Source organism: Hirsutella rhossiliensis (assembly GCF_020360975.1).
Source record: "Hirsutella rhossiliensis strain HR02 chromosome Unknown scaffold00017, whole genome shotgun sequence".
Classification (NCBI taxonomy): Eukaryota; Fungi; Ascomycota; class Sordariomycetes; order Hypocreales; family Ophiocordycipitaceae; genus Hirsutella; species Hirsutella rhossiliensis.
In genome coordinates this window covers 1,080,239-1,150,714 of record NW_025408683.1, presented here as the reverse complement: position 1 = coordinate 1,150,714, position 70,476 = coordinate 1,080,239, and the positions used below count along the sequence as shown (strand labels likewise).

Sequence of the window (70,476 nt, the reverse complement as noted above, 5' to 3'; positions counted from 1 at the left end):
TATAATAAGATAAAATTAACTTAGTTAAAGAATAGCTAATACTAAAGAACGTTAAGGACGTATAAAGTTTACTAGGATTTATAAATTACTACTAACGATTTATTAAAGATTTCGGAAAGATTATAGTACTACTATATAACTTAATAAAGAAGGAAAAAGAATTTATATAGGACGATAAAGCTAATAAAGCTTTTAAATATATTAAAACTACGATTACGTAAGAACTAGTCTTAACTACCTTCGATTTAAAACGATAAATCGAACTCGAAACTAATATATTAGACTTTACTCTAGGAGTATAAATCGGATAAAAAGATAATAAAGGAAGACTATAACTAATTATATTTTACTTAAAGAAGCTATATAGCGTAGAACTTAATTACCCTATCTACGATAAAGAATTCCTTATAATTATTTAAGCTTTTAAGGAATTTCGATACTACCTTCTTAAAAGTAAATATAAAGTTAAGGTCTATATAGACTATAAAAACATCTTATATTTTATAACGATATAATAGTTAAACGGACGATAGATCTAATAGGCCGAATACTTATTAGAATTCGACTACGAAATAATCTATAGAAAAAGAATAGAAAACGGTCGAGCTAATACCCTTAGTCGATAAAGCGATTATAATATAGGAGTACCTATAGCGAAAGAATAGCTCCTAAAAGTTAACGAAAACAGGAACTACTAGTAACGATAGCTAAATATAATATTTAAAGTATAACCTAACGACTTAATATATTAAAAGATCCTAAAATAAATAAAAGAATATAAAGTACTAAACGGATATAATATAGAATATTTAGAAGTTTTAATATATAAAAATAAAATCTAGATATTATTAAAATTATAAGATAAAGTTATATAAGATATATATAAATATTTAATATATAGATACTAAGGAATCTAAAGAATAATAAAACGGATTAAACGATAATATAACTTCCTATAGCTTAAAGAAGTAGTATAATAAGTTATTAAAGAATATAAACTTTATATATAAAGTAAAGCTAAATAATATAAACTATATAGAGAATTATAACCGCTACTAGTACTAGAGAAACTATAGGATTCGATAGCTTTTAATTATATTATAAAGCTACTACTATTAAAAGAACCTATAACTAACGTTAAGTATAATAGTATATTTATTATTACCGATAAACTAATAAAGTATAGGTACTTCTTACTATATAAAGAAGTAAGTAATATAAAAGAGCTAGTTTATATATTCCTATAAATAATTATTAGTAATTATAGACTACTAAATAAGATTATCTTTAATAAAGGAAGTATATTTATAGCTAAATTTTAGTAAGCTCTTATAGTATAATTAAGGACGAAATATAAGCTTAGTATAGCTTATTACTTATAAATAGATAAATAAATAAAACGACTTAACTAAACGCTTAAATAATATCTACGATACTATATTAGCTATAAATAAAACGATTAAGTTAAATAGCTACTAATAGTATAACTAGCTTATAATAGCTTAGTTATAGAAATAACTAAGCTCTTACTAGTATATATTAATTATAGATATAACCTAGAAGTATTTAAGGTTACTTAATAAGGACTATAAGCGGAACGAGTAATATTATAAGTAGATTAGCTATAAAAATTATAAAAAGAAATATAATAAGAACTTTAATTCGTTAAAGAACGAATATTTACTTACTATAATTAGAAAAGATTATAGGGACTAATCTTTTAAGAGGGAGATATAGTCTACCTCGTATAACGAAATATTAAAATAAAATAACTAAGCAATAAATTAGATTTTAAGAAACTTAGACCGTTGAAGGTTAAGAAAACTATTTTAAAAGTTAACTACGAACTTTCGCTACTAATAATAATACGGATATACCTAATATTTTATATCTTATTATTTAAACTAGCGCTATAAAACGCTAAACTATAGGAAAAGATTAAAGTTAACGACAATTAAGAATATAAAGTAGAATAAATACTAAATATAAGAAAATAAGGTTAGTAATAAGAATACCTTATTAAGTAAAAGGGATATAGACTAAAGGAAAATACCTAGGAACTACTTAAGTACTTAACCTACTACGGTTCTTTACTTCGATAGTTCTACTAGTAAAATCTACTCTAGGCATCGTAAAATCGCTTAATATACTAATAGCATTCTAATTAATTATATTAAATCTACGTATAGACTAAATATCGACTACTGCTTTAGATTATTAGCGCTTAGCCTCGTTAAGGTTATCTAAGGAACGAAGGCCTTAATAGACTATCTCGGTACCCTTTATTTTTAGCTAGCGCTTTTAATAGTAAAGCCGCGCTAAACGAGCTAAGGCTTTATTTAGGTCGGCTTAAGCTTTTAATATTCGCTCCTTAGTAATTTCTTCTTCTTTATTTAATTAATCGGACTCTAGATTTATTTAAGATACTAAGAAATACGTTAGCTATAAATAATAGGTAGGATAACGAAGTTACCTATAAGAGCTAATCGCTACGCCCGACGTATCGTAGGAACGACCCCGCCGTATATATTCGGTATACTTAGAAGATTTCTCTAGTATTTTATAGGGGAAGCCGCGCAATAAATAAAAAGAATATAGTATAACGTCGAAACTAAAACGATTAATAGACTTAGCTAAATAAATACGCTTAAGGGTCTTATAAGAACGATCTTTCGATACGTAATTAGATATACTATTAGTAGTATATCCTAAGGGATAGAAAGGACGAAACAGGGAATATATATACGCGCGATAAGGGTATATTTATATACGGCGGCTAAGGTAGTAGTAGGTCTTATAGATAAGACTAAAAGGAGGGGAGATATTATATTACGACTACGGTTAGCGGGCCGTAGGAGAGCCGGCTACGTTTACGTAATAAGGCGGCTTAAAATAATAGTCGGGATAAGAAGTTACTTAGGCTTAGCTTACCTAGAGCGTACGTAAGCTAAGTAAGCTTTATATAGATAGATTACTATTTAGGAGCATAGCTTATAAGTAAGCTATAGTAAGCTACGAAGGGGATTACGGCTAGGACCGTAATCTAAGGACAGTCTCTATAGGTATATATAGCTACCTACTTTTACTCCTTTAGATAGATAGCTCTCTAGCTTTTAATATAGATCTTTATTAAGATTTTATCTTTAATTCTAATTACTTAGTTATAGTCTATAGTCTACGACCTCTAACTTATTACTAACGTAATATACTTATTATTACTTAGACTACGCCCTATTATATCTACTAATATAAACCCCTCGATAGGTTTATCCCTTAGGAATAATACCGGTCGTTATAGTCTAAGTATATAAGATTAGCCTATTACTATACTAGAACTAGTATAAGAGAAGGGGAAATTAGAGTTTTTTATATTAAATTAAAAGATAATATAGCTTATATTTTTATAAAGGAATTAAGACCTAGATTACTTTATAAATTTAGAGACGGTCTATCCTTAGTATAAGTTCCTAAGCAATTAAAAGGGGTTTTTAGATATTTCTTATACTTTCTATATCTTTCCCTTACTAGGTTTTTCCTTTTTAGGTTTCCTAGAAAAATATTTACTAGGTTTTTATCTATTAATATTTTCCTAGTAATAATAGGTTTTACCTTATATAAGGTTATCCTATAAATAATTATTATAACTATAGATTTTTCCTACTATAGGTTTTCTATTAGTATATACCTAAGGAGTTTTTTCTTAAGAAAGAATAGGTTTTATATATCCTATTAAGGTATAAGAATAGTTTTCCTAAATTAGGTTTTTACCCTATATATATATTACTATAAATAAATTAGTAAAGTATATAAATCTACTCTTTAAGGAGGCTATAAGGAACGGTGTTCCTACTATAAATAAAGCAGCTATAATATACTCTCCCGATTATATAAGCTAACAAGTAGTATATTAATTATAGATAAAATCCTATCCTATAGAGTAAGAATCGCTCGTTATTTTATATATTATTATATATTAAACGGGTTGGCGGTTATTATATAATCGGAATCGAAGGAATAGAGCTAGCTTAGAATGCTAGCTAAGACCTCTTAAGAATACCAGCATAACTAACCTCCTTTAAACACGAATATTAGTAAAACTAAGATACTTTTAGATTTACTCGAGGTATCATAGAATTCCTTAGTCTTAGGGCTATACGGTAGCCTAAATCTAGTCCTAAAAGGTTCTTCCGTTTAGCTATAATTATCTATATAAGATAGTATATCCGCTAGTAGATAGAGATAGAATTATTAACTTTAACACCTCTTCTATATACTAATATACTACTAATAAATTCCGTTGAAAATCCTACCTTATACTCCTTCTTCCCCTCTATTATATAGTCTTACGTAATTCCTTAATTTCCTAAAATTCCGCTTTTGCTTATATACCTTAAGAAGTTACTATATATCCGAGGGCTTATTACTACCTTACCGTCGATTATCCTAGTATACGGTTTAGAGACCGCTAGCACTCCGTAATCCTTAAGGTCCTCGTCGTTTATTAAACTCTACTATATTAGTTCCCGTTTTCGTATATTAAGCTATAGAATACTTAGTATCTTATATATTAAAGTAAATGTTTTATACGCGGTAGTTCCGGCTAAATAACTTATATAGTCTATAGTATAAAACGTATCTAGGCTCTATTATATAGTACTCCCTATAGTAATAACCCGCACCGGTATACCTTCTATATACCTAAGGCTTACTATACTTAAAGGCTTTATAGCTTATATCTTAATAGTTAAAGTACTATATCGGTCCCTTATAGGGTTCGAAGGGATTAGTATACGCCGACTCTCTAGCTAAATTAAAGTACTTACTATCTAAAAGCTTCTTTATATTATTCTTTTTCGTTATATAGACTACTATAGACCTATATACTTTAATTATTTCTTTATTACTTAGCTAGGTAATCTTACTAATTAAGATATTATTTTCGATACCGAGAGCCTTAGCTATACCTTATAGGATATTGCCTTCTCTATCGAGGATCGCGGTACGATTAATATTATTAACTTTAACTAGGTAAAGCTAATCTCTTATTACTTAAGCTCTAGTTACCGCCGTTTTCTATATAGCTTCCTTAATTTATTATAGCTCGACTTTATCTCTATAAATAACCTTAACTTACTTTATATTTTAAGAGTTCCTTATAACTACTATATACTTCTAGTTTACCTAACCTTCTTTTATTCTAACCTTATTTTTAATAGCTTACCGAATCGAGCCTATCTATACTTAGCCTCTATCCTATTCCTCTACTTAGGATATATCGATTATATAGAAAAACTCGTTCGCGGTAGGTTCTATAGTATTACTAAGCGAGAGCGATAGGGTAGTGCTCTATTATAGCGACGGCGATAATCGCGCGACCTTAGCGAACGTTTTAGGCGGGGTAACCGCTACGCCGGCAACGATAGCTTCGAGTTACTTTCGGACCTACTTAAGTTAGTCGTTTATCTACTACTTTATATCTTCTAGATAAATATTAAGCTCTCGGCTAATAGTTCCTTACTTTTCTATTTCTTCTTTCTATTTTCGGATTATCTCTTACTACTTATAGATAATCTTATTTTGCTCTCTAAGTATCTCTTTTAATCCTCGGAATTCCGTATAATACTCGTCTAGTAGCTCCTAAACCTTCTTAATTATCGCTACTTCTTCTTAACTACTATTAATATTTTTATTTCCTAGTAGTCTTATATATTTAATTTTACCTATTTCCTTTCTTATCGCTCTTATCGTATATCGGCTGCTTTTATTTAACTCTTTTACTATCCTATCGAGTAGCTTACGTTTTACGATTCTACCTCTAGTCGGCGACGATAAGGGGCCGCGCGGCCCTACCCTAGGCCCTGCATTTACTAGCATACTTATACTGCCGACTTAACTACTATATAGCTTTTCCGATTTAATAGAGAGATAATAAATTAAGCTTCTAAGCTTTTAATTATATTTTTATAGAGTATTAGTATATATATATATATATCTATATATATAGTATAGTAATAGTAGTAGTAGTAGGATTTATTTCGCTTAGAGGGAGGTCCTTATAAGGTCTTTATACTATCTAGAGTATAGTTTAATAACGTTTATTCCTTAACTCCCTAAGCCCTATAGATTATCTTACGCTATACTAACTATTCTACTATTCGCTCTATAATAGACCTACTTAAAGGTTAATTTCTCTAAGTATTTAGTATCCTATTCTTAGTAACTAAAGCGCGATATATCGAAGTTAAAGCGTAGTTATATTAGTTATTAATAGTAGTTAGTACGCCGATTATATTCTCTTATAACGCTATTCCCTCTTAACGGGCGGGAACCTAGGTATACCCTATTCGCTTAGGGGTGCCTCTAGCCGGCTTCGAACCGACCCCTCTACGACGTAGAAGCTCTAGACGTGTTACCACTACGCCATAGAGGCTAGAATATCGGTAGGTAGGTAGGATTTATTTCGCCCGGAGGGAGGTCCCTATAAGGCCTTTATACAGTCTAGAGTATAGTTCCGCACGTTTATTACTTAACTCCCTAAGCCCTATAGATCATCTTACGCTGCGCTAACTATTCTACTGTTCGCTCTATGATAGACCTGCTTAAAGGTCAATTTCTCTAAGTATTTAGCATCCTATTCCTAGTAACTAAAGCGCGATGTGTCGAAGTTGAAGCGTGGTTGTGTTAGTTATTGATGGTGGTTGGTACGCCGATTGTGTTCTCTTATGACGCTATTCCCTCTTGACGGGCGGGAACCCGGGTGTACCCTGTTCGCCTAGGGGTGCCTCCAGCCGGCTTCGAACCGACCCCTCTGCGACGCAGAGGCTCCAGACGTGTCACCACTACGCCATGGAGGCCTAGAATGTCGGTAGTAGTCCGGCGGGTCACGGGATCCGGCAGATCACCGGTAAATCCCTTATCCCGAGAGAGAAATTTCCTCTCCGCTGTTTGAGTGCACCAGCGAACTTCGAGCCGCAACCCGGCTGCCCATCCTAACATCATTTGCAGATGCTTCGTACACCAGTTGGTCGCAATCCGCAACAATGTTTTGGTTTGTCCGACCCCGTCCACCGTCTCGCAGATATTAACTTCCTTTGTGATAGTGAAATGTTGCCTCCTATAGCGTTTTCCATCACTCGAATCAGTCCTCATGGATGGATCCTGGGCTCCTCGATGATCTGCGAAAGGATTAAGAATCCAGAGGTCAAACCGGCGACCGTAATAATTGACTGGCAAGATGGCGACAACACCTTCTACCTTCGGAAGAAGACCGCAAACGATATGTCAGGAGGTGACGCTGAGATCGACAGGATACATGTCGGGGGGACTTCAGCAGCTGTTTGGTGCCTCGGAGAGAATGCATTCTGCAAGGTACATGCCTGGTGCGAAGGGCTAGAGCTTGAGGCCAACACTATTCGATTCGTAGGTGAAAAGGCCTCAGAAGTGCCCGTCCCAGAGGTTGTCTACTCGTGGATCGATCACGACCTCAACAGAACCTTCCTCATAACAAAGCGAGTCCGAGGACAAACGTTGGAACGAGCGTGGCCGCAGCTCTCCCCGCCCCAACGCATACGAATTGCCCATGATATCGCGTGGTTCTGTGTTTTACTGGCTGCCAACACTTCATCTCGGTTTGAAACGGTCACTGGATGTGGTGTCTATGAAGCAAGGTTGATGGAGAGCGCTCATCCATCCCATCCCGCGTGGTTACCGAGAATCCTTGGTCCATTCTCGCTAGAGGCCATCCAGGACTACATGGCAAACATCTCGACTGAACCTGCCCCAGACATTGATCTGCCCTTTCACTTCTACCATGCAGACCTTGGACCGACAAACATCATGATATCAGAGGATGGCAACCTTGTTACTGGAATTATTGACTGGGAATCCGCAGCTTATTACCCACAATTCTGGGTGGCCACTAAGCCCGTGTATGCTGGAGCCTTTTGGCTTGAATGTGAGACCGACGAACCGAAATTATGGGGTCAGCTCCTAGGACAGGCACTCGATGCAAGCGGTTACAAGCGACTGGATGCAGTATTCCGCCGCTGGAGCAGGTCTGTCACTTAGTGGGTTGGGGACCTGGCTTCACTGGTTCTTGTACACCAGAAGAGTAGTGAGCTTTATTATTAATGGACGTCCATAGCCCATCATCAAGAAGTTGAACCATTTTCTCCTCAAAACACAAAGACCTGCCGTGCAAATCCAATTCTCCCACCGCCGCCGCTGAGGACCGCCATATTAGACACAGCCGTATCGGCAGCGCTTAGAGAAATTTAGCCATGCATAAGCCTAATAGACCTAGTAGGAAGTCATACAGAGGCGCTAGGGCGTGGAATCATTTCATTCCATTGGCGCTCCACAACCCTCACAAGTCTTGACGCTCGTGTTGTTGTTGTACGTGCAATTTTTGTTCGTGCAGCGCTTCTCGTTCACCAGCTCTGAGACGATAGACCGGACCATACTAGATATCTTGCTGGCAAGAGGCTAGAGGGGCGGAGTCAGTTCTGAGATGTGAATGCAAATATGGCTCTTGCAAAGGTGTCGAGGAGAGAGAATGGTGTCAGTGGGGGCTGGGGATTCTTGTGTCAAGGCGATATGCCAGATTTTATACAAATGATTCCAGGCAAGAGCACGGGTACGAGCCCAGGGTCCATCGATGAGACACCTCGAGTTCTGCCTGGCTGCTTATGGACGTACTGCGAGCCGCTAATGCAGAGCGACACATCACAGTCCTTTCCATCATGTCGTGCTTGTGTCGGCGCCATACCCCGCGACCCAAGATACGAGGGGGATGCTGCCGTTGAGCGCTGCACCCGCAGCTTGCGTCACCAGGCAGCAGGCCTAAGTGGCTGGCGACGCCAGGAACGTGTGAGCTATCGCGCGGGGGCAAATTCACAGACAGACTACGGATATAGGGACCAGAAATTCTGGACCCCTGCTAGAGAGGCACATAGAGGAGTGAACCCAGAAATTCTGGATCCCTGTCAGTCAGATGATCGACTTGCGGTCGTCATACTGCCGTAAAGGAACGGAACCCAGAAATTCCAGGCCTTTTTTGGTAACTTACCAACTTGCCGACCAAGCGCGTGCCAGGAAAAACCGCCGGTCCCTCCATTGCAGTTTTGGTGGGCAGCAGCGGCGATATCATTTGTCACCCGCTTGCCGACCTACAAAGGTTAAAGGGGTATCAAGACCTCGAGAATGAGGACCAGAAATTCTGGGCCCTGTTGGTCGGATGACTGTGGACGCACATACCTGATTGGCTATTGCCAAAAGCTCCCCTCCTCGAGTCAAGGCGGCGACAATAAAAGGCCCGTAGGATTCCGGGCAGCACTCAACCATGTTCAACCACCCTCAATCATCCCTGCGCTCAACCATCCATCCACTTCTCCTCCTCTAGGAATACCTAGGCGAATCGAGTCAACTTTTTTTTTCGCAGAAAAAATGCCTATATATACTTGCGAGATCTGCAAGGATCAAAAAGTGGTTGACGGGCGGCCATGTCCCAGTTGCGCAACCTAACCTAGGACCATCTGCCTAAATAGTAAGGCACCCGTTGAGGATCTCATGTGTTTACTGACAACGTTAGTAGCAAATAGCGCAGGATTGTTTGCATTGGAGATAAACGGGAGACGGAGTCGCATTTGCATTGTGTGAATTGTCTGTGTGCAACCCAAATATTCGGATCTGTCGGTGCAAATGCGATCTTGCACCATGTATGCGGTCTGTGTACCTACAGTCTCCCCCCAGCCATCGGCTTCGTCTGTTCCGTTTCTGACCCTGTCCCCCGGACTTGCGCATGTTCGTGTAAATATGGTATTGATATGATCTCGTTACGTTCTGCTCGGTTCCTGTGTGGCCGTGTGTTTGCGTCTGCTCGACCAGCAAACCAACCTCAGCATGGACCCGATCTCTGCTCCGCGAAATGCAATGCTCCGCTCGGTTCAAGCGGTCGAATAACTAGGCCCGAGAGCCCCAACGTAGCATGTTCGTAGACAGTGTCGCGTGTTGGAGGGTCACCACTCCTCCTTCACGATGTGGGCGACAGGGGACCAGTCTGTCTGTGTCTGTAGTATTTGGCAGCACCGATCGTAGCATGCTGGGTGTCTGGGGCGCTGCGCAAGCGGGGCGTCGGTTCGTTCTGTTCGACGACTTCGTTGTGGGGTGTTGCAAACATTGTCGTGATGATGGGCGACCAGGAAACCCATCCGTAGCTGCTGTGTTGAAAAGGGGAATCGTATTTGGGCACCACCGTTACACTGCACAGAGTCGAGGTCGGGCCGCATTCTGCGGTGTTGTTGCTGTGCGCGTTGGCGTTTGTCGTGTGCGGCGTGCTCTCAATGTGGTGTGGTCTTTTCCCGCATTCTGCTGACAGACGTTGGGCCTCCACGAGGTGCACCACACTGGGGGAAGCATGATGACTCGTGGAGGCCGTCGCTGTCAGAAGCGGGAGTGTTTCGCTCTGTTTTGCTGCAGTTTCAAAAATTTCGTGCTCACTGTTGATGTTTTTCCTTGGCACTGTGCCGATGTAAGGCGAAAGGGTTCTGTGATCTTTACCTCAGCAGCGCTCAGGCCATTTGGTGTGCGAAGGCGACAAAGCGCACTATACCTAATCTGTAAGTCACATGCAACTCGAGGATTACCTCAGCAAGCTCAGGCCATTAAGGTCGTGCCTCAGGCACCGGACCAGGCTATACGTAATCGGTACGGTCTAATAGTAAGGATATTCTAAAACTAGCTCTTAAGATACCTTTATTTAGAACCTATAAAGGAGGTTTATATTAAACTAACCGACTTTAAAGGTTAATTTATAATAGGAATACTCCTATAGCGTAAGCGGGTATTTGTAGTTACTTAAGCACCTAAGCCGCTAACTAAGGGGTAGGTAACTTATAGTATCGCCGCCTTAAGCATCCTAGTCTAAGATTACTAAAGAAGCTATTAAAAGCCTACCTAGGTACTAAGCTTTAAGGCCCTATAATATATAACTATTAGATATATATAATAGGGAAAGCTAAGAGGGAAGTCTTAAGAAAAATACTATCCTTAAGGCCTAAAGGTCTAGGGGTATAAGTTAGCTTTAACCTTTACCTAGCCTTATAATAATATATAATAGGGAAAAGAACTTCGCCCTATTTACTTATATAGATATATCTATAAGGTTCTATTACTTAATAGAAAGAAAAACGGGTATTAAGGATATCTTTAATAACTTTATAGTATTACTTAAGACTTAATATAGAGTTAAAATAACTATATTAGTTACTAATAGGAAAAGGGCTCTTTTAATAATAGAATAAAAGGATTATATAACTAATAGAGGGATATAAGTTATATAGTTAGCCCCTTTAACGCCTATATAAAATAGTTACGTAGAGAGATTAAGGGCAATAGTAAAGGAAAAAGTAAGGGTTATAAAGCTTAACTTAAAGCTTTTAGAAGAGCTATAGCTAGAGATATACTATATAGCGGTATACCTACTTAATATAATACCCTTCGAATTATATAATTATAGCTAGTAGAGCCTATATAAGCGTTAGTAGACCTAGATAAAAGAAAATAATCTACTATATTACTATATTAAAGATATTAAACTAGATATTATATATTTAAGGGTCTTTAGCTATATAGCGTTCCTAATAATAATTACGGTATTAGAATATATTAAATTATATATAATATAGTTACCCTTTAAGTAAAGAGCTTATATTAAGTACTTAGTAGGATATAGGTCTACTTAATAATACGTTATATAGGTACTATTAATTAGATAGAATAAACTAATAGTATTAGCTAATATATAGTTTAATAAGTTTATAAGCTATAATATAAAAAGGGAAGAATAAGCCTAGCTAGTATAAATATATAGCTATAATATCCTTAGAGATATAGCTATAACCGACGCTATAGATAGCGGGGAACCTAAAACCTTTAAGGTACTAAGTTTATCCGACGATAATATAGATAACGGTTAGACGCTAAAAGAAGTAATTACCCTTCTATAGGACTTATTGCCCCTATATACTCTAGAAGATTAGGGATTAAAGACGCCCTTATAGGGATTATATAGATATATATATCTTTCCCTTCTAGAAATAGTAGGCCTAGGGATAGAGATTTTAACGTTACCCCTTCTACCTAATACTATATTTAATATAGAGTTACTAAGCTCTATACCTCCTACGCCTATAATAGGTACTATAGCTAGCAACCCCTCCTATATCTTATTAGGGAGATAGCTTAAAGATATAATACCTATATTAATTAACTTATCTCCTTAAGACGAACGTAATAATATACCTCTTAACCTAAGGGGTAAAGGAACGATTATAGTATAAGTTTAAGAAGATAACCCTTAGTCTAAACCCTATACCCTTAACCTAGCGGTTAGTAGGGCTAGCTTAAGGATATTATAAATATAAGAATAACGTAGACGAAAAGATACGTTATAAGGGATTAACCTAAGTAATATTATTAAAGGAAAATAAGCTTATAGGCCTAAGAAATCCCGTATTAATAATATTATCGTAAAGGTAAGTAAGTATAAGCATTACGTTAAAGATATACCGCCCCCCCCTACCTCCTTTAACGCGGTAATAGCTTTAGAATTTATATATAAGTAGAAGGAAGCTATAGACCGCGAAATAAAGGAAAACCTAGTAAGGGGTATATAGAAGACTATCTTAAAAACTATTATTAAATAGAAAGGTTACTTCCTAATCCCCTTATATTAGGTCTTTATATATAAGACCGATAAATAGGGGTATATTATACGCTTTAAAGTATATATTATAGTTCGTAGAGACCTATAACCTAAAGGTAACGAGGATATATATATAGCTATGCTACGAGCACGAATATTTCGACTACTAATAGCCTTCTACTACCTCGAGGACTTTAAGACGGAATAATATAATATAAAAATAGTATTTCTATATATAATCCTACGCTAAGAAGTCTATTACTAGCCTCTACCGGGATTCTTAATGCCTAGGCTATGCCTAAAGCTATTAAAAGCACTATATAGGCTCTATATCTCCTTAAAGCTATAGTTTAAAGAGATATCTAGTTTCTTTACTAAACTAAGAGCCTAGTAGCTAGTAAAAGACGCCTATATACTAGTCTATAAGGGCATTATTATCTTTATCTTTATAGATAATATCGTTATAATATATCTAAAAAAGTAAAAATAAGATTAAGAAGAGCTATATAAGGCTATTATAAAGATATATACTATTACGTATATAGGAGAGCTACGCTAGTTCCTTAGTATCGAGATTATTAAGGATAGGGATCTTAAGAAGATATAGCTCTCGTAAGCTTTTTATATCTCTAAGACTATAAAGAAATATTATATCCTTAATAATAATATCCTTTATAAGCCTAAGATCCCGCTAATAATAAAAGAGCTCGTCCCTTATAAAAAGTAAGCCTTAAAAGAAGAGATATATAAATATATCTCTTTAATTAGGTCGCTTATTTATCTAGCAATTTATACTAAGCTAGATATCGTATTTATAGCCGGAAAGCTAGCCTAATATAATTATAACCCTAGGCCGCGCTATAGGCATAAAGTATATAAGTGCCTAGCTTACCTCTATTATACGAGAAACCGCTATATTTACTTTATAGCGATAAACTTAATAAGGCGGCTAATATATATATCTAACTCCTTATACGCCGATAACCTAGAGACTAGGAAGTCCTTATAAGGATATATATTCCTACTCCTTAGTAGGCTAATTAACTAGAAAGCTACTAAGTAAGCTATTATAATAACGTCCTCTATAAAAGCTAAATTATTAGTACTCTTATAAATAGCTAAGGAATAGGTAGTATTCGGCCAGCTAATTAAGGAGCTTAGTATTAGTATTAAAGGGACTATAGAGCTCTAGTATAATAACCTTTAGACTATTAGGCTTCTAACTAAATTAAGCGCAAAGCTTAAAATAAACCTTAAGCACGTTAACGTTTATAAATACTAGCTTTATTAGGAGGTATAGTAAGATCGAATATAAGTTAGCTAGATCGCATTAATAGATAGCCTAGCTAATAGTATAACGAAGGGGCTTATATACTAGAAGCATTAAAGCTTTATTAAGTAACTAGGACTAGTAATACGGCCGGAAGATATATTAAGAGATAATATACCTAACTACTATATTAAGGCGTAATATCTCCTTACTATAGCGAACTCGATAATAAGAGTACTACTATATATACTAAGATTAAGGGATTCTAACGGCGTAGTTAGATCTTAATTTAGTTAAGAAACTATAAAGATCTAGGGGGTAGAAGTTAGCCCTATTTACTACTAAGAAGTAAAGCTATTACTAGACTACCCCTTAATTAGTATAATACGATAGCGCTTAAACTTACGATAATCGCGATAGCTTTACTAAATTAAGACTAATTAATATAAGGAATATATTATTAGAAAGCCTACCTTTAGGATTACTTTTATCCTAAATAACAACGTCGCCGGTAAAGGTACTACGGTACCTAGGCCACCTAAAGGGATGCCCCGCTATGCCCCTCCTTATAAGAAAGGTTATAAATATAACTTATAACTACTAGTTAAACGGTAAAGAGCAGGTTATATGACCCTATTAATCGTAGTAAGTTCGACTCCCCTTAGGGCGGAAGAGCAGGTTGTGTGACCACGCCCTAGGGGGGGCGCGGGCAATGAACTTAGGGACCTAAGGGGAGAGGAAATAGGGGGCTTCTCCCTGCATCCTCTCCCCTAGGTCCCGGCTTTTGCTTTTTGCTGCATTTACCTTCCCTTTTTTGCAGGATATAATCAGGAGCCTCCCCTATTTTTAGATAACCTCCTTAAACAGACAATAAAGCAGCCGAATTTAGCATCGGAATAACCTTATATTTATTAGACCGAACCCTCCTCTACCTATTGCCCCACTATCTAGAAGCTAGGGTGGCAAGGGGGTGTGTTAAGGAGAGAGAGTAGGCATAAGAGGCCACAGTCATGCTTAGTGGACCCAATAGTCATGCACAAGGAAGCCTACCTAAACAACATAACTCCCCTAGCCTAAGGACATTATATAGGCCTAACTTAGGTATAGGAACATCCTAATGCCCTCTTTTGGCTAGCTATGTGTGGTCACTGTACCTATATAAGCCCCTCCCTTGTCCCAATAGATAGACGAAGACATGCATCACTAAATTCACCTTTCTGTGCCCCTATTTCTTCCACTGTGCTCTCAAGCCACTGCTTGAGAATAACCGAAGATAAGCGTGTCGACGCTGCGGAGGAAAAGACTATAACGGTAACGACTATGACTGCCCGCAGAGGTGCGACAACTGCCTCGGGCCCTTCCTAGCAGACCATAGTTAGTGCCTAGCCAGACCTAGGCACTCACGTAGCCAGCTCGTGCGGCTTCCTAAGACGGAAAAGCAAGCAGTAAGAAAGATGGGGCCTAGCTATACCGGCAGACCAACATGGAGCTTGAACGGCTGGCGTCAACCCCTCCCAACACCGGCCGTCTGATGGACCGAACACTTCACCCTATGCAAGAGCCGTCGAGACCCGCCTCGATAGGCAGCAGACTAGCATCAAGGTCAAGCGCAGCAGTCGCCGTCTGGCAGCCCGCAGATTCGTTGTCGACTGTGACTCTGTAATCCACGTCTACCTGATACAAGAAGGGTTTAAGAAAGCCACAGAACGTTACCTCCCACCCCCTGCCTTTTAGGGTTCGGTCTTTCAGGGTATTAACTCTATGCTTAGCGACGAGGTCGTGAAAGAATAGCCCCTGGAGCTGCATCTCGAGAACATACTTGGTTTGGTAGTTGGCTGGCTTTTCGCACGATAGATCTAGCGACTCGAAGCGAAAGTCATTAAGGCTAGACCTATCCTTGTAGCTGTGGACACGATAGTTGGGACAGTTTTTAAGCTAATCCGTCAGTAGATTGATTTATTGGCCTGCGTCTCGACAACGTACTAGAGTGCCCGAAGTGTGGTAGACTGGGGCGCGGTATATCATGTCGCCGCGGCCGCGGCCGCCGTCTTGCGTGTTCTCGCATAAGGCAGTGCCTATAGGTCTTTTCCGGACTCGCTTTTCCAGCACGTTGACGCTTCGTTATCCGGTGCCGTCTCCTCATCGTCCTACCCGGTAATGTCGGAGCACTCGGTGCCGGCCTCTCCCTAATTGGCGTCCGGGCAGATGGGGTCCGGCAAGGGTATGTAGAAAGGGGGGCCCCAGTCCCCTGACCGCCTAGTCAGCTGGTGATGCTGAGGCGCGTTGCCGACATCTAGGAGCATTACGTCTGAGGGCGCGCTGAGCCCGGGGGTCACTGCCCGCCTGCGCTTTTTCGGGTCGCCCCCGCGAAGGTCCGGACAGGTGCCGCGCTGAATGACGTCCTTGGGCCTGGGGCTGGGAAGGTCGTACTTTTGGCTCGGCCACTTGAAGATGGCCGGCGCCTCAACTTGGGCACACCGGCCTGCGCCAACCGACATGCCGTAGAGAAAGGGGAGGTCGCCTGGTTGGTCGCGCCCGCAGCCAGCTTGAATATGAGCCAGCCTTTAGCGACGATAGACGCAGCAGCCATCCTCCACCGGTCGTGGAAGCGGATCATAAAGTCGACCGAGGCAATGATATAGGCCGACGCATCGCCCTCTGCCACGACTCCCGCGTAGACCCTGGGCTTCTAGATCCCCTTCTAGCCGCCCGGCTTGTCGTAGTCGGGCTGGTCTAGGGGCTTAGGCTCGTGCGCTCCGTCCTCGGCCGGGATGGTCTGGCGAATCTGCCACGACGCAATGTCAATGTTGGTCTCGAACTCGGCCGAGACGGTCATCCCGACGTCGATTTTGTCGTCGAGCCGGAACGCCGGCCCGATGGTGGCGATACCGGTGACGTTAAAGGCCGCCCCTGGAAACGGTATCGTCGCAATCGCCTTTTTCTTAGCGTAGCGCACCGACGCCAGGGCCTCGAGCTTTATCATGGTCGAGATGCGGCCCTGGTTATAAAAGGTCACGTATAAGCCCGTGATGTCAAGGGGCGGGGCCGAGTCTCGGCCAAAGAGAGCCGTCAGCGTCATGCCAACGCTCGTCGCAACCTTGACCGACGTCGTTGCCTAAGGCCTTTCGTTCCTCAAGGCAGAAGTGGAGTGGCCAATCGGCGCCCTTGAGAACTACGTGTAGGCCTACACTTTTGCTTTGGCATAACGGTTACCTGACACAACCTATATAGCTAGATGCCCCGACTCATGACATGCCATTGCTCATGTCAAACAGGTGGCGGAGCCTACTCGCCACCCAATTCACGCACCGGATCTCTTCATACTTAGTCGTGCCGCCCTCTCCAAGACAGCCCTCGAGCACCCTGCAGCTCTCGTGCAGGCCAAACCCCCAAAAGAACGGCATGCTCACCCTCTCGCGGCCGCTCCAGTTCTTGGCGCGGTGCACGGTGCTGACGTACCTGTCGTTTGTGATGCGCTGCATGTAGTCGCCAATGTTCACGACGAGGGTGCCCTCGATAGGCTTCGCGGCTATCCACTGCCCCTCGTGGTTGAGCACCTGCAGGCCGCCCACGTCGTCCTGCCAGAGCATGGTGAAGAATAGGAAGTCGGTGTGCGAGCCGATGGAGATGCGAGAGTCGGCATCCTTTGGCTCCCTCCGGGCGCTGTTGCTGCTGCTGCTGTCGCTGCCCTGGGCGAGGGGCGGGTAAAAATTAACCTCGAGCGAGGCGTCGGGATACTGCACCTTGGTGTCAAAGGCGTCCTCGTAGAGGCCCAGAGACAGGGCAAAGGCCCTCGTCAAGGCTCGCGCGAGGGCCAGGCATGACTTGTAGTACCGCTCGAGACTTTCCTTGAGCTGCGGCACCTGCTCTGTTCCCTCAAACGCAGGTTTTCCTTGGCCAATGTATTGAGCTGCCTCGTGGGGAATGCTGGCGGCGGCCTCGACTGTGGGATCGAGACGCGCTTCGTACAAGACGCTGTACGTTTCGCGGACGTCAACGCCTTCATCTGGATTCACCCGCTGCGTCCGCGGGCCCCGCCAGCCGCTATCATAGGGGCCCTCGGTCGCGTCCGCCTTTATCTTTTCCGCAGGGCCCTGTCGGAAAAAGTCCAAGGCGGCCTCGTAGGCGCCGCGGATCTCCTGGAGAGGTATCCCGTGGTTCTTGACGTAAAAGAATCCCATGTTGGATGCGGCATCGTGTATTTGGCTGGCCACGGCCTCGCGGTCCGCCAGGGTGTCGCTGAAGAGGCGCGACAGGTCAATGACGGGGATCTCGGACGGCTCGGCGTCGCGGACGGGCGATCGGAGAACGGTCCGAGTCACGGGGCCGTTGCCAGAGGCGAGCCGGAGCTCCATGGTGTTAGAGCTTGGGCTCGTCGTCCCATCCGGGTCCATGGCCATGATGAAGGGACAGGATGCAGCGGCGGGAGCGGTACCGACGCGATGGAATATCTTTGTTTAGGCGCTTACGTTGGTTTGGGCGCAATGTGATGGAATACGTGAAGCGAAACAAATAGACACGTTTACATAAATAGATAAGAAAGGGAGGGGGGGGACAGAAACGAAAACAAGACCGCTACTATATGAATAAATGGCCCTGCAGCCAGCTTTGCGATGAAGATGTTGGGCGGGAACAACCAAACAAGCCCGTGTAAGTTAGATGACGTACAATCCGGGCAACTGGGAGGGGGCGTGCTGCAACATGGGCAACAGCCATTCGACGAGCACGTCTTTCCGAGACTTGGGGATTTGCTGTTGTCGTGCATCAAAGCAGCCATCCGAGTCTACGAGTCTCCGTGTCTCCGAGGGTGTCGGGCGGTGCCCCGTATCGTCGACAGCACCCTGCACACGGTATCGAGTAATTACTGCCGGCGGTGACAGTCGGAGGAGCGGCGTGCAGCGGAAAGCGACCCCAGGGATTGGCGTAGATTGTCGTCCGTCGGCGGCATTGGCTTGCATGTGCCACCGTACCGTAGGTTGAATCGAGCAACAAGCCTCCATGGAGTCTCGGCCCCGCCGTGCACATCAAACATCAAGTGCAGACAGGCAGGCAGCCAGATGCGTTAATAAACTGTGCTGCCGACTGAATACGTACAAGACTCATGTACCGCCCCGGGCGTGCCCCTAGCAGTGAGACTACCATGACGTGGGAAACAAAGCGGCGTGGGGGCCACGAGAGAGAGAGCCGCGAGATGCATCGAGTCAAGCCGTTTTCGTTTGGAGATTGACGGCTAATAAATGATAAATGTGTGCTCGGGCACGACTTTGACTAGTGACTGTCTTATGCAATAAAAAAAGCAGGCAAAATAGATGAATAAATAACAATGAAAGGAGGGGGAAAGAATTGGACGGGGCCAGAAAAAAGCTCCATCAGGCATCAACTAATTACACCAACACACGAATTGAGATGCAAAGAAAAAGGTGCCTCCCTAGTGTTGACAAGTAGATTTTCTTGACTTGGCGAGCACATGGCTTCCCAGACCCAGCCCCGGGGCGTCGGATGGCGCTCCAAGCCCTCCTTTGTCATCGTCACGGTAGCCTTTGGGCTCTTTACCGACCTCGTGCTGTACGGCATCGTGGTTCCCGTGCTGCCCTTTCTGCTGCGGGACCGCTTCCTCGTGCCCGACGAGCAGCTCCAGCCGTACACATCGGGCCTGCTCGCCGTATACTCGGCATCGTCAGTCTTGTTCCCCCTTCCGGCTGGATGGAGCGCCAGCCGGGTCGGCTCTCGACGCCTGTTTCTCGCTGGCTTGGCGCTTCTCTGCGCGTCAAGCGCCGCGTTTGCCTTCGCCGGAAGCTTCACCATCCTCCTATCCTCGAGGCTTCTCCAGGGCATGTCGACTGCCATTGTCTGGACGGCCGGGCTTGACATGGTCCAAGACACCGTCCCGCCTGGCCAGATCGGAGAGGCCATTGGAACGGTATTCCTCGCCTTCTTCTCTTCTTGACCGCTCCTGACGCCCGTCGTCGACCTTGGCTAACCTGGCCGGCACCTTTTCGCTTGATTAGATATTCGCCACCATCTCGGCCGGTGAACTCGTCGCGCCCATGGCGGGCGGCGTCATCTACGAGTGGGCCGGCACCCATGGCATCTTTGGCATCTCGGCGGCGCTCCTGGTCGTCGACTTTGCTATGCGTCTACTCGTCGTGGACAGCAAGACGGCAATCAAGTATGGCGGTGGCCTTTGCGCGTCGTCGCGGGGCGATCCGGCCGATGCCAGCGAGACCGATCGACTTTTGCCAGCCGGCGACGCCAACGACGCCAACGACGCCAACCATGACGGCGATGACGGCGATGATGGCGACCAAGATCAAGAGAGGTACAAGATCCGTGGCGACGTAGTTGGCATATTCAAGACACTGCCAATCCTGCATTGCTTCCGAGAGCCTAGGCTTCACGTGGCCATGACTCTCTCGCTGGTGCAGGCTCTCCTTATCGGGGCTCTCGACGCGACAGTGCCGATCGAGGCTGAATCCCTGTTTGGATTTTCATCACTACAGGTAGGCCTCATCTTCACGGCCCTCATGACGCCGTACCTGGCCCTGGGTCGCCTTGCCGGCCAGGCCGTGGACCGGTACGGCACCCGCACCGTCACGACCCTGGGCTACCTATATCTGGCCCCTTGTCTGGTGCTGCTGGGGCTGCCCGGCCAGCACGTCGTCTCGGGCAAGTACAACAACATTTCCCTCTTCTGCCTGGCGCTGGCCATGAACGGCGTGGGCCTCGCCGCCGTCAGCTCCCCGGCGTTTGTCGAGGCCATCGACATCGTTGGCAAATACGAGTCGGCCAACCCGGAACTCTTTGGCGTCAACGGGCCGTACGCGCAGCTGTTTGGGTTCAACTCGATGTACTTTTTTGCCGGGCTGGGCATCGGGCCCATCTTGGCTGGCGCACTGCGATCTCAGTTTGGATTCCTGAACATGGGCGTCGCGTTTGCGGCCATGTCGGCCATGACCTCTGTTGCGTCGTTTTTCATGGTTGGTCCCCGGCGAGGGGACTGCCATTAGCAGGATGAGGATTGATGTCGATATCGAGGCCAAAGTATTGCTACTACTGCCGTCATCACTACTACTACTACTACCACTACTACTACTATATATAACTAGCAGTGCAATCCCACCAGCCACGGTCGGTTGTTTACACGAGGGCTTGTGCAAATGCGGTTGGGGCGTGGGTAAGTTGTGGTGTTGAAGCTGGTGTGAAGGTGGCCGAGAACTAGGGGTGGCCGACCAGTCACGCCCACGATTCGAAAAGACACAAAAGAGCCAGCCAGCACCTGCAAAAACCAAGTAAACGTACTGAAAGGATTTGTTAGAAAAAAAAGACGTAACATAATACAACATGGCCTCGAATAACCGGCAGACCAAAAAGTGGATAGAGTGTGGCTGGTCAAGGCGCTGCGCCGATACCGCACGTTGTGTATGCGCACAAGCCCGCGCCTACCTCGCCCTTTCCTTCAACATACTCTGTAGTATTGCATTACTTGCCAAGTATCGCCAACTTGAAGCTATTCGCCCGGCCCTCACTGTAGGCAAGAAGAAGCCTAATGCGGCCAACCTAACCCACATGCGCCTACGCTGCTCAAAGGGCCGCAAGTATGAGGATTATGGCAATGAAGCCATCGCCAAGCGCCGATGAGCATGAGCTTGCCGGCGACCCTACGGGTGACCAGCCCGCCTCGTCACCCGATAACCATAAAGGCTGACAACGAGGCTGCCGGGTCACCACACCAGCGTGCCAACCCTACACCCTCGATAGTTCTAGACCGGACAGAATCGGAAGATGCAGAGCACGAGCCCGAAGAGTAGGATGAGATGGTTGCACCGTGGGATAAGGTGGACCAAGAAGCCCAGAGGGGGAACGGGCACAGCAGAAAATGCGCGAGGATGGCCTCCTTTGAAAGCGCATAGGTCTCAACGACGCCAAGGCGCTTAATGCACTGCGCCTTACGTATGGCCATGGCCTCATTGAACTCTGCCCCCAAAAGCTCTCTGCAGTGCGCGACGTAGGCGCGGGGGTTGTGTGCATTACAAAATGTGCTGTATCGGTGCAGCGCCTTGACCAGCAATCCGCAGACTATAAGGCTCCTGTAAGAAGGAAGTCCGAAGTTGTCAACCAGGCTACGGCATGTTGATATACATCAACACTGGCTACGTCAGGAAGTGCAAGGAAGCAGAATTCGCCCTCGTTGGGTTCCAACAGCTGAAATGCGAGCCGATGGATTGACAAAAGCTCTTCCAAAGCAGAAGCTAGCAGAATTCCTTGGGCTGATTGGGCTTGAAGAGATTGGGGAAAGGTTGAGACTGGAGGCTAGGCTGGAGGAGCCAAAGGACAAGATCAAGGCCTGTAGGGAAAACCGAATGAGGCTGTCTCACCACCTACACGAACACTACCGGCTCAACTGAAGTTGCCCTTGTGGGTCTGGTTGTATCTGTTCCCTCTGCCAGGGATATGTGACAGCTAAGGGGGTGTGTCGAGAAGAAGGGTCCAAGACTTGGTCCTGAAGCCTGATGCCGAAAGTGTAGGGACGAGACTGTGTGAAACAGAGGGGACGCGTGGCAGGCTGACGTGGAGAGAGGGGTAATTATTTATTAATTATCAATTCAGCAAGCAAGAAGACAGAAGAAGAGGCAGGGCAAGGGGCATAAGTGATAAGTGGGAGAGTGGAGCAGAGAGGGAGACACAGAAAAAGAATAAACACACGAATGCAGCCGAAGCTACTCTACTGTTCCAATAGTCCCGTTTATGCCATGTGCCCTGCTCTCTTTGTGAGAGGTACTATGCCTGGTTTGGCTTCCTTGGCTCGATGTGCCGTGTCTCGCTCTGCCGTGTCTGCTCTGCCGTGTCCGCAAGTGCCTAACATACCTAATTCTATGCTATGCCTAGCCTGGTGGTGGTTCCAGTAGGAAGCGAGGCTCTTCTTATTTTGCGATAATAACGTAATAGGTACTCTAACTATACTTTTTCTTTTTTAGAGGATGGCCGTGCATGTGTCTTGGACGTTACTAGGCACACATCACTGTAGGCAACGGATTGATTCTGCCGACGCGATTAGCCCCTGGGGACGTCGTCTCCACCGCAAACATGGCATTTCTCTTGCCGTTCACTTTTCGCCAAGTCAATTCAGGTCCTCGCATCATATCACAATGCCAGCTGGCATGCATACATGACGGCACAGTAGTACGCATGGTCATGCACGGTTGGCTTTCTCACGCATTTTGATAGTTGTAAGCTAGAAAAATATCCGATTATCATGCGCAACGCGCCAGCCAAAGACCTGAACTAATCTTGATCGACTACGTTAGCGTTTGTACTGTTCGGTCTTTGTTGTGCTGCACGCCTGGTTTTTTTTTTGGTTCAAGTTGCAAAAATGGGTACGCTCCTCTGAATGATGTTGAATGCGAGGCTTAACTACGATGCATCTTTCACCGCGTTACACGCAAGATCCTACTACGTATAGGTGGTACCACTAGGTCGTGCTCGTAGTGGTCGCGGCACGAGCCGTCACTGGCGGCCCGCAGCCGCGGATTGACGATCCCAAGCAGATGGACGGATAGTCGGTCAGTCGCATTGCACTTGGCCGAATGCAGGGGAGCAGCTGAAACTCCCCAGCGAAGCTGTCGTGGTTATATATTAGCGGCTCGTCACAAGTCGGCCGATGGGTGCATTGAAGGAAGGAAGCCCCTGCTGAAAATCCGGGGCAGGCTGCACGCCAAGGGTGTAGGGCAGATTTACCGGTACGTACTGCGCGAGCCCTGGGTGTAGCCGCCAGCCCTGATTGCAGGGGTCAGCCACACAGGCATATAAGTCCACACCCCTCCACCCCTCCACCCATCCACCCCTCCACAGGTCTCCAGAGCTTTTCCACGTTTCCACAGCCCAGCCCAGCCCAGGGCGTGCACGGCCCTTGGACAGCGGCACGCGCTGTGCGACAAGTTCCACCGGCACCCGTCTCGAACGTCTCGAAACGTCTCGAAACGCACATCATGGGCAGCCTCGACACGGGCAAATACGGCTCGGGCGTGCGCACCGTCGATTTTGCTCGATTCTTCAGCGACGACGCCAAGGTGCGGGCTCGGCTCTGCGAGGAGCTTGTCGGCTGCCTCGCCACGGTCGGGTTCGTCAAGCTGATTAACCACGGCATCGGCGGCGACGAAATCCGTCAAGCGTTTGACATTGTGAGACTCGTCCCTCGGAGAGGAAGCGTGCGGTAGTTGCAGCAAGCAGCGGCGGCGGCAGCTCATCATTGTCGGCTCCACTGACGTCCTCTGCGCTTAGAACAGGCGCTTCTTCCGCCTCGCGCCCGAAGCCAAGGAAAAGGCAGCCCACCCCCCCGAGCCCAACCCGCATCGTGGCTACAGCTACGTCGGCCAGGAGAAGCTGTCCATGGTCAAGGACTACGAAAAGGGCAGCCGCGAGGTTTTGGATGTGTTCGACGTCAAGGTAATGATGCACCCTCTCTCTCTCTCTCTGGTGTACTCACTCGGGGAGGGCGCTCTTTCGTCCATGGCACGATGCTGGCCGAGGCCGCATGGTTTTTGGTTTGCGCCATATCTGTCGCTTGTCTTGTCTACCTTGTTGCTCACGCACAAGACAGGAATCATATGACCAGGGACCGGCCGTCGACGAGTTGTATCCCAACCGGTGGCCCGATGAGGACGACGTGCCCGGCTTCCGGGCCACCGCCAGCAGCTTCTACCAGCGCTGCCACGAGGCCCACCAGGACATCCTCCGGGCCCTGGCCATGGGCCTCGGTCTCGGCGCGACGTTTCTGCTCGACCTCTGCGAGCCCAACTCGTCAGAGATGCGCCTCAACCACTACCCCGGGGGCCCCGTGTCAGCCATGGGCAGGGGCGCGAGACGCATATCCGAGCACACCGACTTTGGAACTATGACTCTCCTGTTCCAGGACTCGGTCGGCGGCCTGGAAGTGGAAGACCAGAGACAGCCGGGCAGCTACTTTGCCGTGCCCCGCGAGAGCCCCGACGAGATGATTGTCAACGTCGGCGACTGCCTACAGCGTTGGACCAACGACGGCTTCCGCTCCGCGAGCCACCGCGTCGTCTTGCCCGACGACCAGGACGCCTGGGTGGACGACAGGTACTCGATTGCTTATTTTGGCAAACCCAGTCGCGCTCAGCCCGTGGGCTCCCGGCGCGAGCTGTTGCGGGATGGCGAGGAGCCGCGCTACGAGAACATGACGGCGTGGGAGTATAACCAGGAGAAGCTCGTCCGCACATATTGACGCGTCTGCCTGTCCCAGTGGCCAAGCCGCGGGGTGGGTGGTGATGCGCAGCCAGGCGGGCGGGCAGGTTGCCCTGCCACTGGCATGGGCGGGAGAAGAGAGACGTGTGGTTCAATGGACCACTCGGTAGAGTTGATGGTAGATGCAGATGGCTTCATGGGACAGTACAAAGCCGCTCTACACCTTGCTCTAATATCTATATATTTTTATTTTACTAAAAATCGCCTTTTTTGTTTCTGCCCCTTTTACGCTAACTCATGTCCATACTATAGAATAGAGACGTAAATGAATGGCTAATGCGCTGGGGACGACGTGCCCGCCACAGCCATCACCGCCGTCTGGCAAGTCTCGATGCAGAGGGCAATGCTAATATCATCTCGCCAGGCGGTTACTAGTATGGAGATGACGACGCTACACGGCAGAGGCGTGTTGCTTGCAGCCGTGCTTGCTTGTACGGATAGCTGGACTCTCACCTCGGCTAGCCCCGTCCCCCTGGGTGAGCTGACGTCTGCGCCTTCGTTTGGCGCGTCCAAGGGCCGCCGACGCAACTTGACTGCATCCCCTGCTGTCAAAGGGGAGACCAGTGGGAGCGGGAGGTGGTGGCCAGCATCGCTATTTGCACGCCTGCAGCCCATAGCCGCATATGGCCCATGCAACTACACCACCACTACTGCCACACCCAGCCCAGATTCATGTCTTGAAGATGCAGCCAAACATACGGCACGTCGGGGGACCGACGGACCGTCCGAACCTTTCTCTGCAGTTGAACATTTTGTTGCACCTTTACTGCTGATGCACACGGCAGACAGATTTTATTTTGTCTTGTAGTTTTAATTTTTTGAAGCAGACCATCTCAACCAGAACTCGTTGGCTCGTGGCTTTTATCAAAGAGACAACGAGTTCCCTGAGCAGAGTCGGCGCAAACATGAGTTTCACCACAGTGGCCCAATGCGAGCTGGACGGCGGCCATGGGGAATCTGATAGCAGTCACCATGATACTGCCTCAGACAGCACGCAAGACGGAGACGAGTCGACCGAGAGCTCGCGTCCCGGATCGCAGACGATACTGGACACGCCACCAGGAGAAGTCTCTGGTCAAGACGACGACGATGCACATGGACAATTCCTGTCCTTTCCTGTTGTCCCAACCTCCATTGATGGACTGCTGCTTGACGAGACGATGCAGTGCGAGCTTTCATGGCCATCAGATTGGAGCAACACGCCGCATTGCCGTTCCCCATCGGTCAAGACCCTGATACGCGCCGCCTGGGCCATGGTGGCCAGCCGGATGACCGACTCTGACAAGATCCAATTTAGCGTTGGGCGTCTTGAGACCGCAAAATCACCAAGTAGTGGGGAATCGGGGCTCCTGGGTAATACCGTGCTTGTAGAGCAGACCGTGCTGCGAGCAAACTGCGTGGCACACCAGACGGTTGCCGAGTACATCCAGTCCATCCAGGCACAGGCAGAAAGAGCCCCAGACAAAGGATGGACGCAGTTCCAGCATCCAAACAACACTGGCACGCCGGCAGCTTCCGTCAGCGGAGAAAGACAGATGCCATGCACCTTGGTTCTATCTCGGTGCGGCGCCCCCGCGAGACTGGGCCCGGGTGCCTCGTCGGCTGCCGGTGACGACGAGGGGGTGCAGAAACATCTCGATGGCTACGCGTTGGTGCTCGACATTCAACAGCACCAAGCGCGCCTCGAGGTCGAGGCAAGGTTCGATTCGAGGTTTCTAGAGCCATGGGTGCTGGGGAAACTGTTGAAACGCCTCGAGTTGTTGGTCCACCAGTTCCACGAGGCGGATCCTGCTGGGCGTCTGTCGGAAGTAGACTTGTTGACTCGAGACGATCTGGAGCAGATCTGGGCGTGGAACGGCTCTCTTCCGCCTCCCGTTGATCGATGCATGCACCAAGTGTTCCACGACATGGCCTTGAGCCAGCCACTGGCTCTGGCCGTGGACGCATGGGATGGTCAGTTGACGTACCAAGACCTGGATCGCTTCTCGACGCAACTGGCAGCACGCCTCGTTGCCATGGGCGTAGCCAATGAGACCTTCGTGCCCCTGTGTTTCGAAAAGTCCATGTGGATGCCCGTGGCCATGATGAGCGTGCTCAAGGCCGGCGGCGCCTTTGTCTTGCTCGAGCCATCTTTTCCAGAGCAGCGTCTCCTGGCCATGGTGCAAGGGGTCAATGCCAGTCTGGGGCTTTGTTCAGCCGCCAACGAGCCGCTCTGTTCTAGGCTTCTCGACATGGCAGTCGTCATCAACCGGCATTCTCTCGGTTCCTGTCCACAGGAAACAAGCGGCCAGGAGGATGCCAGTCACGATACCCGTCATTCATCCGACTCGGCCATGTTTGCCGTCTTCACCTCGGGAAGCACAGGAAAGCCCAAGGGAGCCATTCTGACGCACGCAAACTACGCCTCGGCGCTGCATCACCAGTTGCGGCCCCTGGGCTTCTCCAGAGACTCGCGCGTCTTCGATTTTGCGTCTTACGCATTCGACGTCTCGGTCCATAATGTATTTGCGACACTCACCTCAGGCGCCTGCCTATGCATACCGTCCGACCAGGCACGTCACAATGACATCTCGGGGGCCATGGCGGACATGGGCGTGACGATTGCCCATGTGACGCCGTCCGTAAGTCGTCTCATAAGCCCGGAAGCGGTGCCTCTTTTGAAAACCATGATATTTACCGGCGAGCCTCTCTCTGTCGACGACGTGGCCCGCTGGTGGAACAAGCTTGACATTGTCAACGAGTACGGGCCGGCCGAGTGCACCATCAATACGGTCAATCGCGATGCGCCCACCCCCGAGGCTGCCACCCGCATCGGGCCAGCACTGGGAGTGTCGGCATGGATCGTGGATCCCGACAATCACGACAGGTTGGCTCCCGTAGGCTGCGTCGGCGAGCTTCTCATCGAGGGCGCCCTGGTCGGCCGCGGCTACATCAACGACCCGGCCAACAACGCAAGAGCCTTTGTGCAGAGCCCCCGTTGGCTGGTCCGGGGTGTTCCGGGCTATTCGGGGCGCCAAGGTCGGTTGTATAAGACGGGGGACTTGGTCCGGTACAACCAAGATGGCAGTCTCACATACGTTGGGCGGAAGGACGTGCAAGTCAAAATCCGTGGCCAGAGGCTCGACCTCGGCGAAATCGAGCACTGGGTGCGAAGCTGCGTCTCGGATGCCCACCAGGTTGTCGCTGAGGTGATTGTGCCCCGATCTGACAATGCCAGCCCTACGCTGGCAGTGTTTATTCAGTCTCGGGGTAAAGCAAGCGACGACGCTGCCCATCATCCGGGTGCCGCCGAGATACGCGCCGTGCCGGCCGAGACTCGGACCGCCCTCGCCGCCCGTCTGCCGTCTTACATCGTACCGACCGTCTTCTTCTGGATGGCCAAGCTCCCCGTGACGCCGACGGGGAAAATGAACCGCAAGAGCCTGAGAGAGCTCGGTTCGTCGTTTTCGCCCGAGCAGCTCGCCGCAGCACGGGCAAGCGGCCACGACGGCCACCGCTCGAAGCGACAGCCGTCTTCGGAAATGGAGCTGCGTGTCCGAGACATCTGGGCTCGAGTGCTTGGTCTCGCAGCAGCTGAAGTTTGGCTCGACGACAACTTTTTCCATCTCGGAGGAGACTCGATTCACTCCATGAAGGCTGCGGCCGACGCCCGTAGGCTCGGCTTGCAGATGACAGTCATGGACATCTTTCATCACCCGGTACTGCACGACTTGGCAAAGCACTGTCATGCGCTGCTCGACCTCTGCATCCAGCCCATGGCTGCCTTTGAATTGCTCGGAGACGACGTCCATGTAGATTCTCTTGTCGGCGCCATGGCCACCAAGTATAACCTAGATCCGTCGGCAATACAAGATGCCTACCCTTGCACGCGGCTGCAGGAGGGTCTCATGTTCCTCACTTCGAAAAGGCCGGGCGACTACATGGAGCAAAGCGTTCTAGAACTCGCCTCGGACATCTCGGTCGACCGCCTGCGACGAGCGTGGGACAAGACGATCCAAGCCCAGCCTATACTCCGCACGCGGCTGGCGCAGGGCGGCAACCTTGGCTTACTGCAACTGGTGCTCGACGACAGAGCCCAGTGGACAGAAACAGTTGGGCTAGACCGGTATTTACATCAGGATAGAGAGCGGTCCATGGATCTGGGAGATGCTCTCTCGCGCTACGCACTGGTTCGGGACAAGTCGGGCGGGCCAAGGTGGCTCGTATGGACAGTCCATCACGCCATATACGACGGCTGGTCGATGCGGCTCGTCAAGGACGCCGTTGTCAAGGCATACCAGGGGCAAGTCATTGACGAGCCGTCCCCATTTCAGGCATTTATCAAGTACGTCCAAGAGCAAGACGATGTAAAAGCTGCAGGATATTGGCAGCATGCGCTCAAAGGATTCGACGGCGCTCCCTTCCCGTCGTCGGCATCCTCGACCCAAGACCCCGTCGCCGACGCTGTCGAGGAGCGTCTAATGCCGGGTCCCAGGGTTTGCAGCAGGGGCATCACGGTGTCTCTGCTTATTCGCGCCGCCTGGGCACTCGTCGTGGGTAAAATGACCGGTTCCGACGACGTTCTATTTGGCTCGACCCTGTACGGGCGCAACGCCGCCGTCGGGGGGCTCGACAACATGGCTGCACCGACAATTGCGACAGTGCCGGTGCGCGTCAGGTTCTCAAAGGAACAGACTGTCGCACACTATCTTCAGACCATACAGCAAGAGGCGGCCGAGATGATGCCCTTTGAGCAAACCGGGCTCCCGAGGATCGCGTCGACGTGTCCCGAGGGCCGAAAGGCGTGCCGGTTTCAGACACACGTCGTCATCCAGCCCGAGGACGATTGCAGCGGCGACGGAGTCTTGGGCCAGTGGAAGAGCGGCAGCCAGGAACAATGGTTCAGCACGTACGCGCTGACGCTCGAGGTCTGGCTGGGCCCCGACGGGATCCTGGCCTCTGCCATGTTTGACTCGAGGGTGATTGAGCCTTGGGTAGTGAGCCAGATGTTGGCCCAGCTCGAGTCGGCCATGCACCAGCTAAGCCACGCCTCCGAGGCAGATACTTTGAGCGATGTTGATCTGGTGACCTCGGAGACCCGAGATCAGATTTGGCAGTGGAACGCATGCGTCCCTGAAGGGGTCGATGGCCGTGTCGAGGATTTGCTGGTCAACCAAGCCAGGGTTCGACCGGATTCTCCCGCAATTTGCGCTTGGGACGGGGAGCTGGCATATCGCGAGCTGGACGACTTGTCCTCGAGGGTGGGAGCTGTGCTAGCAGAAGCCGGCGTCGGCACGTCGGAGACGTTGATTCCCTTGTGCTTTGACAAGTCCATGTGGGCAGCCGTTGCCATCTTTGGCGTCCTCAAGGCCAACGCGAGCTTCATCTTGCTCGATCCACGGCTGCCGCTGTATCGTCTTCGCGCCATCATGCGGCAAGTCAAGAGCGGCGTGGTGGTGACGTGCCCGTCGAGGCATCAACTTTGCTCGCAGCTTGCCCCCAAGACCATTTCACTTGATTGGGATATGGTACTCGGCGCATCGTTGGAAAGACGGGTCACCGAGGCGGCAGTGCGAGAGCAAGGGTCATGGCCGTCGTCCATGGCGTACGCCATATTCACGTCGGGGAGTACTGGGGCGCCAAAGGGAGTCATGATATCGCACACAAATGCCCTGTCGGCGCTCCATCACCAAGTCGAAGCCATGGGACATACGGAACAGTCGAGACTGCTCGACTTTGCGGGATACAGTTTCGACGTGTCCATCAGCAACATCTTCAGCATGGTGGCTTCAGGCGGCTGTCTTTGCGTCCCCAGCGAGGACCAGCGAATCCACAGCCTCGAGGATGCCGTCAAGCTGATGAGGGTCAACGCGCTCGACCTCACACCCTCGACGTTGCAGCTCCTGTCTCCGGAGCGGGTGCCCGAGATACGGACGCTGACGCTGGGCGGCGAAGCGCTGCGTGCGGCCGACGTGCAGGCGTGGTGGGACAAGGCGCGCATCTGCAACGCGTATGGGCCGAGCGAATGCACGCCGACCAGCATCATCAACTATCTCGCAACGAGCCCAATGGAGGCTACGGCCATTGGAAGGGGAGCAGGCGTTGTGACCTGGATTGTGGACCCAGATGACCACGACGAGCTGCTGCCCGTGGGCTGCACCGGCGAGCTGCTCCTCGAAGGGCCGCTGGTTGGGCTTGGCTACCTTGGTCAGGCGGAAAAGACCGAGTCGGCCTTCATCAGGGACCCGCGATGGCTGCTGCTCGGGTCCGCCCTCCACCCCGGCCGCCGTGGTCGGCTTTACAAGACGGGCGACTTGGTCAGGTACGGGCACGACGGAAACGTCTTGTTTGTCGGCCGGCGAGACACGCAAGTCAAGATCCGGGGACAGCGTGTGGATCCAGGAGAGATTGAGAGCCTTCTCTGCTGCCATGGCCGCGTGCAAGAGGCGGCAGTAGTCTTTGGTCAACACGGTAAAGGGCGAGAAGCTCGGCTGTTTGCGTTTGTCACAGTCAGATCCGACGAAGCCATTGCTGGCCAGACAAAGTCCAGCGACACCGACGCGTTGCAGAGACAATGGCACGTAAACAAGATGGATTCGTGGGAAAGCCAGTTTGACCAAGAGACGTACGCGTCCATCGATGCTATTGCGCCCGCGGCCATCGGGCGAGACTTCATTGGGTGGTCTTCCATGTACGACGGCAAGGAGATTGACAGCCGCGACATGAACGAGTGGCTGGACGATACAATCGAGACGATTCTCAACGGCGGCGCGGCCGGCCGCGTTCTCGAACTCGGCACCGGGTCGGGCATGATACTCTTCAGCTTGGCCAGACACGGACTCGAGAGCTATGTCGGCGTGGAGCCGTCGTCCAAGGCCGTCGACTTTACCGCCAAGACGGCCAAGTCGGATCCGGCCCTGGCGGGCAAGGTGCAAGTCTTCAAGGGCACGGCAGACGACATTTTGCGGCGGCCCGACGACGTCGGTCGCCCTCAGCTAGTCGTCATCAACTCAGTCCTCCAATACTTCCCAAGCCAGGACTACCTCTTTGGCATCATACGCAGCTTGGTCGGCCTCGAAGGCGTCGAGACCATATTCTTCGGCGACGTGCGATCATATGCCCTGCACCGCGAGTTTCTGGCCGCGCGCGCTCTGCGCATGGCCAACAAGGACGTGACGCTCGACGAGTTTCGACACATTGTCGGTAACCTGCAGCGGGTCGAGCCAGAGCTGCTCGTGGACCCTGGATTCTTCACTGGCCTGCCCGACCGCCTCCCCGGCATCAGGCACGTTGAAATACTGCCAAAGAGGATGGAGGCCACCAACGAGCTCAGCAGCTACCGATACGCCGCCGTGTTGCATGTCGCCTGTCCGCAGCAGGTTCAAGAGGTCAGCCAAGCGGGCTGGGTCGACTACGCGGCCAGCAGCCTGGACAGATGCTCTCTATTGCGGCTCCTGGAAGTGGACCGTGGCTCTCTCACGCCAACCGTGGCCATTTCCAACATTCCCTATAGCAAGATTGTGTTGGAGAACAAGATTGTCCATTTAACCGGCGACACTGCGGAGCGCCAGGTGCCAAACGACGACAACTGGCTCTCGGAAGTGCGCCAAGAGGCGCGAGAGGAAGCGTCGCCGCTGTCGGCGCTTAATCTGACGGAGCTGGCGCGGCAAGCGGGCTACCAGGTGAGCGTCAGCTGGGCCCGGCAGCATTCGCAGCGCGGCGGACTCGACGCCATATTTCATAGCCCCGGCCGAGGCGGGAAAGAAGGCGGCCGAGCAGGCGAGCCGAGAGCGCTGTTTCGGTTTCCCACCGATCACCATGGACGGTCCATGGCATCGCTCAGCAGCCATCCCCTTGGGCAGCAGACCGACGCCAGGGTCCAGGGACAGCTCCAGGACATGGCGAAGCTGAAGCTGCCGTCGTACATGGTGCCTCATGCCATTACCATTTTGGACAAGATGCCCATCGACCACAACGGCAAGACGGATCGCCGCCTGCTGGCCGAGAGCGCCAGAGAGCAAGAGTCCCCGCCGCTGGGAGACAAGAAGCTGCCTCCGTCAACGGCGCAAGAGGAGACGCTGCAGGGCATCTGGGCTCGCGTGCTCGGCGTGATGCCCGACAGGATCGGGATGGAAGACGGGTTCATCCAGCTCGGGGGTGATTCGCTTCAGGCCATGAGGATTGTCAGCGCGGCTCGCGATGCGGGCATCAAGCTCGAGGTTGCCGACATGTTCCAGCACGCAACGACGAGCATAAAGAGCCTGTTGGCTACCGCGGAGGCCAGGAGGGCGAGCTGCAGCCCCCAGAATGGCTGTCCCGCTGCCCTGACAGACCGCATCATGGCAGACATTGCTCGGCATGACCTGAGCGTAGCATCGGCCCAGGCGGGAGCGGCAGAGATGGTGGGCGAGACGGATGCCACCGGGGGCAAGGGGTGCGGTAGGCTGCTCACGGTGCTCCTGACGGGAGCCAACGGCTACATTGGCACGCAGATCCTGCGCCAGCTGCTCGAGGACGGACGAGTCGGGCGTGTCGTGGCTGTCGCCAGGGGCGCAACGCAAGCCGATGCCAGGCGGCGAACCATTGAGGCGGCCAAGAGGGCGCAGTGGTGGACCGAGTTTCACGACAGGACGCTCGACGTGTGGGCGGGGGACCTGGCGCAGCCGCGTCTCGGCCTCGACGCGGCTAACTGGCGGTCCGTCAGCGACGGCGTGGTGCATGTCGTGATACACAACGGCGCCGCCGTGCACTTCATCAAGAGCTACGCGGCGCTGGAGGCGGCCAATGTGCGCTCCACGGCCGAGCTGCTGCGCGCCACGGCCGAGGTGCCGCACATGAAGCTCGTGTACGTGTCGAGCGCGCGGTTCGGGGACCCGAGCGACGAGGCGGAGCGAGACGTGGCGCGGCATCTGGCCGCGAACCCCAACGGGTACAACGAGACCAAGTTTGTCGCCGAGACGCTGGTGCGGCGTGCGGCGGCGCGGCGGCGCGGCGGCGGAGGCGGGGCCGGCGGGGCCGGCGGCAGCCCCGAGTCCAAGTTTGTCGTCGTCAGCCCGGGCCTCGTCGTGGGGACGCCGACCGAGGGCGTGGCCAACGCCGACGACTGGCTTTGGCGCATGGCGTCGGCGTGCATGCGCGTCGGCGCCTTTGCCGGCGACGAAAGCGACAGGTGGATCCCCGTGGCCGACGTCGGGTCCGTGGCGGCGGCGGTTGTGAGCGCCGCCATGCCGGGCGCGGGCGGCCCCGTCGTCCGGCAGATCACGGGCGGGCTCACCATGGGGGAATTCTGGGCGACGGTCGCGGCAGCAGGCTACCGTCTGCGCGCCCAAGACGCGCCCGTGTGCGCCGAAGCCATTCGGCGCGACATGGACGCGCACAAGGACTCGCATCCGCTGCAGGCTCTCGCCCACATGTTGGACGGCCTGGGCGACACGGCGAGGGAGCCTTGGGCCGAGAGCTGGCGCTCGGGCGGCAGCGGCGCGTCGCCGACGAGATTGAGGGCCGCCGTGCTGAAAAGCGTGCGCTTCTTGGCCGACGTTGGCTTCCTGCCGAAGCCTACGGCCGCGGGGCCTCCGCAGACGAGCATGGGCGCCTTTACGAGGTCGGGGGGGTTGGAGGCTCGCGCGGCTTGATTTCGGCCTTGGATGCCTCGGATGCGACCGACTTGTCAAGTTACTATCCGTAGTCCTCTTGTCGATGCCTCGCTCCTCTGCTCTCACCTAGCCGCCAATTATAGCCCCCAATACTCTGTACAGGGAATGGCTATACAGCTGATAATGACTGGATGCGGGGCCCTCGCATCCTGCTTATGATTTGATTTATAAAATAAAGATGTCAAGTTAGACAAGATTAATATCCGTACTCTTCCGTCGGTACCGGGTGTGTCGCATATCGCAAATCGCGCCCGTATCATGAATCACAGCTCCTGGAACCTCATGCCCGATCGTTGCCCCTGCTGCGCCGCAATGATCGGGGTATAGCTATATTGTTGCACGAATGTGTGCATCAGATCCTTTTATTTTCCCTTTGTTCTTTGGATAACTTCTCATCATTGGACTGATGGCACTCAGATCGCTTTGCACAACCGCTGACGACGGGTTTCCCTGGAAGCCCCCTGTACGCCGCTTATACCAAGCCGCAACCTTTGAAAGGCCCCTCCGTATCCGTACAGGGGCCAACTATTACATATCGACGGTTGGCCCGGATTGTATATGCACGGCAGGAAGGCATGCGGGTCGTCGGGCTCTTCGGCGGCCCCCGGCGGAGAGTCGAAAATTGGGTGCAGTTGTAATAGCGCACGAGCGGCATGGGCATGATTCATTCAGCCTGTGGCTAGCGAGAGCAGAGCAGCCGTCTACGGTGGCGGTTCGTGCATGACATGACTGGTGAGACACCGGCATGCAGAGCCTACTGCTGCGTACGCCGAGAGACTGCTTGCACGGTGCGGTTCCTCTCAAACCAAACACGCCCCCCCCCTCGCACGGCGCCGAGCTGCACCATCAGCCCGGCGACGCTGCCGTCGACGCCCACGACAAACTCGCCGCCCCAAAACGCCGCCATCGAGTCCGTGTCGTCGTACCACACCTCGAGCAACCAGAAGCCGCCCGAGACGTGCTTGAATCGCAGCGTGTACATGAAGAGCATGTCGTCGCGCCGGGCCACCAGCGCCCCCTTGCCCTTGCCCCTGCCTTTGGCTTCCTCAATGTCCAGCACCCCGTAGCCCTCGTCAAAGTACGAGCCCACCAGCTGCGTCGCGTGGACCGGCGGCGGCAGAGGCGGGTCGGGCCTCGTCGGGTACATCATGTCGACGGCGTTGCTCATGTCGCGGGCCTCCTTTTCGGCGGCAGCCCTCATGCTTTGACGAGACCAAAGTCAGCTCATGCCCGGGCACCCGGCCTTGACTCATACCCGACGACTGCGCCTGGCCGACTCACTGCTCGCTTATGTTGAAGCGGGCCTCCTTGGAGACGCGCAGCTTGTCCTCCATCAGCCTCCACGCAATCGTCTCCTCGGCAGCGTTGCCCGGCGCCGCCACGTTGGCCATGGCCACGACGCCGTACCCCTGCTCGGGGAGCCAAAATACCTGCGTCGCGTATGCGACTTCGGTGCCGCCGTGCATGTAGACGGCGGCGCCATGGGCCACCTTGCGCTGCCAGCCGAGGCCGTAGAGCGTCTCTCCCGGGCCCGACCTGGCCTCCCGGGCGGCAATCATTCTCGGCGTCTTGATGTCGGCGTGCGTCTGCCGGGAAAACGGCGCAGACTCGTGCAACAGACACTTGATCCACTTGGCGTAGTCGACGACGTTGGAGATGACGAACCCGGCTCCGCTGCCGGGACGTACGTCGTCAAAGTCGACAAGGCCATATCTCCGCCGGACTTGGTCCCAGTGGTAGCCCGATGCGAGCCTTTGGGGCGCGTCAAGGGCTTGCTGCGTATCGCAGTACGTGGCCGTCATGTTGAGCGGCCCGAAAATCGTCTCGCGAAGGTGGTCGCCGAGCCATTTGCCCGTCAGCGTCTCAATGACGTGGCTCAGGGCCACATACATCAGGTGGCTATACTGCCACGTAGTCCTCGGCTCCGCGCTGAGCTTGAGCCCGCGCAGCCGCCTGACCACGGCCGCAATGGTGAGCGGCTCGCCTCCTCTCTCGGAGCGACGGGCCCAGGCGTATTCGTGCGGCGCCATGCCCGTGCGATGGCTGACGGCGTCGTCGAGCGTCAGGTGCGCCGTTGCCCACTCGTCGCCGGCCACGACGAAGTCGTCTCTGATGAGCGACGATATGGGCGTGGCCCATCCGGCCCCCGCGAGGGACGAGTGGTTCTTGGTGTCAATCATGTGCGAGAGCGCCGCGGCCGTCATGGCCTTTGTCGTCGAGCCCGCAAAGAAGAGCGTTTCGGGCGTTGCCTTGATATTGGGCAACTCGGCGAAGCCAAAGGCCTGTCGACGAGGACGGGTGTCAGCCGCAACACACGTATATATATATGTTATATATATGTGTGTGTGTGTGTGTGTGTGTGTGTGTGCGTGTGTGTATCACACATACATACACGGGGCACCGTACTTACCTGTGTGAAGACGTCGTCGCCATCAATCACCGCGATTGCCAGACCGGGAACTTTCCATTCGTCCATCACTTGCTCGACGTAGGCGGAAAAGTCGCGGGTGAACGGTCCACCATTGGGAGCCGTAAACGCCCATGTTGCTGCATTCAGCAACGGCGTCTGTCTCTGACCTTGTGAGCCGATTGATGATGCCTCACCCCACGCCGGCAGCAGCGACAGTATTAGAGCGAGGCCCGTGGCGGTGCTAATGAAGCACATTTTGGGACTGTCGATTTGGAGCCAGGAAAACGACAAGAGGAAAAGGTGACAAAATCAATAGCAGTAGCCACAAGGAGGGAGCTGTGCCATGCCTTAGCAGCCGCATATATTCTCATGCTAATACTGGACTCCTCTATAGCACCGCCTGCTATTTAAGCCTCTTCACCAGAATACTATTGCCACTAGACCATTATGGATTACTCTACAAAAAGTGAAAAATAAACAAGTATGTAATTAATGTTTTCTTTTAGTTATTGAAACTAGTCAAGACCTCTATATATCCTTTGTGACCCTGGCGGACTGTAGATGAATACACCCCGAGAGACTAGGTTCCTGGTCGGCGTCGACGCTATGTCTTGCGGCGAAGGCCTACTCAACATGAGACATGGGTGGCAGCGGCTAAGGCCGTGCAGCCACAGCTAACAGGGGTTGTCCGACTTTCCGGTGCATTGTGCAGCCCATTTACATACATGCGGTGAGGGGCGAGGGGTGTGTTGTTATTAAACAAACGTGTCCGTCTTCACGGGCCGTAAGCGTACTACGCAGCTAATGCAGCCAGAGTAGACCAAGGAGGCGGGATGAAATCGACTCTCTCTGGACAACAGTAGCAAAAGCGCAGCCGACAGCCATGGCGAAAATAACTCCTCCACCGTAACAAGTACATACTTGGTGCATGTCAGGTTGCTCTATTCGGCCACTAAACATTGCCAAGTCTGAGAGACAAATTTGACCTCTTCCGTCTTCATCGTCCACGCCTCGGGACAGACGCGCATCTCCACCACCAACCGTTCTTTAGACTTTGCTGGGAAACACTCGATAGAGGCTCCAAACAGCATCATGTTACTTGACGCCAACGTCCACTGGACCGCAGTCGCATGGCGCGCCTTCGTCTCAGCCGTTGCGTGCTGGGCTCTTTACTCAGTGGCCGTTTACGTATACAGACTGACGCTGCACCCTCTCGCCGGCTACCCAGGACCAAAGTTCGCGGCAGCGTCCTATCTCTACGAGTTCTGGCACGACGTCGTCCTTGACGCCAGATACACGGAAGAGATTGCGAAGCTCCATGAGAGATACGGTGGGCATCCAGACGCCTCGTGCTGGCGCTGTTGGCGCGATTGAGAGACACTCGAGCTCACCAGTGTAATCTTCCCCAGGTCCACTGATCCGGATCAACCCACACGAGTTGCACTGTAGCGACCCCAGCTTTGTCGATGTCCTATACCCGGTGGCGGGTAACCGCAGACGCAACAAGACGGAGCATCAAATGTCGGGTTTTGGAGGGTATGTTTAGCACCTATCCTCTATTATAGAGCCGATGAAATAGCCAACTGACAAAACCATGCGTGAAGCCTGTCACTGGTAAGCACGATGGCGATGCGAGTGCAATCTCGCGCTGGCGGATCCAATGCAGATGAGGAAACACGCTGACAGCGGGTCGGTCGATTAGTCTACCGTCGCGACGATAGAACATGGTCACCACCGCATGCGTCGTACACCGCTCAACAATTTTTTCTCCAAGTCCAAGGTGTTGGGGGCAGACGATGTAGTTCATCAAAGGTCTCGACAGTTGTGCGACAAGCTGCTGGCGCAGTGCGGGCGCGGCTGGTTCGACGCCGGCGGCGCCTTCAACTGCTTCACCACCGACGCCATCGTGGAATACTGCTACGGGGAGAGTCCGGGATTTCTCGACCAGGAAGGCTGGCAGCCGAACTGCAAGGACGTCTTCGAGGCCCTCGAGACCAGATCTCACTTCACCAGACACCTCCCTTGGGTTCGACGCGTGCTTTACTGGGTCCCATTGTTCGTATTGGAAACTTGCCCGAGATGATGGCGCCAATTGATTTGTGCTGACCCTAGCTGGCCAGGTCCATAATGCGAACAATGTCCGGCACCTATGACTCGCCACTGCGCTATCATGTCCAGATGCCCGAGCGGCTGAAGCGAGTGATCGCAGTCGGGGGAACAGACGAGGCCAAAACCCGCCCCGTATTTGCGGAACTGCTCAGGTCGGACCTCCCGCCACACGAAAAGACGCCCAAACGACTGGCCTATGACTCCAACGGGGCTGCCTTGGCCGGGCCCCAGTCGACGGCAACAGCACTGAGCAACATAGTCTACCGCCTCGTCAAACAGCCAGATATCGCCAAGAGGCTCCGAGAAGAGGTCATGGCAAACGTGCCCGACCCAAAAGAGCTACCAAGCTGGCCGACCCTGGAGCAGCTGCCGTACCTCAGCGCCGTCATCCTAGAGGGCCTTAGGCTAATCTTCGACTTCTCGCAGGAGAGGCTCTCGTACGAGCCTTCGCAAGAAAGACTGGCTCGTGTGGCGGTGGACGAAGACCTGCAGTACGAAGATGACGGCGGCGTGGAAAGCGGCCATCTTCCGGCCAAGACGGTGTACACTATCCCGCGCGGCACCGCCGTGGGCATGTCGGCCTGCTTGGTGCATCTGGACGAGTCCATATTCCCGGAAGCAAACGCGTTTCGGCCCGAGAGGTGGCTAGACGACGCCGGGCAGAGGCACAGCCGCCTCGACCGCCATCTCCTCAGCTTCTCCAAGGGAAGCCGATTCTGTGTCGGTTTTCAGTAAGTGTCTTTTGCTACAGCCCACACTTGCCTCTCTCGGGTGCTCATGACTCACGGCCCACAGGCTGGCGTACTGCGTTTTGTATGTGAGCGTAGCGGAACTGGCGCTGCGTGTCCTGCCGCGCCTGGAGGTTCGCGATCGAAGGCGGCACGGAGACGAGCAAGTCTACAACGACGACGGCGAAAAGGAGCCGAGGAAGACAACAAAGGGATACGACATGAGGGTCGTCGATGTCTGATTCAGGAGGAATAGGATTCTATATTTCTCCACCCCCCCCCCCCCTCCTCTCTCTCCCTCTCTCTCTCTCTCCCTCTCTCTCTCTCATATAGCTTCTGGGCCGAGACGTCAGCGCCGCGGTGTCCGTTTAGCTTGCCTGGCCAGTGTTTGCACCATCATGCATCTGCTCGCAGCCGTTTCGCTCTCAGATATTCGTAATCTGGCATGGCCTCGCGCACCATCTTGGCAATACGCTGAGCTGCACCTGCTCCGAATTCAGTCTTCCATTTCTCTGCCTCGTCGGCAATATCAATCTCGCTCTGTGCCTTGGCTTTGATAACACCGGTAGATTGGAGCAGGGTAGACCGCATAACCTGCTGACACGGAGCCATGTGCAACAAATGGTTCTGTTTGAGCTCGTCCCAGGTGAATCGTAGTTTCGCCGGATCCATGTCGAGCATGTGGCAATACAGCGTCATTGTGTCTGGGCTGGATATGACGTCGTCTGCGTCTAGTACAATTGGCCAGACGTCTCTCTTGTCGGCGGAGCAGGGCAGCTTGTCCCGCCATTGAAGATACAAGTCATGGAGTTGGCGAGACCACTGTACCGACGTCATGAAGGATGCGTAATCATCCGCCGCAGCTCCCTCGTTACCTCGCATCTTGACGATGGTCCGATAATAGGACGGAAACGCCAAAGCCGGGTGCCTGATGAGAAAAGTCGGCAGCCACGTCTGGAGAAACTCGTCGGGCAACACGGTGAAATTTTGGTCAGACCAGGTCGAGCCAGCCGTGTCCTCGACCGTCAATGGCGCGCCATGGATGCCAGTTCCAAGCACCAGACGGCTACGTTCCTCTGGCCTGGCGAGAAAGGTGGTGTGCTCCTTGACAAAAACACACTGGCCGCGGGCGTGCTGGGAATCCAGCCATGTTCGCATGTCGTCAAAGCACCCCTGGTAACACTTTTGCACCTGGCTCCTCTCCTCGGAGGTCCAGTCGGCGACAGATTTGGTCCGGAAGTGTGGCTCGATGAGCATATCGTCAGCGCGCATGAAGAAGTAGCCGCCATCGAGCTCACCAGACGAGACGCTGGGCTGCGAGTCGAGGTGGAGAATCTTGACGACGAGGTTGGATGCAGTCCTGGGATAAGAAAGGAGATAGTGCCGCAACGGCGGCGAAGCTGCATGGGTGGACATGGTGGATGTGAGGGGGAGTGTTTTTTGATGTGTTGTGAAGCCTGAGAATGTGTCCTGTTCTCTTGCCGACTTGGCATGTGGGCTTGGGGTAGAGAGAGATGGTGGGCGGCGACAAGCAGCACGCCCGCATACCAGGTTGAAGCCAGCGCTGCCGTCCAGCTCGTGTCCAGCTGCAAAGCGGTCGATTGTTTGGCAGGCCGACCTGGGCCGGAAACCCTTTCGGGGCCCGAGCCCTCCTCTGCGGCTGCTCGCAGCTCCGCTGGCTAAGAGCTCCGCTGGCCATCAGCTCCGGCTCTTGTCAGGCCACGTCTCTCTGGTTTGGGGCATCTACCTGCGGATCGACAGGGGCCTAATGCGAGAGCAACAAGTCGAGAGCGGGGTGGCGCTTTCAAGCCTGGCCTGCGTTGACAACACGCTCCGCATTTCTGTGATGCAAAATGGGCTTGCGCAGTGACGATGCAAGCCGAGTGCTAACGGCGGACGGTAGTTGGAATAATAATAGTCGTGCGACCTGACAGGTTCCCTGCAGGCTCCTCCCCCGAAGCCCCCCCTGTAACTAGGCCCCCCCCCTGTAAACCCTCTGTGCGCAAAAGGAGGGGGCTGCGGCCCTGTAGAGCTTGCCCCCGCCCGGCGCTGCGCTCGGTGTGACAGTGCAGCCCGTCGACCATGCATCTACCGGCAGATCTAATGTACATATGTACAGTATTATTACAGCACATGCATGGCCCGAGAGTGGCGGTTCAGTGGCCAGTCCAGTCCGGTCCAGTGGCTCGTTTGGGATCCTCCGAGCTGCTGGCGAGAAACATCCAGCGTTCGCCACCGCTATTAATTACCATCGTACATACATATAGTATGTAATAAGTGAGCTTCAAGCCTCTCTGTTCACGCACGCACCATCTGGGGAGCTGCGCAGACCTTTCGTGACAGCCCCCAGCCAGAGCAGTCTCGCAGTGCCGCGATGGAGCTTCAAAGTCTGGGGCCAACGTTGCTCGTCGCGTTTCTGGCCTACAGAGCGTGCATCTTCCTCTACAGGCTCCATTTCCACCCTCTGGCCAACTTCCCCGGCCCCAGGCTGGCCGCAGTGTCGACGCTATGGCGGGCATATCACCAGTTTTGGCGAGACGGCAAGCTACTGCACACGACCAAGGAGTTGCACAAGCGCTACGGTCCCGTCATTCGCACCTCGCCAAACGAGCTTGACTTTTGCGACCCGGCGGCCTTTTTCGACATTTACAACACCGCTTTCAACGGAATCAAGGATCCAGACTTTTACAACCATCTTCGAGTCGAGTCCGACACCATGTTGCTCGTCGACGGTGATGCCGCCGAGCACAAGGCACGCTTCCGTCCGGTTGCCACACTCTTCTCGGCCCGCCAATACGAGACGCATCAAGCCAGCATTGCGGCAAAGGTCCAACAATTTACCAACCTTGTTTCTCTGTCTGCCGAGCGTCGACGCGTTTGCAGCCTCGCCGCGGGATACCGCTCATTGACAGTTGGCATCATGTACGACTTCATCTTTACCGACGTCCCCGACCGTTTCAAGTCGCTTCGCGGCCCTGATTTTGACGACCCGCTCACCGTCGCCTCTGCAGACTCCCTCAACTGGACGTCGTGGCTCATCAGGAACTTCCCCATCTTCTCCGCCGTGGTCATGAAGCTGCCACCCGCCATGGTGTCTCTGGTGACTCGCTCGTTTGAGGGGGCAAACCGCATGTTCGAGGTAATCAAGGAATCCGCAAAACATGTACGCGCCCGCTTCAAAGAGAGTCTACTGACGGCGACATGTGGATTAGATACTAGCAGAGGTCGTCGAACACGAGAAGAACGCCAAAGGCCAGAACCCAGACTGCGTCACCCAACGCCTCCTGAACGAACATGTTCGCCACAGGTCTGCAGTGTCGTCGGCCACTCCGGACTCGGTGGTCAGGTCCGAAGCCATCGGTTTCATGCTTGCTGGCACCGTTGATCCGCCCAATATCCTATCCCTGAGCACATTCATGGTCGCCCGAGATCCGGCTCTCCAGGCGCGGCTTTACCAGGAGCTCAAGTCGTCGTGGCCTAACATGCAGAGCCCTGTGCCTTCTTACAAGGTCTTACGAGGCCTTCCCCTACTCGTAAGTGATGGATCTGTGCAAAATCCACTCGAGTTTCACGAGTCGTGTAATGCTGACGCGTCTAAACACCACTTCGCAGAGAGGTACAGTGCAAGAGGGCATCCGCTTGACGCATGGCGTGGCCACGGGGCCCCCTCGGCTCGTCGGCAAAGGCGGTGCTCGAGTTGCTGGCTACGACGTTCCCGCAAAGGTAATACGCATAGCCCTACGTGCGAAATCTCTCTCGGCTTTCTGACAATAAACACCGCCCCAGGCCGTTGTCGCAGCACCGTCCTACTTTGTACACATGGATCCCAAGGTGTTTCCGAATCCCGAAAGGTTCGAACCGGACAGATGGGCCGATGACGACGGCTCCAACTCGCTCGTGGCCTTCTCCCGAGGCCGCCGCATGTGCCCTGCCGAACAGTGAGTGCCACGCCTCCGCTGCACAACGCAAATGCTAAACCCAGCGACTCTGTGACCAGGTACTCGCTGATGATGCTATACACTGCTCTCGCCGCTGTCTTCCGGCGATTTCGAGTAGAGCCTTACGAAACGACGTGGGTTTCAATCGCAGCAAAATAATGGCCATTCAACTAACACGTTGTCGCAGGGTCAAGGATTTTGAATGGAATCAGTATATTTCCATCATGTTTTCCGGTAGACCGCTGCGTGCCATCGTCGAGAAGAGATTAGAGAAGTAGTCCAAGGGCGAGGAGGAGGTTACACTCTTGGTTCGCACCCGTAAGATTGTCTGCTCGTCGCGAGCACGGGGCATATACTATGCAATGAACGCCAACACGTCTGTCAAGCCACGTAGCCTAGTAGCGAAAACCTGTCTGTACCGAGCGTGTCATTATAGAGAGGGTCTAATATTGTGTCCGGCCGAGTACCAGAACCTGGTAGGGCCCGGCATCAACTTATCCTGTTGGCGGCCATTTCGACGAGACCAAATGTGACATTTGCAGTGTCTCAGATAGCTAGACATGACCTGGATCTGAGCTCCGCAACCACGCCCAGGTGAACTGAAGAGATATGTAGGTATATAAGCTAGGGAGCAAGTGGCTGATTCATTGGGCTGGAAGAAGGCAGCAAACTGCGGTCGAACTGAAGCCATCGGAGGAATCGAGGCCGAATGCGGGGGCCAATGAAGGGGGAGTAACTTAGAGGATAATCTTTGGCGGGGAAATGGACAAGTATTATTTCTTTTTACGTGACAATTCCATCCAAGTAACACTCGTCGTTGGGCGCCTCCGTCTTGTCCATTTGCAGCCATGGCCGCTCCGTTACCCTCTCACATCCTCATAATTGGGGCCACTGGCAACATTGGCAAGTACATCACCAACAGCGTGGTGCAATCCAGGCCTTCGTTCCCCAAAATCACCGTCTTGACGTCGGCAGCCACTGCGTCTGCGAAGCATGAGCTCCTCGATAGCTGGAAAGCGTCTGGCGTGTCCATCATGGTCGGCGACGTCACCAACCAGGCTCACATGGCCAACGCATATCGCGGCGTCGACACCGTCATCAGCTGTGTCGGACGGGAGGTCCTGGATCAACAGAAGGAATTGATCCGGCTGGCTGAGGAGTCAGAGAGCGTGCAATGGTTCTTCCCCTCCGAGTACGGCACTGATGTCGAGCACAATTCGAGGAGCTCCAACGAGAAGCCGCATCAGATGAAGCTGGCCGTTCGCAAGTACGTCCGAGAGCACACGAGGCGCTTGAAAGTCACGTACGTCGTCGTGGGCCCGTATTTCGAGATGTGGGTGGGCACGGGCAATTTTGGGTATAAACTGGGCGGCTTCGACATCAAGAATAAAGAAGCCGCCGTCATCGCAGACGGACAAGGGCAGATTGGCTTCACGACCATGCCAGAGTACGTACACACGCAAGTGCGTGTGCCCCATGGACATGATGAGTTAACGAGCAACTATAGCACAGGCAAGGCAGTAGTCGCCGCTCTCCGGCACCCGGAAGCGTCGTTCAACAAGGCTCTCAAGGTAATGTCGTTTGTAGCAACACCGAACCAAGTCCTTGCAGAATGCGAAAAACAGACGGGCGCCAGGTTTACTGTGAAGCATATTCCGCTGGCCGAGGTAGAGGCATTCGAAGATCAGATGTGCAAAGAACAAAACCCCTTCGCCGTGGGTCCCGCCCTGAGGCGTATATGGGCCACCGGGGGAACTCTATACGGCAAGTGGGACAACCAGAGCATTGGTCTGGACAGTATCAATTTGGAGTCGCTGGAGGTCGCCGTACGGAGGCATGTTCGTGGAGAAACTTTCTGAGACTCCTTGGTTCACACCTGCAGGGCTGAATAAATCAAACTGCTTGTCAACACACGTCTTTACTCAATGTAGTCCACATGCATCCCCAATGAGTCTACTATAGTGAAGACATCTAGAAGCCTCTTTTGACTGCCATAGATAGACAACAACTGTCCAACGAAAGGGAACTGCAGATGTTCTTGCTTATCCTATAATCGAGGTTGGTTATTGGATGCCTCGGCCTGCTATGCCTGCTGTAACCGAGTATGTAAATGGTAGTGTTCAATCAAACGTCGTCCACCACTGTAATGCCAATTGAGCGACGATTTGGCCCTCTAAACGGGAACGTCGTCTCGTGGGTGGTCACTCCTATTGTCGGATCTACACATGTCGCCAAAGGTCCCGGATGTATAACACGGCTACACCCAGCTCCAATTCGACTCCTCGACCGTCGCCTTCTTGACACCAAGCCTCTGCCCAATGGCTACCCACCCACCCGTGTAGTTAAGGGTTCGAAACGCGACTTGGTCCGGCGTCTCGCCAAAGGCCGACTCCAGGGCCGCCTCAACGACAGCATAGTCTACGAATCCCAGCTCCTCGACAGCCTCGCGCGTCAGTAGTCGCTTGAACATACAGTGCAGAGGCCCGTCCTTAGGCCACCTCGTTGGCGCCGAAAAGGGAACCTTTCTCCGCCGGTACACCTCGTCGGTAACAAAGGGCCGCACCGCCTCACGCAGGATCCATTTCTCCACGATGGCTCGTCTAGGGGCGCTGGCCGTGCCGTCCTCATCATCGCCATCATCTTTATTGGGCGGCGTGTACCTAAGCTTGGTAGAGGGCGGGAGTGAGTTGACGTATTCAGTCAGGCTGTGATCCAGAAACGGCGTTCGGGCCTCGATGCTGTGGCTCATCTCTGCGCGGTCGCCCTCGCACGTCAGAAGCGTGTTTGCTAGCACCGACTTCTGCCACATGTAGAGGCCCGCGTGTAGATGATGCCACTGGTCCTTTATCTTGGGCAGGACATCGGGCAAGATGCTAGCTAGTACAGTTTTGCGTGTGTCGTATCCTTGGGCCTGCCGTTGAACCCAAGGCGAATATAGAGTGCTAACAGGGTCCCAGGCTTGAATTGTTGCAGGCATGGTACTGCCATTGACGGGCTCTAGCACGCCATCATCGAAGCCATTGTAGGTTCGGCTGCCATCATTTGCTGTCATTTCGTGCCTCTTATTGATTGCCAAGGTCTCCAAGCTCACTCGTAGCTTGGTGTCGTCGGCCAATATGTTGGGCATGGCTAGGTCTGGCTCGTAAAGGTATTGGTGCGTCAAGAAGGCGTAGCCACCAAAGTGCTCATCGGACCCTTCGCCCGTGAGAACTACCTTGAGGCCTTGCTGTTGCGGCAGCGATGATAGGGCAAACTTGGCTACCGAGTTGAGGTCCATGTGGTGCTGCTCGTTATGGTAGGCGGCGTCGACAAAGTCGTCAGCCAGCCTCTGCTCATCAGCGTTGTGCCTGTGAATTTCGATGCCCAGCCAATTTGCCGTACGGTCAGCTATGTCTAAAATGAACTGTTAGCCGATGAGCACCAAATGTGCTGCATGCGCATAACTATATATATGTGTGTGCTTGTCTGTGTTTGCCTGTGTTTGTCTGTGCGGCATGTAATTACATGCTGGCGTACAAGATGCATACTCACCAGACTCGTCGTAGCCCGACGCTTCGGGAAACTGGACGCTGAAGCACGCTACCTGAGTAGCCTTGTCGCTGCCAATCTTGACGTTTTCCGTGCGAGCTAGATGCGTCACGATGCCTGCAATGGCCGATGAGTCAATGCCACCCGATAGATAGACGCCGATGGGGACGTCGGCACGCATGCGAAGGCGGACGGCGTTGATGAGCCGCTCGCGCACGCCCTGGACCATTTCCTCGATAGTACGGGTCTCGACTATGGTCTATTGAATGCTCTCCCGTTAGTAGAATCCAAACTAATTAGCCATTGTCGCTCAACTGTTGGCTGGATGGTCGCAACGATGCGTTTCTTGCATGGTGCTGCTTCTCTGTGTGGCTGCAACTGACCTTGTCTGGGAAATCCGCGTCCCAGTATTGGTGCATCTGAATCCCGCGACCGTCGGTGATTTCCATCCAGTGGCCCGGTTTAACGGACTGGACATTCTTAAAGACTGTCCGCTCATCCACCAGCCAGCCCGAGTCGGTGATGCTCTGGACGTCCCATTCAGGCTGCCACCCCAGCGGCTTAAGGGCCTTGGCCTCTGCAGCCAAGACGACTCGGTCACCGACCGTGGTCCAGACAAGTGGCTTGATACCAAAGCGATCACGGACGGCAATGACGCGTTGGCTGCCTGGTCTCTGGTCCACAAGGACAAAGGCAAACTCGCCGCGGAGATGCTCAAACAAACCAGGGGCCCCGTGGATCTGGTAGAGGGCGACAACTAGCTCGCTGTCACTATGACCGGTGAATCGGTACCCGTGTTCGCTGGCGCAGATGTCGCGGAGCCTGTCAAAGTCGTAAATCTCGCCATTGACCACGGCGTGGATAGAGTCGGCGTTGTGGATGGGCTGGGCGCCCAACGGCGAGAGGTCATTGATGGACAGGCGGCAGTGGCCGAGGCCGATTGAGCCATCTTGGCTGACCCAGGTGCCTGAGCCGTCCGGACCGCGATGTTTGATGGCGTCGAGGCCGTGCTGGAGATGCTGGGAGAGCTGTTGGGGCGACGTCTCGATGCCGTGATTGACGGACCCGTCTCCGTTCTCTGTTGTCGTCTCCCCTGCGCTTGGGCAACGACAGCTAGCCACGATGCCGCACATTTTGATGACTGATTGGCAGCGAGGGCAATGATGATGTAATGATAATGTCAAAACAATAAATAGGAACGGAAACGGGGCTGCAATTTGCGACTGGAACTTCTCAATGGCAAGCCGTGATGCCTGCAAGCCGAGAGAAGGCGATAGAACCAGACACACAGCGTGGAGGCGGGGGTTGAGCCGTCCCAATCAATACAAGATCCAATTCGTTTGCTAGACTACTGAACGCATGGCGTGGGTCATGCAAGTGCCAGCACAGAGCTGACTGGCAAACTGGCTTGGTGGACCTTCGCTCTGTACTGCGTAGTGGTCCACGATGCTTCTTCTTCCATCACTACTGGCCACCACAGCTGAGGTCGAGTGTTGCAAATCACGGGCTGGCCACGCCCCGGGCGTGCAGGGCAAGCTCACTGCACAGACCCTGGGTGCAGCCATAGCCCTTGTTGCACGTAATTGTCCGCACGCCCCCTTCTACTAGGGAGGTGGGCTGCAGCTGGCATCGTCATTAGAGCTTTTCCATATCGAGCAACGCTCTGCGCTGTACTACAACTAAGGAGCCGCTTAGGAGGCCACTACTAAGTCAGCCCACCTAAAGTCCGGCACACCCTAACACCGGCACCCTCTATAACACCATCGCGTCGTTAAATATATTATATTGCAACCGCGTTTTCTCGTGCATCTCTTGCTCTATAATTATAAAATAAATACTATTTATCTTAGCAATACTTCGGCTTTCTAAGTATACTAAAAACTGGCTTTAAGAAGCACTTTAAGCTATTAAAAACGTAATACCTTAGCTTTATACTAGTTAAAAGTAAGGTATTCTAAGAGGGACCCTTTATACGCGTCTTAAAGGGGCTCTACCTATTAAGGAAGTAAAAGACGTATATTAAAGGCTTAGCCGAGAGTAGGAAAAATACCTTACTAACTAGGCTCTTACCTAGGCTACCCTTAAGCTACCTTTAAAGTATTATTAGGTTAATAGATTCGCCGGCTATATCGTTAAGGCTAGCGGCGATACCTTAGTATACTAGGGGTTAGATATAAAGGTAAAGAAAGAGATGGTATTATAAAGTAGGTAGAGGCGTAGGCTTAGGTACGGTCTATTAAAAGAAGGTTAATAATCTATTAGCCGAGATTCTCTTACTAAGAGGTAAGATCCTTAGTTATAGAGGGGGCGCTAATTAAGTCCCTAACCTAGCCTACGCTAGCGTAAACGAGCCCTTAATAGTACTAGTATAATAGTAATTAATTATAGACGAAGGAGATAAGGCGATTCTAGCTATTAGATCTAAAATAGTAGAAGAGATTATTAAAGTTATAGTTATAGAGGCTATAAGAGAATTTAAGAAAAATATTATTAAAGCTAGAAAGAAGTTTAAAAAGATCTAGAAGGTTAAAGTTAAGATAGGGAGGAAACGACCTATTAGATTATATAATCTAAGAGTTAATACTCTCTTTAAAAGAAAAGTAAATAAGATTAACCCTATTAATAATACTCTATTAGACGGCTTAACGCTAGAAGGGGACCCTAACTAAAAGAAGACTAAGTAGAATACTATTAAAGATAAGATATAGCCTAGACCTTACCCGGAATACTTAATAGGAAAATTCTTAAGTATATAGAAAGGAAAGCGGCTAATATAAGAAAGACTTAAAGTAATTTATAAATAATTTAAGGGTAGAAATCTAGATCTTTAATAGTATTCTATTTAATAAGGAAGTAGCGTTATCCTAGGACTTTATAGAAAGAGGTAAAGTCAACCTAGCTATAGCCCCCCTATAGGTTATTAGGATAATAAAATATAAAGCGTAGTAAGTAGCCTTAATCCTAATCTTAAAAGTAATAGAGTAGAAAGTTATTAATATCCTTAAAATTAAACTAAAAATAAGAGTCCTTAAAGAAGGGTATAGGCCCTATAAGAACCCCTTTTTCCTAGTAGTAAAGAAAGATAGAGGACTACGCTTAATTAATTCCGCTATACGTATAAATACCGTTATAATAAGAGATATAAACCTACTACCGAATATAAATAAGTTTAGCGACTACTTCTCGATATATAAGATCCTTTCCTTCCTAGACCTTTTTTAAGCTATAATTAGATCCCTCTTAATATTAAAAGCTATAACTTAACGATATTCGCGATACTTATTAGCCTCTTACGTATATATATACTCCCTTAGAGGGCTATAAACTTAGTTAGCTGATTTATAAGGATAATATAAAGAATCCTATAAGACCTTATACCGAATATTTATAGGAATTTCCTTAATAATATAAGGATTAAGGGGCCTAATATAACGTATAATAATAAAGAGGTAGCGCTAAAAGTAAGGAGATTTATCTTTAAATACCTTATTAACCTTAATAAAGTCCTAGTTAACGTCGAACTCTTTAGTTATATAATTATAAGGGCTAAATCGAAATTCTATTAGTAAGTAACTAAAGTTATTAATTATATTTATAGAATAAATAGAAGGTGCCCTATAAAAGCTAAAGTTATTAAAATTAAGGAATAAATAAGATACTTTAATATAATATATATTAAAGCTTTCCTTAGTATTATACGATACTATCGAATCTAAATTAAATAGTTCGCTATCTTAGTAAAACCCCTTATAGACCTACTAAAGAAAGATATTTATTAGAAATAAGGAGATAAATAAGTAAAAGTAATAGCTACCCTTAAGGAAGCTATTACTAATCTAGTCTTTCTAGTATCCCTCGATGTTAGCTTAGGAAGAGCAGATATTATTCTAATATATAATACTAGTCTACTTAGCTAAAGGGCAGTCTTAATATAAATCGTCGATAGAAAGAGGCGCCCTATAAGGTTTAAAAGTAAAACGTAGTTACTAGTAGAAACTAAATATAATACGATAAAGAGGGAGTATAAAGCTATATTAAGTGCGCTTAAAAGACTAAGAATATACCTATATAGCGTATATTTTATCCTAGAAACTAACGTATAGGTCCTAGTCGATTAACTAAAAGGTGCCCTTAAAGATATCCCTAGAGCTATAGTAACTTACTAAATAAGCTATATTTTCCTCTTTAACTTTACTATATAATACGTTAAAGGTAAGAAGAAAAATATAGCTAACGGACTCTTAAGAAAGCCTAAAGGACCTTTTAACGTATTAAATAGGGAAATAAAAGGCGATATTAAAGAATTTATAGACTTTTACTAAAACGTAGTATAAGGGACTAAGCTATAAAAGGACTACTTAAAGGAATCGAGGATAATTATAGACTTCCTTTAAATATTAAAACGGCTAAAGGGCCTTTTTAAATAAGACTATAGGAAGCTATATCTAAAGAGTCTAAATTTCTATGTTAAAGATTAAAAGCTTTAGCGACTCCTTAAGAAGGAAGAAAGGGGACCTATATTAGTTATAGACGACCTAAAAGAATAGAAAAAGATTATCGTAAAGTACTACGCGTAAATAAGATATAAAGGACGATAAGTTATATATATATTTATAAAGAATAGGTATTAGTAGGCTAGCTTTTAAAACGATATTTATAGTATAATCTCTTCCTATAAAGAATATTAATACTTTACGACTAAGAGACCCTAGGAAGTTATAACCGCGACCGCGCCTAGCTACCTTATAAGTAAGATTTACTTTAATAGCTAGTATATACTATCTAATTATAGGTATTCGTACCTTATAAAAGCACGAGACGACCTTATTAAATAAGTAGAAGTAACCTTAGTTAAAGAAATTACTATAAGAGCTTTAACTAAATTTATACTTTTTATTATTTATAGGTATAGCGTAATATTATACGCTATAATTAATAGAGGGCCTAAAATAAAGAAAGACTTTAAGTATATCCTAAAGGATATAAGCGTTAAAGTTATTTAAACTTTAGTATATAATCTAAAGGTAAATATAGTAGTAAAATAAGGGTATTAAAGGTTAATAATAGTACTTATAAAAATAGCGGAGAAAAAGGGTAAGTAGATTAAATACCTTAACTAAGTAATCCTTATAAACTAAATAATAATTAAAGAGTCTTATAGAATATTAGCTTTCTACCTATTATATAGATAGGAACTAGTACTACCTCTTAAGGTAGAATACCTAACTTAGCGACTAATTAACTAAGATAAAGTAAAGATAAGAGAAGAATTATTTAAAGTATAAGTATAAGTTTTAAAAAGGAAAGAAAAAGATATAAAAGAAGCTAAGAAACGAGTAATAAGATATTAGAATCGATTAATAAAGAGGATAGATAAAGCTAATAAGTATATAATAAGGAAAGAAAGCCTATAACTTAGAGACCTTATCTTACTATTTAACGTAAGACGATTAAATAATCTAAGGAGGTAAGCTAAGTATTAAATAAGGTAGAACGGTCCCTTTTAAGTAGTATTATACTTAGAGTAGTCTAGGGTATATAGGATTAAGACTTTAAATAGAATCGTGCTTAATAAGATAATCTTAAGAGAGTATTTAAAGAAGTTTAAAAATAATAAGAAAGGTTAATAATACTTTACTAAGGATAACTAGTTACTTTAGGATAAGATTACTCTCGATAAAAGGAGGAAGGAAGAAATAATAAATAAAGTAGATAATTTACTACTCTTACTAAGTAGAGAAGCCTTAGATTAAATAGTACTATAGTTATAATAACTTCTTAATAAACCTTAGAAGGATTAAAGCTAGGAAAAGAAAGAAGAGTAACTATAGATACCTAAGAAAGGCCTAAGGTATATAATCGAGGTTTAGCTATTATAACTTAGTAAAGTAAAAAAGGATCTTTATATAAAAGCCTTAAAAACGCTAATTTAATAAGAAAAGGAGGAGGTAAAAAGGAGCTAGGAAGGAAAAGGTAATAAAGATAAAAATCTATAACTATTATAAGAAGTATACTAAAACCTAACTAGTAACTAAAGCACTGTTTAGCTATTTAATCGAAGGATAACTATAATAGCCGAGATATTTATAAGCGCTTTACTTACTACCTTATTATTTTAAGTTTTCTACTTAAAGCTTCCTAAGTAAATAAAGATAATATTTCCTACCCTTCCTTAATAATAACCTACCCTTTACTACCTTAAAGAAGATAAATAGAGATATAATTAAATAATAAAGTAAGAAAATAAATATTTTAACTACCTACCTCCTTTAAGAATAGAATTTCTTACTTTATAAATAAGGACGTTTATTCTTTATTATAAAAGGGGAGACTTATTATAGCGAAAACAAACGCGCTTATAAGATAAATTTTAATATATTTTTAACTTACTAAATTAAACGTATATAACCTTAAGAGAAAAACTTTTACTACTAAAGATAGTAATTAAATAAAGCTACCTACTCCTAGTAAACCTATTATAGACTACTATAAAGCGAACTTAAAGACTATCTAATTATTACTTAAGAGAGAGCTCGTTAAACCTATATAATCTCTTTTTAAGTAAAATAGGTATAAGGTTAATTTCCTCCTATTACGACTATAGCTACTAGGCCGCTAACGGTCGACTATATTAAGCACGTAACACGGTCTAATAGATAAATAGTCGGTATAACTATCTAATAGATATAGGATTAAGGGGATTATAGAGATCTAAGTAATCTAAGATTAATAAGATTACTACGCTCTATACGATCTAATATTAGGGATTATAGCTAGGCCTATAATCTAAGGATAGTCTCTATAGGTATATATAGCTACCTACTTTCACTCCTTTAAATAGATAGCTCTCTAGCTTTTAATATAATTATTACGATCTCTATTACGATCTTATCTCTAATTCCGATTACTTAATTACCTAGTTATAGTCTATAGTCTACGACCTCTAACTTATTACTAACGTAGTATACTTATTATTACTTAGACCACGCCTTATTATATCTACTAATATAAACCCCTCGATAGGTTTATCCCTTAGGAATAACACCGGTCGTTATATATTAAAAGCTCTTATTTAGTAGAATACCGCGTTACTCTAAGTAATATCGTAACTATTAATATACCTATATAGTAAACTAGATTAACTAACTTTAGAGCTACTATATCGCCTTAAGATATAATACGCGAGATTATTACCCTTCGATATAAGGTATAGTTACTTAGGAACGGAGGAGGTAATAAATAAGTTAGGGACCTTAGAAAAGTAGTTAAACTAAAATAGCTAGGACTATTTAATAGTACTTATAGTATACTTAAGACTTTCTTACCTAACTTAAGGCCTACTACCGGTTTTACCCTACTAAACTCTCGGACCTAGTTAAAAAGGTACTCTATATAGGAAATTATTTATCTAGAACGGTACTTACTTAGTTTAGACCTATTATAAGGGACTTTCTCGATAACTAACTAGTACGACGAGATAATAAGATAGACGAAGTCTTTACTAGTTTCTAAGGATTTAAAAAAGCTATTACTAAGGTATTTAGGATAACTAATAAAGAATAAGAAGCCGAATAAAAACTTCGAGAACTTTAATAAAAGACCTTAGTATCGGACTATACTACTAAATTCCGCTAAGTTACCTTAAAACTTAAATAAAACGACGAACCCCTTATATTGCGATTCTACGACGGACTTAAGGAAGAAGTTAAGGACGAGCTCTATAAGGAAAATCAACCTAATAACCTCTTAGACTATATTACTATAGTAGTACGAATTAACGATAGATAGTATACGCAACGCTAAGAAAAGAAATAAGGAAGAGGAAACTAAAACCCTTCTTATAAGAATAACTTTAACTAATACGCTAACTATAAAAAAAGCGCGAAACTCTTATTACCTACGCCTATATAACTAACTTAGGTAGGATAGACCTAGATATAATATAGAAAAGTAAAGGAAAGTATTTTAACTATAAGAAACTTAGATATTACTCTAAAGAATATAAATAACCTTATAAGGAGAAGAAAACCTACTAAGTACTAGCCCTAGAAGGTAAGAAATACCTAAACGCTACTAATAAATAGGAACTAAAGTATAAACTCCTTAGTTAGACTATATACTATAACGACGAATATATAGTATACTTAAGCGATAAGAACGGTACTAGATAGTTCTTAAAGCTACTAAAGAAGACTCTTATAATAATATAATAAAGGGATCCTAAAATATAGAAATAAGTTAAATTTATAGAACTAAAATACCCTTATTTTAAAGGAGTCTCTTAAAACTAAATTAGGAAGAACGGTAAACGATTCTAAGAAGATATATAAAATAAAAATCGATAATAATAATAGGCAGTCTATAAATAATATAATAAAGAAGATATAGATATAGCCCTTATACTTACGAAACTTAGATAATAACCTAAAGAGGAATAACGAAGTATTAACGATATAAGCTTTAAAGAATAAGAAATACTTAGAGAAATAAAAGATAAGAACGAACTTATACTACTACCCTTACTATTAAGGGAAAATACTACGATTAGAGAATACGCTCTATACTTTAAAGAATTTAAAGAAATACTTAAAATTAGAACCTAATAAATACCTTAAATTCTTATAGAAAACTAATAAGCTATATTAATTCGATATTAACTAGTACTATATAGAGGAGACTATACTATAGCTATCGCTATAGTTAATACCTTTATAGCTCTATAATAAGAATAGTAACTATAAGGAGAATTTAAAGACGATCTATAAATACTACTTACTTATAAGTATTATAAGTATATTTTATAGATATTATACGTCTACTTAGATTATATAATATACTTCTAGATAAAGGTACGATATAACGCCTTCTTAGTTAGGTTCGAAGAATAAATACTTTCGAAACCCTACCTAAGTATAGAACTAGACTACTAGAAAATCGATTAACGCTACCTAAACGACTAAGTTATATTATTAAAACCTAATTACGGCACGCTACTTAAATACCGCGACGATTATAGCTTACTAATAAGATATCTTTTAGAGATATATAAAATCTATAAACTCGCTAAAATAAAGGAATAGTATAGCGCTACTTACTTTAAGGTATCTAAACTATTAATCTTCTAAAGACTTATCTAACGAATTAAATATAATAAAGAAGATTATAACGAATATAGATACTTAAACTATATAAGGAACGGTGTTCCTACTATAAATAAAGCAGCTATAATATACTCTCCCGATTATATAAGCTAATAAGTAGTATATTAATTATAGATAAAATCTTATCCTATAGAGCAAGAATCGCTCGTTATTTTATATGTTATTATATATTAAACGGGTTGCCGGTTATCGTATAATTAGGAATCGAAGGAATAGAGCTAGCTTAGAATACTAGCTAAGACCTCTTAAGAATACCGGCACGACTAACCTCCTCTAAATATAAATATTAGTGGAACTAAGACACTTCTAGATTTACTCGAGATATCACGGAATTCCCTAGTCTTAGGGCTATACGGCAGCCTAAATCTAGTCCCGAAAGGTTCTTCCGTTTAGCTACAATTATCTATATAAGACAGCATGTCCGCTAGTAGATAGATAGAGAATTATTAACTTTAACACCTCTTCTATATACTAATATACTACTAATAAATTCCGTTGAAAATCCTACCTTATACTCCTTCTTCCCCTCTATTACGTAGTCTTACGTAATTCCTTAATTTCCTAAAATTCCGCTTTTGCTTATATACCTTTAGAAACTATAAAGTTTATAAATACGAAAAAGCATAAGTATAGTATAAATAATATAACGGTATACTAAAAGATTATTAGTAATACGTACGAAGGCTATAAGCCGTATTCGACTAAGGAAAAATCGATATAGAAATACTATATAAAAAATAAAAAGACGCTAAACGAAAACTTAACCTTTAGTATAAAAATAAATAAAATTACGAAGTATAGTATGTAATTAACTACGAAGTAGTATAATATAAATAATATAGCGTCGAGAAATAAGAAATCTTTAATTAACTATAAGAAATTAGTCTCTTAAGCCTTAATACGATACTATATAACGAAAATATAAAGAAACGATATTAATAATAAAGAATACCTAAATAAAATAAATAAGGACTAAGTAAAAAACGAGGTATGCTATTTATAAAAGGGCTATAGACTAGTACGTTATAATAAGATCTAAGGACCCTATATATAGCAATAGTAAGCTATAGCGACTAAATAGTATTAGATATTTAAATCGCGGGATATTATATATATATACTTTTAGACTATAGCGCGATAGGCAATTATATTTTACCTAGAGTCGTTAATCGTTACCGACTTATATAGAGATATAAGATAGATCTATATAAAATTATAAATATCGAAGGAAAGGCTTTTAACTATAATAACAGAATTATTAATATAGAGATTAATTACCTCGATATTAATATCTAGGGCTACGATAAACGAGTTAACTTTAATATTATAGATATTAAAGAACACGACCTTATATTAAGACTTTTATAGCTATAAGAGAGTAACTTACTAATTAACTAGAAAACTAGCTAGCTATATTAAAACGAAGATATAAGTTTCTAAGACTAATAGATTTAGGAGAAAGTAAAATTTTATAATAATTTAGCTACTAAATAGGATAAAAGGGATAACCGTTTAAGTAAATTACTATAGGCTTTAGCAATATAAATAAAAATAGAAACCGAACTAGTAGATATAATAAAATCGACTAATAAGACCTATATACTAACTAACACGGCTATATAACCTAGCATTTAATATAAATAAAATAAAGGATATAATATAAAGATCTAAAGAGTTATTACTACTCTAAGGAAAGACCTTAAATAAATTAATAAAGAGCTTAAGTTAAGAGAAACTAGCTCTTAAAAGAAAGAATAAAGCCTATAATATAGAATAAAGAATATCCCTTAGGAATACTAGAAATATAATAAACTCTTTAAGGAAGAACTTAAGATAAGGTTACTTAAATATAGCTAATAGGACTATAAAATTTATCTTAAGGATAGAATAACGCTAACGTTCTATAAGATCTATAACCTAAACGAAAAGTAACTATAAACGCTATATAACTACCTTGACGAGAACCTACGAAAGGGATATATATAAACGTTAATATCTAAAGTAGGCTACCTAGTTATATTTATTCTAAAGAAAAACGGTAAGCTATAACTAGTTATCGACTATAAACGCTTAAACGATATTATAATAAAGGACCGAATACTATTACCGCTTATATCGGAACTACGAGATCGACTATATAGTAAAAAATAGTTTATAGCCCTCGACCTTAAAGGCGCCTATAACTTAATATATATAAAAAAGGGATATAAATAGATAATAGCCTTTAAAACGAAATTCGGACTATTTAAATATCTAGTAATACTATTTAGACTTATAAATATACTAGCTACCTTTTAACGGATAATTAATAATATCCTATATAAATACTTAGATATCTTTATAGTAGTATACCTAGATAATATCCTAATCTTCTTAGATACCTTAGAAGAATATAAGGAATACGTCTATAAGGTACTTAGTATACTTTAGAATATAAAGTTACTAGTTAAACTAAAGAAAAGTAAGTTCTATATATAGGAAGTAGACTTCCTTAAATATATAATCTTACTAAGAGAGATATAAATATAATAAGATAAAATTAACTTAGTTAAAGAATAGCTAACGCTAAAGAACGTTAAGGATATATAAAGTTTCCTAGGATTTATAAATTACTACTAACGATTTATTAAAGATTTTAGAAAGATTATAGTACTACTATACGACTTAATAAAGAAGGAAAAAGAATTTATATAGGACGATAAAGCTAATAAAGCTTTCGAATATATTAAAACTACGATTATATAAAAACTAGTCTTAACTACCTTTAATCTAAAATAATAAATCGAACTTAAAACCGATATATTAGACTTTACTCTAAGAGTATAAATCGGATAAAAAGATAATAAAGGAAGACTACGACTAATTATATTTTACTCGAAAAAGCTATATAGCGTAGAACTTAATTACCCTATCTACGATAAAGAATTCCCTATAATTATTTAAGCTTTTAAGGAATTTCGATACTACCTTCTTAAAAGTAAATATAAAGTTAAGGTCTATATAGATTATAAGAATATCTTATATTTTATAATAACGTAATAGTTAAATAGATAATAAATCTAATAGGCCGAATATTTATTAGAATTTAACTATAAAATAATCTATAGAAAAGGAATAAAAAACGGTCGAGCTAATACCTTTAGTCGACGAAGTAACTACGATATAAGAGCACCTATAGTAAAAGGATAGCTCTTAGAAATTAACGAAAACGGGAACTATTAGTAACGATAGCTAAATATAATATTTAAAGTATAACCTAACGACTTAATATACTAAAAGATCCTAAAATAGATAAAAGAATATAAAGTATTAAATAAATATAATATAGAATATTTAGAAGTTCTAATATATAAAAATAAAATCTAGATACTATTAGAATTATAAGATAAAGTTATATAAGATATATATAAATATCTAATATATAGATACTAAGGAATTTAAAGAATAATAAAACGGATTAAACGATAATATAACTTCCTATAGCTTAAAAAAGTAGTATAATAAGTTATTAAAGAATATAAACTTTACGTACGAAGTAATACTAAACGATATAAACTATATAGAGAATTATAACCGCTACTAGTACTAAAGAAACTATAGGATTTAATAGCTTTCGACTATATTATAAAGCTATTACTATTAAAAGAACCTATAACTAACGTTAAGTATAATAGTATATTTATTATTACCGACCGATTAATAAAATATAGATACTTCTTACTATATAAAGAAGTAAGTAATATAGAAGAGCTAGTATATATATTCCTATAAACTATTATTAGTAATTACGGACTACTAAATAAGATTATTTTTAATAAAGGAAGTATATTTATAGCTAAATTTTAGTAGGCTCTTATAGTATAATTAGGGATAAAATATAAGCTTAGTATAGCTTATTACCTATAAATAAATAGATAAACGGAATAACTTAACTAAACGCTTAAATAATATTTATAATACTATATTAGCTACGAATAAAACGATTAAGTTAAATAGCTACTAATAGCGTAACTAGCTTATAATAGCTTAGTTATAAAAATAACTAAGCTCTTACTAATATACGCTAATTATAGATATAACCTAGAAGTATTTAAGGTTACTCGATAAGGACTATAAGCGGAATAAGCGATACTATAAGTAGATTAGCTATAAAAATTATATAAAGAAATATAATAAGAACTTTAATTTATTAAAGAATAAATATCTATTTACTATAATTAGAAAAGATTATAAGGACTAATCTTTTAAGAGGGAGATATAGTCTACCTTATATAACGAAATATTAAAATAAAATAACTAAGTAATAAATTAGATTTTAAGAAACTTAGACCGTTTAAGGTTAAGAAAACTATTTTAAAAGTTAACTACGAACTTTCGCTACTAATAATAATATAAATATACCTAATATTTTATATTTTATTATTAAAACTAGCGCTATAAAACGCTAAACTATAGGAAAAAATTAAAGTTAATAACGATTAAGAATATAAAGTAAAATAAATACTAAATATAAGAAAATAAGGTTAGTAATAAGAATACCTTATTAAGTAAAAGGAATATAGACTAAAGGAAAATACCTAGGAACTACTTAAGCACTTAATCTACTATAGCTCTCTACTTCGATAATTTTACTAGAAGGTTTAGGAGGGATTAAAGGACTAAGATCCGTAAACTCCTCGCTAATACTAAATAAAGACTAATTTACCTTATTAAGAACGCCTAACGATTATAAGTTATTTACTACCTAATACTTATACGTATTAAGTATAGGTAAAACGCTATCCTTAGTATCTACTTCTTAGATACTATAACGAAATAACTTAGAACTCTTTTCCTTTATATAATTCTAAATCTTCTAGATATAAGCTAAACGATTAACGGTAATAGATATTTACGACTAAAGATTCGTAAGCTATACCTAAAGCTCTAATAAGGCTTCCCTAGCTTCCTCCTCTTTAAAATATAGCTTACGCTACTCTACTAATAATTTAGTTACTAAAAGAAATACGTTAGCTACTATATATAGAAAGAATTAAAAGACATATATAAAAAGAAGCTACTAAAATACTATTATAATAGGGACGACTACTAGCAATATAATTATTATAGCGCGAAGAATTTTCGGCTATCTAATAATTTATCTTCTTCGCCTTAAAGCATTAAGTATACGATATATCGGTAGGATCTCTACTTAAGTCGATATATTTAGTAAGAGTAGCGCGCTTAGAGGCTTTTTAGGAACGATTTTTTAGTATACGACTAGATATACTATTAGTAGTATATCCCGAAAGGATAAAGAGATAAGGAACGATATACTTACGTATAACGCGATAAGGGTATATTTATATATAGCGGCTAAGGTAGCTATAGTAGGTCTTATAGATAAGACTAAAAGGAGGGGAGATATCGTATTACGACTACGGCTACTAGGCCGCTAACGGTCGACTATATTAAGTATATAATACGGTCTAACGGATAAATAGTCGGCACGACTATCTAATAGATATAGGATCGAGGGGATCGTAGAGATCTAAGTAATCTAGGATTAACGAGATTACTACGCTCTATACAATCTAACGTTAAGGATTATAGCTAGGCCTATAATCTAAGGATAGTCTCTATAGGTATATATAGCTACCTATTTTTACTCCTTTAAATAGATAGCTCTCTAGCTTTTAATATAATTATTACGATCTTTATTACGATCTTATCTCTAATTCCGATTACTTAATTACCTAGTTATAGTCTACGGTCTACGACCTCCGACTTATTACTAACGCAATATACTTATTATTACTTAGACTACGCCTTATTATATCTACTAATATAAACCCCTTAATAGGTTTATCCCTTAGGAATAATACCGGTCGTTATACCTCCCCTTTCTCTAAATCCTTAATAGGACTAAAGGGATTAAGGATATTATAAAGAAGATAAAAAATAGTCTTATTACTAATATATTTATTATAAAATTTATTAGTCTTAAGGTTAGTATAGAAATCATAACTATATATATAGTTAGCGAATCTATTAAGGTTATAAGTAGCCCTATAGTATTTAAAGAAGTACTGCTATTTATAAATAAGCGCTTTAGTTAAATCCTAAATATAGTTAGTATAAGAGCCGCTAGTAGTACTTAAAAGAGAGATATATTTATAAAAAGGAAATATAATATACTAATAAGTAGAAGTTATAGTCGTTTAATAAGTTTAAATATACCCTTAATAAAGGTAAGGGTTATAAGTTCTATATAAAGTAATTAAGACTACTTAAGAGTATTCTTACTACCTTAAACTAAGCTAAGAAAAGAAGTATCTATATAAATAAGCGATTTTTATAAGGATATAGGTTACTAGCCGATATCTATAATAAAGGGTATAAAAGACGATTTAATTATACTGACTTAGCGTGCTATTAAGAAAGTAAGAAAGAGGAGAGCGACCGCGCGCTTTAATCCTAATAATATTAAGAGCTTTTAATAAAACCTATAACTAAAAGGTAATTTCTATATAAATTAAAAACCCTTAATAACCGATATTATTTCTATTATAAACCTAGGTCTTAAAGTAACTATAGATCTATAAAAGAAGATAGTTAGAATAAGCTAAGCGAGATTAAATAAGTTAGATAGTTATTACTTAAAAGTACTTTATATAAAGAGGAAAGACCTTAGTACGATAATTCTAAGTAAGAAGAGTAGTAGTAATAAGGGAAGGTAATAGAAGAGTAGTTAAAGAGAGGTTAATAATATTTAGTAGCTCTTTAATTTCGAGTTTAGCGGTCTTATAAGATATAATAAGGAAGAAGAGATAGTTATAAAAGGAGAAGATAAGAAGTAGTGGTCTAAAGAAATAAATAAGATAGAGAAGAGAAGAGGAAAAAAAGGAATAAAAAGAGTAAAAAGGGGAAGAAAAGGGTAGAGATTAAATAGCTCCTTAATCGATAACCGGTAAAAGAAGCTATTTAAGTATAACCCTTAAACACGCTTAAGACCCTACTATTATAAAAGCTATCTAAAGTAACTAATAACTATACGCTTTAATAACTATTTAATCCTCTTACTATACCGTCCTTCTTCCTTCCTTCTTCTTCCTTTTATATATATATATATATATATATATATATACTCTATATACTTCCTTACTTATAACGATCCCTTTTATTAATATAACTCTTATATATATATATAATACCTTCTTAGCCTCTTAGCGTTATAACTTAAAACTACTTACCTTAACTATTTAATCTTATCTTCTCCCTTTCTTTCGCTTACTCTACCCTTTCCTAAGATATAGCGGCGAACCTAAATAGTATCCTAGGCCTAGCTATAGACCTCCTTAAGAATACCGCTATCTTTTTTAGTATACTACTATTTAAGAGTAAGAGCTTTATTTTACCTACTTACTATAGTAAAGTTAAAGTAAAAAGTAGTAAAAGGCGCCTTTACGTTAAAGATAAGGAAAAGTTTATAGACTAAGACTAATAAGATATTTATAGGTAAAAGTAACCTCCTTAGTATATCTATAAAGATCGTTAGTATTTAATATTAACGGGCCCTATTAAATAGTAGGATATTACCCTTAAAGACGCTTAGATAATATATAAGGGCGTTAAAAAGATAAATAGATTTACTAGAAATAAGGCTTACTAAGAAGAGTATATCGTCGACGTATATAACTTTCTTTATAGAGCTATTAATAAATAATAAGCTATAAGCTTTAGCCTTAGCGCAATAATTTAGATCTTAAGAAAAGGTATTAAGAATATAGTATACCCTTTACCTTACTTACTATTAGTTTATACTAACTACTAAGGGGAACCTATTAAAGATATAAAAGTTAGATATATAAAGTGCTATAAATACCTAAATAATAGGGAGTATCTAATTAAGTTTACCGCTCCTACCTTTAACTTTAGTCGCTTTATATATAAATAAAGGTATATAACTAAAGTTATTAACTTTTTAGTAGGATTAAATAAAGGGGGACTTTATTAAGGAGCGTTCCTTTAAGACTATAAGGAAGGTATAAGAATATACCCTTATATTCCTATTTTACTATTATAAAGAAATAATAGGCATAGGGAGGCTTTATAGAATAAGCTAGTATAAAGAGGCTCTATAATACAGTCTAAGGGAATAACCCTTAAAAGATAAAGACCTCTACTAGACATCTATACCTTCCTCTAGGAAAAGCGGGTTAGGATAAGCCTATCCTTACAAACAAAAATATGCATAACATGCATAAGTCAATTACGAGCAGAACGGATACCCTATTGCCTATTTTGGCCTAGCGGTTCCGAAGATATCCGCGATACGAGAATAGGTAGGGCATAGAACATTCTAGTTAAATCCACTACTTATACTAGAACCCATAGTCTTACGTTAACCATCACGCTATAATTAGACCACCTACTAAGTTCGGAAGACATGCTATAGATAGAGCGTTTTAAGCACTATAGAATATACTAGAAAGCTAACTAATTAGTCTACTAGTAGGCGAGCAATAGTCTATAAAAGATAAAGGATTTCCCTAGGAGTAGTAGATAAAATAAGTAAGTTTATAAGTATCTTTTACAACGCTATTCTTTTAATATACTATTTAGCCCCTTATATACTCGTTATAAATTCCGGATAAAATCCTACCCTATACTCCTTCGACCGATCTTTCCGCTTACGTTATCGATTACCCGATCCTACGCTTATTACTTATACCTTCTTATAATTAGTCTTATAGATAAAGACCTACTTATAGCTAAGGACCTATTTTCCTCTTACCTTTTCCTTAAGGACCTCTTTAAAGGACCCTATCTCCTTATATAAGGCTAGGTAGTCTTTCTAAGCCTAGAAAAACTAGTCTCTAAAGGGGTGTTTTTCTAGCTACTTCTAATTTACTAGTAGGTCTAAGAGGTCTCTTTTATATACCTTCCTTGCTAATAGCTATAGCTTAAAGACCTAGCCTACTATAAATACTCTATATAAACCGTCTTCTATAGGCGTTAGATAGAAGTTAGAAAAACGATCGAAATAAAGGAGAAATTAATCTTCTTTTATATCGGGCCTTATACCTTCCTTTGCTTCTTAAAGTAAGGATAAAAAGGCAGCTAGGTAATCCTTTAAGAGAGGTGCCTTTCCTACCCCTTTAAGGGTTAAGACGGGAAGACTAACCGAAAAAGCTACTTTTAGATCTTCTTCTTATTTTATAAGAGGAAGCATAGGAAGGTAGGCGTATTCTAGCTCTACTGCTTTCCTATAGTCTCCTTCTTTATCTAGATTATCTAATCTAGTAGCTTCCTCTATTCCTTTAAAGTTAGCGTTATCCTCGACTACTTCGACGTCGGTTTCTTCTTTTATTTCCTTATTTAAGACCTCTTCTTAAGACTATTAGGAAGGAGGGATTTAGATCTTTTAAATTAGCTAACGTTATAAGAGTAAGAGGGGTTATTAGTCCCTCTCTCTATCGAAGAAGCTAGATTTAATAAAAATTATATCCTTAGTTAAAATAACCTTCTATAGAAAAGGAATTAAGATCCGGAAGATATTTATAGAATTATAACTAACGAGGTAACTAATAAAGGCTCTAGGATTAAGCTTTCTTTTCTTCTTCCTTTTTAGCTATATATCGGTAATTATTATATATACCTTATAGCTATAGGCACGAAGGTAGGCTAGCGAGGCCCTCTTTTTTATAAAGAGCTTAAGGGGGGATTTCTAGTCTATTCCTTAGGTAGTCCCTCTAAGGGTCCGGTTCTATAGGTAATAGGCGGTCTTAACGACTTCCCTTTAAAGGTCGTATAGAAGCTTTATAGTAAGTCTTATTATATAGGCCCTTTTTATTATAGCACCCCTTAATCTTTCTACCCCTCCGTTCTAGGCCTAGGTATTTAGTGCTAATAGGAGGGGTAGAATGCCCCTTTTTCGTAGCTAATTTAATATATCTTTCGTAAATAGCTCTCCGTTAAACTATATCTTCTTTACCTTATAGCTAAAGTAGGATTTTATTTAGTTAACGAAGTCCTAGAAAGCAAACTAGTTATACTTACTTAGGTAGGTCTATAAGAAATAGGGGAAAACTATCCCTAAAAAAGCGTCTATAAATAATATTACCCTAATAAAGCTTTCTTAGTCCCTAGAGACGTCGGCCTAATTAACCTAAATTTCCTTATACGGCTAGTCCGGCCGTAAAGGCGTTCGTTTAGAAATCCGTTTCCTAGTCTTTCCTTAGCCGTAGTTATCGCGAAGCGTAGCCTAATTTCGTAGTTCTCGGAGATATCCCTTAGCACGAGGGACCTAGGAAGCTAAAAAACAGGTTTTAAGGAAGGAGCTAAAAGGAGGTATAGAGAGGAGGGTAGGGGTAAGAGGGAAAGTAGAAGTAGCGATAGCTTCCTATAGAGGTAGCGAGAGATAAGACGGATATACCAGCAACGGCTAGAAAGGAGGGGAAAAAACCGGTAATAAGCTCGGTAGTTAAAAGGATATTAGTAGCTTCTTTAAGTAGGATCTTCTTTATTAATTAAGATACTAGATAGGTATAAAGAAGGGCGTTAGATAGAGGAAAGAAGGACAATTAAGGCAATATAATAATTACTCCCCTACCGTAATTACTGCTCCCGTAAGAATTAAATCTCTCTGCCCTACCTATCCGACCCCTTACTTCTAATTTTACCTTTATATATTTTTTATATACTTCTTATATCTCTCTTTACGAGAGTTATAAGCCTAGGAGGAATAGAATTCCTATACCTTCTAGCTGCTATAAAAGGCACTATTCTTATATCCCTCGTAGCTTCCTTTTACCCCTCTTACTAGAAAAAAAGCCGATTTTTAACCGACTTTTCTACCCTTCCCTATAATAATATCGAAAAACGACTTCTCTACCGCCCCTATAGTCTATAGGACGATTCTTATAGAGCCCTAAGATTAGGATAAGTAGGTAAAGGAGCTACGGGCTCGTATAGATAGAACTATCTATAATTTAGTCTTCTCTAATAAGCAGGACCCTCTCGAGCCCCCTCTTCGTCCTAGGGCAACGGAATTTATAGAAGGAGCTTCCCTCTTCTCCGAGCTAACCTCTATATAATAGAGAGCTTTTTCTACTGCCTTAGGTAACTACGAGAGTCACCGTAAGGAATACCTTTACGAGACGAAGCTACTAACTACCGTACGCACGGCAATAACGGAATCCGTTAATGCCGTAAAGCTAATATCTCTTTAAGAGGAAGAGACTCCTAGGCAGTAGCTTTTAAAGCTCGAGACCTCGATAGCTCCCTCGAGGGGCTATATAACTAACCGTATTAGGAAGACCTATACGGCCTACCTAAGAGCTTTTTCTACTAGGAACCTACTAGCCTCTCCGTAGCTAGCTAAGTAGGAAGAAATCCTCGAGGAAGCTAACTAATACTTCCTTATAGAAGCTCTTTCCGGCTAGTAGCTACGGGATATATCTCTGCTAATAAAGCCTATTAGTAACGGTTACTTAACTATCTTTCGAGAGGCTAGCTAGGAACTAAACGAAGAGGCTACTAAAGTATAATAGTAAGCAGTCTTATTCCTTTATAGCTAGCACTCGACCTAGACGGCTCGACCTGCTGCCCCTATAGCTGCTATAGCCCCTGTTACTACGGCTCCCGCTGCTGCTGCTATGGCTGTTGCTCCTTCGGCTCCTCCTCCCTCGAGAGCCTTAACGCCGTCGTTAACTATAGCTACGGCCCCGGCCCCGGCTCCGTATCTTGCTCTAGGCCCGTCGCCGGTCCCGTTAGTTAGACCGGCCCGACTAGTCCCCTAATAGACCTTTTAGTCCATTAGTCGAAAAATTAGGGAACTAGTTAAAATCGAACCTTATTAATATTAGTAATAAGGGGTAAAAAGGGGGGGTTTTTAATTAGACCTTCTAGATCGGGATAAGGTTTCCTCGAAGAAATAAAAGACTAGGCGAAACGGCTGCCTAGTATATAAATCTCTAGGCCATCGATTATTATAATACTAATAAGTCTTTAAGGAAAACCGACCTAAAGGATTTAACCCTTTAAAGAGGCTATAAGAAATAATATAATAGTTTCTTAAGGAGGACCCCTCGTTATAGAAGAAGATAGACGAGATTTAAGTTACTAGGAAATAGTAACTAACGCCGCTACTATAAATTCAAGGAAAAATCGTTAGTATAGTAAATCCGGCATTCGTCTTCCCTACGGATTAGTAAGACTAACCGTTAGGACCCTCCGACTATCCCCTACGAAAATCAGCTATCCTTAACTCCGGTGCTTCCCTCGATATCTATAATATACTCTTACGATTCCGGTCCTTTAAGAAGGTATAGAGGGAATACCTTATTGCCGGGGAATTAACCGTACGGATAGAGGGGTACGGAAGGGTAAATTTCACGATAAAATTACCTAATAGGTCTATATAAATTCTTCGACGAAAAAGGGTAGCTTTTTACCCTCGATTTTTAACGAGCTTAATTTCCTTCTACCTTCTTCGAAAGGAAGGGATCTTCTAGGATATAACGTCTAAGCCTACGAGGCTATTCTAGAAGAATTAGACTATCGGGCTTATCGAGGAGAAATTCGGTTAATTTATTCTCGAATTCCGACCTATCCTTAGGAAGGAATCTCTCGAAAAGTTAGCTTTCCCTGCTTAAAGGAGGGTAGGTTTAAAGGACCCTCTTCTAGCAGCCTAAGGAGACGGTCTTCTTTAGCACGCACGACTTAGTTACCCGGGCCCCCTAGCTTTATATAAGCTAGGACAATAATAGGGCGTACGAATAAAGGGCCTAAAGACCGTCGAATATAAATACTACGGCTAAGGGAAGACTAAGAGACGAATTTCTAGACGGACCCTAATACGGCCGGACCAGCCGTATAAGGAAATTTAGGTCGACTAGACCGACGTCTCTAGGGATTAAGAAAGCTTCGTTAGGGTAATGTTTTTTATAGACGCTTTTTTAGGGATAGTTTTCCCTTATTTCTTACGGACCTACTTAGGTAAGTATAACTAGTCTACCCTCTAGGACTTCGTTAACTAGATAAAATCCTACTTTAGCTACGAGGTAAAGAAGATACGGTCTAATAGAGAGCTATTTACGAAGGATATCTTAAATTAGCTTTTAGAAAGATTAGGGGTGCTATAATAGAAAGGGCCCGTACGATAAGACTTACTATAAGGCTTCTATACGACCTTTAGAGGGAAGTCGTTAAGACCGCCTATTACCTTTAGAACCGGACCCCTAGAGGGACTACCTAAGGAATAGACTAGAAATCCCCCCTTAAGCTCTTTACGAAGAAGAGGGCCTCGCTAGCCTACCTTCGTGCCTATAGCTATAAGGTATACGTAATAACTACCGATATATAGCTAAAAAGGAAGAAGAAAAGAAAGCTTAATCCGAGAGCTTTTATTAGTTACCTCGTTAGTTATAATTCTACGAATATCTTCCGGATCTAGATTCCTCTTCTATAGAAGGTTATTTCGACTAGGGATATAATTTTCGACGAATCTAGCTTCTTCGATAGAAAGAGGGATTAATAGCCCCTCTTACTCTATTAACGTTAGCTAATTTAGAAGATTTAAATCCCCCCTTCCTAATAGTCTTAAGAAGAGGTCCTAGACGAAGAAATAGAAGAAGAAACCGACGTTAAAGTAGTCGAGGATAACGCCGACTTTAAAGAAGAAGCTGCTAGATTAGATAATCTAGATAAAGAAGGAGACTATAGGAAAGCGGTAGAGCTAGAATACGCC

General features: G+C 45.4%; 12 protein-coding genes across 12 annotated transcripts; 7 read left to right on the top strand and 5 right to left on the bottom strand.

The window, feature by feature from the left end:
- Positions 1–7,104: 7,104 nt before the first annotated feature.
- On the top strand, positions 7,105–8,067 carry HRG_10857 (phosphotransferase enzyme family domain-containing protein; the record flags this gene model as incomplete). The annotated part of the gene is made up of 1 exon (XM_044869327.1): positions 7,105–8,067. The coding sequence occupies one exon, from the start codon at positions 7,105–7,107 to the stop codon at positions 8,065–8,067; it is 963 nt and encodes a 320-aa protein (XP_044715676.1).
- Positions 8,068–15,518: 7,451 nt separating this feature from the next.
- HRG_10856 (uncharacterized protein) lies at positions 15,519–16,471 on the bottom strand (the record flags this gene model as incomplete). The annotated part of the gene is made up of 5 exons (XM_044869326.1): positions 15,519–15,564; positions 15,793–15,908; positions 15,957–16,048; positions 16,125–16,159; positions 16,227–16,471. The coding sequence occupies 5 exons, from the start codon at positions 16,469–16,471 to the stop codon at positions 15,519–15,521; spliced, it is 534 nt and encodes a 177-aa protein (XP_044715675.1).
- A 203-nt stretch (positions 16,472–16,674) lies between these two features.
- Positions 16,675–18,373, bottom strand: HRG_10855 (2OG-Fe(II) oxygenase superfamily domain-containing protein; the record flags this gene model as incomplete). The annotated part of the gene is made up of 3 exons (XM_044869325.1): positions 16,675–17,088; positions 17,384–17,900; positions 17,955–18,373. 3 exons carry the CDS (start codon positions 18,371–18,373, stop codon positions 16,675–16,677), a joined length of 1,350 nt encoding a protein of 449 aa, XP_044715674.1.
- A 1,067-nt stretch (positions 18,374–19,440) lies between these two features.
- On the top strand, positions 19,441–20,980 carry HRG_10854 (major facilitator superfamily domain-containing protein; the record flags this gene model as incomplete). The annotated part of the gene is made up of 3 exons (XM_044869324.1): positions 19,441–19,893; positions 19,982–20,150; positions 20,217–20,980. 3 exons carry the CDS (start codon positions 19,441–19,443, stop codon positions 20,978–20,980), a joined length of 1,386 nt encoding a protein of 461 aa, XP_044715673.1.
- A 2,979-nt stretch (positions 20,981–23,959) lies between these two features.
- On the top strand, positions 23,960–25,218 carry HRG_10853 (2OG-Fe(II) oxygenase superfamily domain-containing protein; the record flags this gene model as incomplete). The annotated part of the gene is made up of 3 exons (XM_044869323.1): positions 23,960–24,151; positions 24,252–24,416; positions 24,571–25,218. The coding sequence occupies 3 exons, from the start codon at positions 23,960–23,962 to the stop codon at positions 25,216–25,218; spliced, it is 1,005 nt and encodes a 334-aa protein (XP_044715672.1).
- Positions 25,219–26,143: 925 nt separating this feature from the next.
- On the top strand, positions 26,144–34,849 carry HRG_10852 (AMP-binding enzyme domain-containing protein; the record flags this gene model as incomplete). Its single annotated transcript, XM_044869322.1, has 2 exons — positions 26,144–31,534; positions 31,595–34,849. The coding sequence occupies 2 exons, from the start codon at positions 26,144–26,146 to the stop codon at positions 34,847–34,849; spliced, it is 8,646 nt and encodes a 2,881-aa protein (XP_044715671.1).
- A 775-nt stretch (positions 34,850–35,624) lies between these two features.
- On the bottom strand, positions 35,625–37,535 carry HRG_10851 (beta-lactamase domain-containing protein; the record flags this gene model as incomplete). The annotated part of the gene is made up of 4 exons (XM_044869321.1): positions 35,625–36,072; positions 36,152–37,152; positions 37,281–37,417; positions 37,475–37,535. The coding sequence occupies 4 exons, from the start codon at positions 37,533–37,535 to the stop codon at positions 35,625–35,627; spliced, it is 1,647 nt and encodes a 548-aa protein (XP_044715670.1).
- An 837-nt stretch (positions 37,536–38,372) lies between these two features.
- Positions 38,373–40,359, top strand: HRG_10850 (cytochrome p450 domain-containing protein; the record flags this gene model as incomplete). The annotated part of the gene is made up of 6 exons (XM_044869320.1): positions 38,373–38,610; positions 38,690–38,816; positions 38,885–38,894; positions 39,127–39,306; positions 39,393–40,120; positions 40,185–40,359. The coding sequence occupies 6 exons, from the start codon at positions 38,373–38,375 to the stop codon at positions 40,357–40,359; spliced, it is 1,458 nt and encodes a 485-aa protein (XP_044715669.1).
- Positions 40,360–40,513: 154 nt separating this feature from the next.
- On the bottom strand, positions 40,514–41,533 carry HRG_10849 (P-loop containing nucleoside triphosphate hydrolase; the record flags this gene model as incomplete). Its single annotated transcript, XM_044869319.1, has 1 exon — positions 40,514–41,533. One exon carries the CDS (start codon positions 41,531–41,533, stop codon positions 40,514–40,516), a length of 1,020 nt encoding a protein of 339 aa, XP_044715668.1.
- A 958-nt stretch (positions 41,534–42,491) lies between these two features.
- HRG_10848 (cytochrome p450 domain-containing protein) lies at positions 42,492–44,333 on the top strand (the record flags this gene model as incomplete). The annotated part of the gene is made up of 6 exons (XM_044869318.1): positions 42,492–43,256; positions 43,330–43,650; positions 43,730–43,840; positions 43,904–44,055; positions 44,115–44,189; positions 44,243–44,333. The coding sequence occupies 6 exons, from the start codon at positions 42,492–42,494 to the stop codon at positions 44,331–44,333; spliced, it is 1,515 nt and encodes a 504-aa protein (XP_044715667.1).
- A 570-nt stretch (positions 44,334–44,903) lies between these two features.
- HRG_10847 (nmrA-like family domain-containing protein) lies at positions 44,904–45,914 on the top strand (the record flags this gene model as incomplete). Its single annotated transcript, XM_044869317.1, has 2 exons — positions 44,904–45,502; positions 45,563–45,914. 2 exons carry the CDS (start codon positions 44,904–44,906, stop codon positions 45,912–45,914), a joined length of 951 nt encoding a protein of 316 aa, XP_044715666.1.
- A 398-nt stretch (positions 45,915–46,312) lies between these two features.
- HRG_10846 (asparagine synthase domain-containing protein) lies at positions 46,313–48,716 on the bottom strand (the record flags this gene model as incomplete). The annotated part of the gene is made up of 7 exons (XM_044869316.1): positions 46,313–46,516; positions 46,577–46,664; positions 46,716–46,819; positions 47,147–47,448; positions 47,587–47,842; positions 47,967–48,611; positions 48,681–48,716. The coding sequence occupies 7 exons, from the start codon at positions 48,714–48,716 to the stop codon at positions 46,313–46,315; spliced, it is 1,635 nt and encodes a 544-aa protein (XP_044715665.1).
- Positions 48,717–70,476: the final 21,760 nt, after the last annotated feature.